The 52,939-nt window shown below is 33.3% G+C and overlaps 3 protein-coding genes across 3 annotated transcripts; 2 read left to right on the plus strand and 1 right to left on the minus strand.

Moving 5' to 3' along the window:
* Positions 1–26,625: 26,625 nt before the first annotated feature.
* LOC134693503 (uncharacterized) lies at positions 26,626–27,255 on the minus strand. Its single transcript, XM_063554339.1, has 2 exons — positions 27,152–27,255; positions 26,626–27,043 (listed from the first exon to the last, which is right to left on the minus strand). Exons 1-2 carry the CDS (start codon positions 27,244–27,246, stop codon positions 26,626–26,628), a joined length of 513 nt encoding a protein of 170 aa, XP_063410409.1. The 5' UTR covers positions 27,247–27,255.
* Positions 27,256–35,282: 8,027 nt separating this feature from the next.
* LOC134693504 (uncharacterized) lies at positions 35,283–36,461 on the plus strand. The gene has a single exon (XM_063554340.1). The coding sequence runs from the start codon at positions 35,283–35,285 to the stop codon at positions 36,459–36,461; it is 1,179 nt and encodes a 392-aa protein (XP_063410410.1).
* An 834-nt stretch (positions 36,462–37,295) lies between these two features.
* LOC134693506 (uncharacterized protein F54H12.2-like) lies at positions 37,296–38,612 on the plus strand. The gene has a single exon (XM_063554343.1). The coding sequence runs from the start codon at positions 37,296–37,298 to the stop codon at positions 38,610–38,612; it is 1,317 nt and encodes a 438-aa protein (XP_063410413.1).
* The last annotated feature ends 14,327 nt before the right edge of the window (positions 38,613–52,939 follow it).

The raw sequence follows: 52,939 nt of genomic DNA on the forward strand, positions 1-52,939 counted from the left end.
TATTCGGTCCTGCCTTTTTTTCTTAGCTTATCCTGACTTTTTTACAACAATTGTCATCCTGTCTTTTTTTTTTTGCCAAGGTACTCATCCTGCCTTTTTTTTTTACTCAAAATCCTGTCCTGCCTTTTTTTTTCAAATTTCATCCTAAGCTGATAATTTGTTAATACTTATCCATTAATGATGTAAAAACTGTAAATGTTATACAACCACTGTTCTATTATGTAAGAATAAAGATGTAAAAGGAAATGATCTTTTGTTTTAATGTACAATAAATGTGTTTTTGCAATATTTGTTAAAGTGTTTGATAGCGCATGTCTTATGTGCTTCTCGTTAAGTGTTCCTTTCCGGTTGCTTTTCCTTCTTTTTAATAGGTGTCAGTTTTAGTAAGTTGATTATTTGAATGTTATCATCTTCCCATTTCTGTATCGGATCAATATTAAAAGTCAAATCAAAAAGTTGTGTCATAAACACGTGTGGTTTACAACTGATATCTACACTGTAATAAATTGTATTGGATACAAGTTCCTTTTGCTGAACTCCTGCTACACGATGAGAAACAACTTCATCTGTAATTGTCAAACAAGCCGCATATCGAAAGTCAATGTCTATGTTACTAAGAGAGGCCGCAAGTGAAAGTGCATTTACTATTGTATAAAGCGGAGCTTCGGGAAGTTCGACGAGCCCTTTGCCCTTTATATAAGGGATCACAATGCCATCAGGTGCTTCAGGCATTGTTTCTATTAATTTCCTTAAACCTTTATAAGCTTTTTCATCTGGTGTTAATGGATAAAATGTTGGTGTTGGTATTTGTGTAATTGCCTCAGGTAAGATATTCCAATCTGTAGGTCTTTCAGCTGAATTATTAGATGACGAGTAAACCTCCCCGCTATATCTAATATTAGCAATCTTCAGTTTGTTTACTGCAATTGCATGTACAACAGTAGTATCAATTGCACAACCCCATGGTTCATATAACGTGACAGTTTTGAGAGAGTCGGTCATGTAGTATACTTTGCAAGGTAAACGTCTGTCCTTGTCTATTCCGCCATGTCCGATCATAGTGATGGGAATTCGCTTTCGTGGGTTTTTTTTCTTTTGTTCTTCGTTTTTATAATCGGTTAGTAATTGTTCGAAATTTCGAAAAATTTTGGTCATTGAAGATACATACTCTTTTTCATCTATGTTTGCGTTTTTCATACTTTTAATCCATTCCTTCTTTGCTTGTTTTTGTATGTTCTTTAATAAAGCTGTTCTTTCACTATCGGTTGCACAATCTTTGCTCGAAAACTCTATAAGCTCTTTTCTTAAGTTTTCTTTTTCAATTGTCGCTTGGAATTCCTTAGCTACATCCCTTGATTAAAAAAAAAAGACAACACTAAAACGTGTAATGTCATAGATTAAGTCATATTCAGAAGTAAGAAAACTATAATATTTCCATCTAATATTTGGATTGTCACATGTCTAGGTATGGGCATGAAATATATAGCAAACCTATTTGAAAGCTTTTAAAATAAGATGAGGATGCTTAGCATGTAAGAATGTGGACACGTCTTCCAGTTGTTGTTTGTTGATATAATGTATATTTTGCTGCCAGTTTCATTACAATCAACGGATTAGATTACTAGAAATTGAAAAGTAGAGTGCTTATGCAAGACTGTATATGTGAATTAACATGAGTTTCCAAATGTATGATCATTCAATAGTCAAACCAGTAGGTTAACATACCTTAAACATTTCGAAATAGCATAATGTGTGTTGCTTGTTTATAATCCTGGTACTTTTGATAACTATTTACACCACTGGGTCGATGCCACTGCTGGTGGACGTTTCGTCCCCGAGGGTATCACCAGCCCAGTAGTCAGCACTTCTGTGTTGACATGAATATCAATTATATGGTCATTTTTATAAATTTTCGGTTTACAAAACATTGAATTATTCGAAAAACTAAGGATTTTCTTACCCCAGGAGTAGATTACCTTAGCCGTATTTGGCACAACTTTTTGGAATTTTGGGTCCTCAATGCTCTTCAACTTTGTATTTGTTTGGCTTTTTAACTATTTTGATCTGAGCGTCACTGATGAGTCTTATGTAGACGAAACACGCGTCTGGCGTATAAAATTATAATCCTGGTACTTTTGATAACTATTGTAGATGTTAAATTCACTGGAAAACATAATTTGACATGAATACAGTTTGCGGATTTTTTTGAAAATAAATAATAATGAATAAAGAATTTGAAGTATACCTGAATTCAATTAACATTCTGTCTAGGTTGTTTGTTCCTTCTTCTAATTTTTCTGCATAGAGTAGCAAATCACTGGCTGCTTCCGTTTTTGATCCTTTGTGCAATTTGACGGAAGTGTTTACTAGTAGAGCGACGTCCAATATAATAAATGCCACTCCGGTTACAATGGAAAATACTGAACCAAACATTTTTGTCAAACCCTTCACGCCTACCTTTTCTATTGCTGATGCTATTTTTGCAGCATTACAGACCGAATATACTCTAGGTGCAAATCTTTTTATAAGATTTGATGATATCATTATTCCTCTGAGTAGCGCAAAATTTTTCGAATCATTTTTTATTAAAAGCGATTCTATCATAACTTCAGTAAAAACTTCATCTCGTTTCTTATTTAAGCGTTCTCCCAATTTGTCTATAAGAACGTCCAGGTTTTGTTTTTTCTTATCAATGTTAATTGATATTTCCTTGTCATCATTAAAAGCACACTGTGCCTCCTTTAGCTTGTCCTTTGATAAGACGTGTCCAACAATATCGGCGCCGAAATTTGTGGCTGTACCACCTATAACAGTTGCACCTCCAAAAATTATTAGTGGGGTAGCTAAACCACCTATAATACAAAACATTATCTTCTTACTAAATGGAATATATTTATACAATATATATGTTCAGCTTATATATGTATAAATAAAACTTACAAATTAAAAACTGTGGATGATCTGACCTGGTCAAGTGCTTTACATCATCGTAGGACTATCCAAGACAATTCCTGTAATTTGAACAACGTCTACAGTATGTCTCTTTGGCGTAGCGTATTCCAGTATTCAACATAAAAGCGATTGATTAAACATATTAGTTAAATTTTCGATTGTGGTTACTTTGTGTTCCGTTTTGCTGTGGAAAGACATTATGCATTTGTTTTAACTATTACGTCTGTCCACTTTTATGTGGAAAAACCTTTGGTTTTTGTTTTGATTATTTTTATATTCTTCCGCCATTTTTATTCCTTCCTTTTAAAATTTGTTTCGCAAGAAGTGTCTTTGGCTATCTTAGAGTTTATACGCCTTTGGAAACGACCCTGCTTAACAACATACTTTTTTTTCTGTAAAACATATCTCCCTTGACACAACTTTTCTTGTTTTTTCATCTCCTCCATAAACAAAAAAATGACTTTTAAATTCGTGTTCATATTTGTTTGTTACATGAACATCCGCAGAATTATTTTGCTTATTTGGATTAGAGCGATAAGGTAAAATCTTCTATCTATATTTATCAAATAAATTTGTATTTTTTTACTCATAAACATTTTCTCATATGTGTTCATAGGTTCTCACTTAATTTTTTTGTCAAGGTCAAAGGTGAAGGTCATGTTTTCAATTTTGACTATTGTTGTTGTTGCATTTTCTATTACACAAAAGAAATTGGCTCTAATGTGATAAACATATGATCAGTTTGGTCTGAAAATGATATGATATAGGAGTTATTGCTCCTGAAATATTTTATTTTAAGATACATCGATTATTTCTTAAGGTTGGAACATGATAAAGCTAAAATCTATGCAAAATGTCCACCAGAAATTACTTTTTTTTTAACCGGGAGTAGCCATGTTTTCGCGAATTATATTGAAAAGTAACCAGAAGTCAAATATTCATTTATATTGTCATACATAAACGTAGTATTTTAGGAATTTACGTGACTTCTGTAACCGGAAATAGCAAGTAATCTCTCTGGAAAAAGGCAGAAGTATAGACGAATCATATATCTTTTGAAACAGTGAAAATAACGCTATTATATAATACCGGGAGTGATATTTTCTACACGAGAAGTTGCCAATTGTCTCTCTTATTCAGGCAAAAAAATAAAGAAAAAGCATATATGCATTGAATTAGTATGAAGAAATCTTTGATTTGATTTCAAAGTTAACTTTGAATTATTTAGTAGCGAAAACAAATTTCTCTCAACATGATGGAAAACATGCATATAATTATATGCACTGAAATGGTATGAGTAATAAATGAACTGATTGGTGATAATTTTTACCAGTACTGTATATATCGTGCTACAAAATCGCCTCCCACCATGTCTGGCGTGCTAGACAACTCAATCACCTAAGCTCGATATATATATATATATATTTATATATATATATATGAAAGCAGTTGTATAATTTTGAATGCATGAAATACTGGGTGAAAATGATGAAGATATTTTTACAAACTCAGAAAATCATTACCTCTATTGTCAAAGTGTTTTGTAGTTTACAAATTTACGTCATCATATAACTTTTACAAATCTTACAAAAAATCATTTTAAGGAGTCATTGTATCTTAAAACATACTGATAATTTATTTTCGCAACTTAAACATGTTCGATATTCAGCTTTTTAATGGGGATACTAAAATGGTTTTATCTAAAAGATATAGCAAAAAAATAAGTCGTCTTGCATTCAAAATATTTGGATTTAAGAAATGTTATCCTTTTCGTTGTATGAGTAACGATTACTGCTTGTATATATCATTCTATTTTATTACATCATAGATAACTGATTTATACTATTTCAATATCTTTAACAGATATGTGTATTTAATCAACTTATTACAGGCCATTTTTATTTTTTTTCTGAATCTGATTTTTTTTTTTAATTGAAATGGCTATAAGGCTTTATTGTTTTCTTCTTTTTATGAGAAGACATCAGAAGGTTTGTTTTATCTATTTATCTTATTATTCATATACAATGATAATACGAGAAATATCATTAAGAGATTCGTTGCATCTACAATACATAGCATCTATTAATATACCAGTTAAAATGACTCCAGCTGCCCCTGCAATCCCACCAATTATTGAAGTTGCAAAACCAACAACTTTTGCTATGTTTACATTTTTGTTGACCGCTGTAAGTTTAGCAGCAATTTTCTTGATTACATTTATAGTTTTTCGTCGTTTTGGAATCATTGCGTCAATAAGAATAATGAGTTCATCTGCACAAGATACTGCTTCATTCCACATTTTAGTCATGTTTCTGCTAGACTGAAAAAAATAATTATCAATTACATTTTAATTTTTTTCAAATTCTTGAAAATTTTGCACAACCTGTAGCCGAACCCAGTGACCCATACTTTTTATTATGTTTTGGGAAAAGGCATGCATAAACTATATTTTGACGAATTAACGAAACAATTTATGGATTTCAATTTAGACCACTCTCCCATTTTAGATTATCATTTAATGATTTGATAGTGTAAAGTTGGCTTTAAAGTTTAACTCTCTTATTTTTATATGCTTTCCTTCTTCAACTCAAACAAAACACCAGATCTGTAGCAGTATGAGTCAGTAAGTAGGTAATGTATTTAACATTTTACAGGGCAATACAAACATGAAAATAAAAACATGAAGCTGTATTGGGATTATTATCAAATACGCCAGATGCGCGTTTCGTCTACATCAGATTCAGCAATGACGCTATGATCAAATAGGTTTTAAAACCAAGCAAGTAAAAAGTTGAAGAGCACTAAGGTCTCCAGAATTCCAAAAAGTTGTGCCAAACAGCGCTAAGGTGAACTTTTCCTTGGATAAGTAAATCCCTAGTGTTTCGAAAACTTTATACTATTGTAAACAGGACATTGATAAAATGACCACATAATTGATATGAATGTCAACACCTAAGTGATGACTACTGGGCTGGTGTTACCCTCGGGGAATAAACGTCCCGCAAGCAGTGGCATAAACCCAGTGGTTCAATACTGTTTGGTAAAGTGGACAATACTAGTAGTTGACTCGATACCTTTTTCTCTCTCCTTTTCATGAGACATTACTTTAAGTAAAAAACAAAAAGCCTCGTATATTTTGTTACTTTAACCAAACCAAAGTTTAGTTTAATATATGAAAGACAAACAGGTTATGATATTTTTAAAACTATACACAGAGACATTAAACAGATTGATTCACCAACATTTTGAAAAAATACACAAGCAGGATAAAAAAAATAAGATTCAAACAACTTATTACCAATCTAAGGATTCTAATAGCTTTTGCAAAATTAATTTAATTGAACGACTACAGACAGCATATTATATCGGTCTTAATAATGATATCATGAGACCAAGGAACCTTTTCAACATCATGCATATACACCTATCCACTCTACTGTCACTCATCAGTTAATTGACCATTCACATGTGGACAATTTACCACATGTGTAAACATTTGATAGTAGCACGTGTTGTCGGACATTACCTCGGTCAAGCTTTCTTATTTGAACAGTAAATTTGATAGAATTGTTTTTATTTTTTTGCAATTAAATCATTAATAATATTGTTTTACGGAAAGGTATCAATGTAAGAGGGTAGAGGAAGGTCAATTTTCAACAAAATAAAAGTGTATTTTAATGAATGACAGTAATTAATAAATCAATTAAAAAGGAATTGGATGGCAGGGCTTATTGTTTTTAAAATATTGTTTACACACGAATAGTATTTTGTTTTTTAAATTGAAGAAAAAATATATATTCTGAAGAAGAAAAAATTTCAATTGGTTTACAAATTGAATTAAAATTGAAATTGATATTTTTTTCATTCATTTAAGAATTTATTATACTATAAAACATCCAAGTTGGTAAGCATTATTTCTTGAAATTACATTATATATAATAATGTAAAGATTCAGAAACTTTAAAAAAATTAATTAAACATAAAAATGAAAGTATTTATGTTTGTACAGTCTTCATTCTTAGAATTTTGTTAAAAGATAGGTGGAACTTCAATAAAATATTAAAAAGATATAGTTCCATAGATGCTTCATATCCAGGCCAGAGATATGATTCGCACCTAAATGGGTGGATATTGGATCAATTTTTATGATATATTATATAGATAAAGGACAAGAAGTGAGAAGTATTGGATACATTTTATTTTCTTAATTTGAAAAAAGGTAAGTACAATAGGCAAGGATTTCTGTTAAGGAAAATATTTGTATAGGAGTTTAAAGCCAAGACGAAACTTCAATGACCAATTATACACGTAAACAAATAATAAATTTATTTTCCTTTGTTCTATATTTTTTACTTATTGATAGGAATTTTAAATATCAGTATACGTTATCTATGGACGAAAAAAAAGAAAATCAGTAAAATATTATTCAATGAAACAATTAATAGGTACTGGAGCAATATTTACAAGTTGAACCATGCTTGTATATATGTATATGTGTGTGTGTTTGTCTACATAACACACTAAGTTTTATCAACACTCATTAGCCATGCTTAATTAAACCTGTAATTTATCATTAGAACTTATCTTATCAATCATATCATATATTCTATATCTTGTTTTTCTTTACATTTATTAACAATTTCTTTACTTTTTTATTATCCAAATGTTTATAATAACCGCCATTTTGTTGATTAGCTTGATCTTAAATGCTGGGTTGCCATGTGTTGCTAAGGGGAGTGGGCTTACCAGTAGATAGTGTAAAGGTGTATTGTTGTTTAAAGTTATCGTAAAAAGAGGCCTCATGGCGAATTTGTTAATCGGAATCTTTAGATTAAACATCGTTTTAATTATAAACTTAATGATTTCTAATAGATCTGTTATATTTAAAAACAATAGTAACATTTGAATATTATGAATCCTTGGTTCAGTAGAAATTCGTAAATGACATGCTATCTTTTTAGCAGTGTGATACATTTTCGTTTTTCAGTTAACTCTATGAGGGTACGTATATAATAAAAAAAAGATTATGGAATGCTTGCAAACTATCAAACATGAAATGCATATTTTATATAATGAAAGTGTATCATCCAGAGGTGATATAGATTTTTCATTGATGATGTTGAGTTCCTAATGTTTCATGGATTTTGCATTATCTCTAAAATTTCAGAAAAAAACCGAACAATTTGGGGAAATAAATTTATTGCATTTCTTTAGAAACCAATTATATTTGAATTATATTTGAAAACTGGATTAAAATTGATAAAATATACCTGAATGAAATTCTAGATGACACTATGTCACTACAAGAAAATTATATTTTGAGCAAATGAGGTGTGAAGTAAACTGGATTGCTGAATTTGACACAATCCATTCTACAAAATAGGATTGACATAGTTAAACAAGAAAATTCTGTCCAAAGTAAAGTAAATATCCAGAGAAATAAGATCACATGGAAAGATATTTTTGAGACTACATTTTTTTCAAATGAAATTTTATGTGACTCTCTATTGAATAGTAAAAAAAGCCGTCAGCAGGGATAAACAGGTGGCTCAAAATTTTACCATTGCAAGAAGATTTAAATATGAATTCATTATATAACTTTATTTTCAAATACTTACACTGGCAGACCTATTTGGAAAATCACCGCGATTTTTGTAAAATATTCGGTGTTTTTTGGCCAATCTCCGCGGAACGGATAATAAATAGAGGTTCATCGTAGATTTTCCGTTTTACAGAATATTTTGCGGTTCTCCGGAGATTTTCCGTGTCTCAGGGAATTATCCGTTTGTCCGATAAAACGGGTGTGTATTGAGTCATTGATAGAACCAGTGATGCGTGAGCGACGGTTATTAAAAGGTCGGTTGTATAATCCGTTATGCGTGAGCGACGTTCAATCATTAATTGATCGTTGTATTATCCGTTAAGTGTGAGGGACGGTTGTATTGAGGTACAGATTGTAATATATGTAGAAGTTTACAGAACTATCAATAATCGATTGAGATATACGGAATTTTCAAAAATTTATCACATAATGTTTCTGTAAATTTAGAGAGAAACAGATTATATATTTCTCGGGGTTAAAGGTTTACTTTTATGATTGAAAAATACATGTGTATGTCTGAGGCCGAAGATCATTTAAACTTCATTGGCAAATAGGAATTTTTAAAACGATCTTGATCACCTGCTGATCCATTAATCTTTCAGAATGAAATGCACATTTATACCTCTTGGGGTTGAAGGCATATATTAGCAACATTAACAATATGCTACGATGAGATAATGACAAGTTGCGAATTTTAGTCCGAATGTGTATGTATATGATCATATGGACATACATTCATCTTTATAATAAATCTGTTCATCTGTCATTTGTTTTATTAAATTACTTTTCAATTGTGGTATAAATACAATTTTATCATTGTGTAAGACGATTTGAGAATAATGCTTTCATCGTAAATACTTCAGAAATTATAATTGATTCAAGAACCGTTTATTGGAACAAAAATAAAATGAACGGACTATAGGAATTTCTAACCTTAGTTGATATCAGGGGTCAATTGGTATAGCAGTATGTAACGTAATACAACGATCGTCGATGCATAATATGCATATACATGTATGTATATAGTATGCATGCAACTGGATTTCGACAACTCGTGGGTTGTCTTTTAGACAAAGAAGTTCCATTTTAAAGATATGAAAGTACGTCAATGCACGTCTTGTAAACTAATCTGTTACTTTTTGAAATATAAATAAGTTATATTTAAAAGATTGGATGGTTATTTCACACGTATTAAAGTTCTTCTGTCATCATTACTGTTTTTCAATTATTTTTTGAGAGTTCGATCTTAAAACTAAGTTCGTCCTGACATTTATGGAATATTTGCCACTGGAAGTTAAACAACCAACAATCAATCATCTTATTACAAAATTTAAAATATGCCTGAGCGATAATATTCTTTAAAATTTTAATGTGAAAGACAGTTTCTCCATTTATAAGAAGGCACTTCCAGGTCTAATTTTACGTGTATCTACATTCCGGGACTGAGATTTATTTACTATACTAGCAAAAAAAAAAGAAAAGAAAAGAAATGATGATACGTTTTTTTTTTAATAATTAAATAATTAACGTTAAAAATATATGTAATTAACTTGATCTAAAACTTGACCTCGCTCATGATAGAGAATGTTAAAAATCAATTGTGTCGACTGCACGGGATTTTCCAACGGCGGGAAATACCCTGTAACTATAAACACAGGTGATGTTATATACTGACCGATTGTGGAATGTCAATTCAGGGTTAAAGTGATGTGTAATGATTGACATTATTGTCCGCTTGAAAGTTGAGGCTCTAGTAGGTTCATTTCAATTGATAATCGAAAATCTAAAATCATTTTTTTTTCAAATCAACGATGAAGTTTTGGATATTATGGAAGGGATTTTTTTAAGGACAACGGAGGTACCTTAAAAGTCTATAGGAAAATATACAAATAAAATAATATAAAACAATTTCGAAGGTCACAACTTGTATCTTATAAATCAATGATAAAGCGACTTCATCAGTATTAACAGTTATAAGATTGCAATCAGATGACTTTTAATTTTGTTTGTCACGGTTTCAGGACTGGGAGTGTATAAGATTACCTTATATTACATTGTATTTACAAATGTTTGTTTATATTGCTTGACCCTTATGGGTGTAATTTTGCAATAAAGATTAAAAATATATACTTAGGATGTTCCATTCTCAGCATTGTTTCTGGTCTGTCTGTTCGTTTGTTCGTTCGTCCGTCTGTCCCGCGTCAGATTGAAGTTTTTGGTCGAGGTAGTGTTTGATGAAGTTGATATCCAATCAATTTAAAACTTAGTACACATGTTCACAATGATATGATCTTTCTAAATTTAATGCCAAATTAGAATTACCTCATTCCGTCAGTCCACTCAGGGACTTTCTATACTAAGTAAAGAAAGTCCCTGGTCTGTTAAACATAGAAAATGTTAGTGCGGATTGGGCATCCGTGTATACTAGTGACACATTCTTTTTTTTAATTTATTAAACTTGTTCTCAGTGGCAGATCCAGATTTTTTTTATATATAAGGAGAGGGGAGACTAACTGATAATGTCATGAGAGGACCAGCTCCAATCATTCTCAAGTGATTCCCTACATAGTCAATATTTATTTTTCAACAAAGGTGGCGGACACCGTGTCATTCCCCCTTTATAGCCGACTGAGAAACTCAAAGGGCTGTTTAGGCAGTCAATGTCGTCAAAAACTTCTATGTGTTGTATAGCCAGTCATTGTGTCAGTGTAAAACTTCCATGTATATCAATCAATCAAATCAAGACTATTAAAAACTCCTATCAACGCCATTCCCCACTAAATCCGGCTCTGGTTCTATTAATTTCATTATTTCTTCAGCATACTAGTATCGGTAGCATGTGAGTATGGTAGCACTCCGTAGATAGGTCTGTAGTTTTGCATGTATGACACTAACAGTTGGCCTAACGTATTAGAAGGCCAGGGTTTGAAGGTCATTCAACATTCTGTGGCTCAATTGCAACTATATTTTCTGTGAAGTGCTACCTAAGCCGTGGCCAGGTGAACCCTACCCATTTTTTTCAAAGGATTTTCCAATAGCACATCGAAACACTTCCAGCATTCTATATTTTTTTCACCAAAAAATTGTACCTCAGCATAATACAGGTCAAGAGGTACATTTGTTTGAGGAGGGGGTTTCAATTACTGTTCTTAAGTTTAATTTCCTGTTACTACGAATTTTCGGGATTTTTTTTTTTATCAGATTTGCCCTGTTGTCTTTTCTTTTAACTCCGTGTAAACCCTCACACGCGATGTTTACAAAATTATTTAATTGTTTCAAAAATTAAATTTGTTGTATTACCTCTTTTAACAAAATAATATTTAGTTAGCTTTATTTGCGCCTTTTCAAAGTCCAAGCATTGAACATTGCAAACACATATAGATATTTTCAAATGAATTAGAAAATATCTTCCCAAATCGACAGAACGTACACAGAGATATTTGCCACTGGTCTTTACCCAGTTAACGATTCACTCTTAAATGCATTTCTCAAAAAACGATGGGGAAATAGAAAAAACACAGATTATATCTTTTGGATAAACAGCCAGGGACATTTCCAGACATGAATATAACTGCATGGACCATCGCTTACAAGTTTTGTGACAGAACAGACTTACAACTTTACTATAGTACATGTACAGTGCTTAGAACTGTCTCATAATTTTACTCCAGTTTACATAGTGCATTCGTTTATGTTTTATGATAACAGAACTGTGTTTTATCAAGGTTTATCATAACTTGTATGGTTTTATGATAACTGATTTCTGAGGAATATGTTTAATAATGCAAACTTTATTTAAAGATACGTTTTTTTCCAATTGGCGCTAAAGAAAAGCACCATATGAATATTCATGAACCTACAACGATTGCTCAAAATCGTTATTTAAAAATCCTGTTTGTGAGATGTAGATTCATTTCAATACCGAAATTTCGTCTATATATTAAGTTTCACAAGTGTATAACACGGACAAGCTATCAGAAGGTACATTACTCCCATTTTGTTTTGGTGTGAACCATCGATGTTTACAGCAATATCAAAGAATAAGATGATGATGGTAGAAAGAACTATGGGCGTCATGTGGCAAATATTACATGCATATCGGACCATGAGTTGTCAATCTGTATGAAAAGATTTCCAATACAACCATATTATTGAGAAGGAATGTTTACATGCTATTCTCTCGTACTAGTATTACAGAGTTCTTGTGTTGTTCACCTTAGACAGACATCTTTTTAACGATGTTTAAAAAAAGACAGAACCAATTTAATGTCATATATCCCTATTTTTTAATATAACTATAAAATACCCCTATTTAGCGGACAAGCAGTTTATTCTTTTTTCTGTTATTGAATATTGAATACCAAGAAGGAAAATAAATCCCGAAATTAATTTGAAACTTTGATACTCAATAGTTTTCCAGCAAAATATTCACATCCCTTGGGGATAATTAGTGTTTGTCCAGTGGCATATATAACATGCATGTCGGAACAGGAAATTTGGCATAATGTACTTTCAGAACCATGTTCACATCATTGTACATTAGGCAGCAACCATTTGATTTTCGGGGGGGGGGGGGCTATGGGTTTTTTTCTGTACAAACTTTTTTTTTCGCCTGTGGCGAAAAACAAACTATTTTTTTCGCGGCAAGTCAAAAACAATTTTTTTCTTTCAATTTTAGCATTACATATAGTGGCAGCTGAGGGTGTAACAAGCAATTTATATAATTTTGAATTGCAACTATCTATAGTTCCGTAACTTTCTATCAAGGCGTATAAAAGAATGGTCGATAAGTGCGTATATTTTTGTTAAATCAATATTTCTTGTATGTTTCAAACTGTCCTTCACTTTTGAGAACGAGTACTTACATTTCCCCAAATTTACCCTTGGAAAAAATGTGAAAACAGATTTTTATTTTATCAAATCTTTTTTTTTTGGAATTATTTAGATTTTTATAAATAATATTCTTTACACCAGAAATGTAATTTATAAACAAGCTTATGCGTTTAGTAATGACTAGTATATTGGACACGCAAGACAGAGATTTATACTATACACCTGATAGTTCAAAATGGAAAGTTTCAAGTTATCGGTCGTATACACTGATCAATACCCTTAGAAGTGAAGCGATGCATGAACTTGCAAGTCCGACAGGAAATCGCTTGAATACCTGAACGTGTCACCTCACAATACATTTGGGAGTAATACCTTTAGCCATGCTGGTGATCAGACAAGGGAAGGTACGAATTTTATTACATAAAAGAATTATGAACAAATTAGATTTTCGAAAACAATTTTCACGGAACACTTATTTATGCTCATTTATGACTTTGAACTATGACTTTTTCACCAATTCCCATATAAACAGTTAAAAACGACAGACCTTGGTTACCACGGTATAGCTGACTTATATTAAACCAAATTTCAGAAATCCTTGTATTGTAGTTCCTGAGAAAAATTTTCAACTTGGCTATCATGTGTAAAATCAATCAAGTGTTCGGTAAACAGGAAGTTGTTGAGTGATTTATCTGAAAATGCGCATCAAGTTCCAAGTATAGCTGACTTATATCAAGCCTGAAACCAAATTTCAGAAATCCTGGTAGTGTAGTTCCTGACAAAAAATGTGACGAAAAATATTCATGGGACGGACGGACGGACTGACTGACTGACAGACTGACGGACTGACGGAAGGACAGACAGAGGTAAAACAGTATACCCCCCTTTTTTCAAAGCGGGGGTATAATTAAATATCTTACAATGCAAAGCTAGTTATTTGCGATGTGCGATGATGCGTAGCTGCATGGTAGATTACTACGTGAATTAGATCATTTTGATTATCTTTGAATTCACTAACACGTGGCTGTTGACACATTACACACAATATACTTAAAATACCTGGGGCAATTTACACTTCTGGTTTATTGTCCCTTTAACCAGCCAGTGTATCTGTGTATTATGTATTTATCTACTGTGCAAGGGTTGTGTAGCCAGTCAAGGTCGTTAAATGTATCTCTAGCTCCATTGACAGACTCCCATAATATATTCGAAAGCGGATCCCGAATTTTGAAAAAAAAAGAATGTGAAAGGACGTAAAGACAACATTACAAATTGGACTTGTGTACATGCAACATTCAATCTATTTCTTGTTTGACAGTTTACTGACTGTCAAACCCGTGTTCAATTTATTATTTTGATATGGTTCCATCATTCGAAAATAAGTTATTAAAATCTCAGTAGGCTAAAAAAAAAACTACTGGATTTTACCCACAGAGTGCAACAAACACAGGTCACGGAAATGGTCTCTACTACTTCAAACTTTGGCAATCTATTAAAAATAAAATCTTATCAGTCAATTTCATCGTATCACAATTTCATGTAACAGCAGAAGATAGTGCCTTGAAGATAGCTGAGTAAAATAAATATTTTTTTAAACAAGATATATGTAGGGAGCTCTATTTTAACCAACCCGCGCATGAACAGATTCATTTTTTCTTGTATTTACTTCCTAAATGACACGACTCTAGAAATGTTTGCCACTGGACATCAATTTAAAAATTAAATAGAATCAGACAGTCATGCTCGAGCAAATAACATTGAGAACGGAACTTTATAGCAAGATATATACTATAGTGTATACAGATTGTATTTGAACACACACGAGGGTCTTGAATATTGTCTTATAGTTGTAAGTAATTTTTCTGTAGTCTTCATATTTTTCCCCATTATTCTATATTCTTTGTTTTCTTGGTGTCTATTTTATTTACTTTTTTGGCCCTTTGTTGTGCACTTTTTGTCCATATATATTCTCTCTTCTTCTATATAAATCCTATTCAAACCCTTATAAACATACACCATCAAAATGTTCAACTCAAAACCCCAGTTGACTTGTCATCCATGGAGTTTTTCTCAACCGTTGAGAATATAACAAATGCTAAATGAGTCCGTTTAAAAAAAAAGATGTGGTGTGATTGCCAATGAGAAAAGTCTGGATAAGAGACCATATGCCACAGAAATTCACAACTATACATGTAGGTCACCGTACGGCCTTCAACAATGAGCACAGCCCATACTGCATAGTCGTCTATAAAAGGAGAAAAAGTCTAGGAGTCCATTACTGATATTACATATATATATGATTAATGTATCACGTATACGTCTGATGCTTAATTGTTGGCTCTGCTGGAAGGCAAAATATTTAGCTCTTTACTGACTAGTATTTAACAACTGAAACTAGATAAGTTATGAAAATCAAGGAATCTATACATGATATAACAGCAAATTTGAACGGAACCAAAACGCAAATTAGTAAAATAATAAGTATACAACTTGCATTTCAGCATTTTAATATTGGTAATTATTAATGATGTAATGCGTAAATAAGTTATCCTACACAGTGGAACAAATGGGAAGCCAAAGTACGTTAATGTCTGGATTAATCTTCTGCAAAAACAATGTCATTTTGTTTATTTTATCTGGTTAAATCTTCTGACATCAGACTCGGACTTCTTTAGAACTGAATTTTAAATGTGCGTATTGTTATGCGTTTACTTTTCTACATTGGCTAGAGGTAAAAGGGGGGGGTTGAGATCTCATAAACATGTTTAACCCCGCCGCATTTTCCCGCCTGTCCCAAGTCAGGAGCCTCTGGCCTTTGTTAGTCTTGTATTATTTTAATTTTAGTCTCTTGTGTACAATTTGGAAATTAGTATGGCGTTCATTATCACTGAACTAGTATATATTTGTTTAGGGGCCAGCTGAAGGACGCCTTCGGGTGCGGGAGTTTCTCGCTACATTGAAGACCCGTTGGTGACCTTCTGCTGCTGTTTTTCTATGGTCGGGTTGCTATCTCTTTGACACATTCCCCATTTCCATTTTCAATTTTATTTCAATAAACTGACTTAAATAAAATTTAAGCAAGTTAAACTGTAAGCTTGCCGCCGTTGATACCCCTGCCGAAATATTTCGGTTCACAGGAAGTTGTTGAGAAATGAATCTGAAAACGCACCACACGGTACAACCCTGTAACCAAATTGATAGATACAAAAAAGATAGATACACAAACAAATTTACTTAAATAAATGTTTAATTTACATGTAATGTATGACGTACTTAAAATCATCTTTGTGTAAAGAAACGTTTGAATTGGCTGATCTTTTTGTAAAGCATGCTATTTTGACGGTTACGGATTCAGACTCATTAAAGATGCATTTCTTTCTAACACAAACCAGAGACAAATATACACAAAAATTTACGCAAATGTTCCATAAATAATTTTATTTTAGGTCAATCGACAATTAAACATTATAATTAAATTAAAACAGATATAAATTCAGTTTCTCACGAGACAAAATTCGGCCACAAAATTCTACATATTTTTTATATATGACCAGAGACATATAATGTCTCTGATATGACAAAGTTGCCTCATTTCTTTTTTTGACATGTTTAAGACTCTTTTTGTTTTCCTGATTGAATATACACTATAGTATTGCCGAGTGCTTCTGTTAAAATAAAGTTCTGGTCATGGTTAAAATAGTATGTCAGAATTTGTTAATCTTTAAAAAACAATTGCCAAGTTATTATTTAGAATTCACCTCCGGTAATATTCAGGTGATCGGAGGGCAATAAATTGCGTAATCGCACACCTGTGAATTATCAATCACAACTCTATTAAGGACCTAATTACCGGAAAATCGGACACACACAATTTCACTGTGTAATTAAACAAACTATTGCAAAGATATATGCCGTACAGAAAATTTTCTTGTAATAACAATTGAGCATTACCAGATTTGAAATTTTAATTATGAAATGCATATCATATAACAATATTTTTCTCAATAAATGCTGAAAGATAAATATAACATTCAAGTATTTTTTATTAGAAAAGAAATTATAATATGATCTGATATAATTTTCCCATTGCTTTTCTTGATTATCTATCGAGGTTATTCATCCCCGACTTGATTGCATGTTCTAAATTTTATCGACGAGAATCTCATTCTGGGCCGCGATCTTTAACGGGATTTCACGGAGTTGCCAATCTCTGTGTATATATGTCTCTGCACAAACGATGCAAACGGCTAAGCTCGCACATGTTTTGATCATTTCTTTCAAACATACGTTTGCAAAGTTTACATAAACTTTGACAAACTATGCAAACGCTAAAAATGCTTCTGTAGTTTGTCGTTTGTTAGTACAAACGCTCCATTTGTTTCTAACTTCAACCTGATTAAACGAAGTTGTTTCTACGTTTGTAAAAAAGTCTGATTACCAACAACATGTACATGCATTATTGAAAATTCAAACAGGGTCATTAAAGATTTATCAAACGATGTATTTGTTTCTACTCGTGTATCGTTTAGAAAACAGTAACGCACGCGACACAACGTTTACAAAATTCTTGTTAGAAAGAAATGCGGCCTAAGAAAAATCTTATTAGAATCACAAGAAGTTCTGATAGGTCGTAAAATAAACTTCCCATCACTTTATTCTTTTCACATGTCAATTTAAAAAAAAAAAATTCGCAACGATGTCATAATTGAAAGCACGAGGAAGGCTGACCAAAATGTTCAACTTGCGGCTAGTGATTGACAGGTATGATTATATCTTGGGGCTCTTGTGGGGAGCGTGGTGTCGGACGGAAAAAAAGATTTCCAGTATTCATATATATATAAATGTCGATCTGATGTGGAAAATTGGGAGTTTTTTTTTATAGCACAAAGAAAAAGACGTTAGAAAAGTAACAATGTGTAACTATAAACGAATTACTCGTTTATAATCTACGAGACTGATCAGATCGAAGTTTGATAAAAAAAAAAAAAAAAAAATAGCATTCAATATCAAACCTTGGAATAAACATGTTCAATGTATACCTGCAAATATGTCTGAATAAATTATATTGTGTATTTAAATTATCTCCATTGAATACAATACAATTTATTAAATGTATCTATGATATCCTCCATAAATAAATATCTGTACAGGTAAAGTTAAATTCGGATCAACAGATTGATTTATGACCTTCCGCTTGTCCATGTTGTATTGCAAAAATATCACAGCAGGTGTTACTCACACTAGAGAAGTGTCAAATCAGTATGACATTATGTCGGATTACGGCATCTGCAGTAATTAAGACCCTGTTTTTACTGTTTTTACAGGAACTGATTTATCTTAACATGACAAATAAAGAAGAATTTTGTAAGGTGAACATATTAATTTGTAGTATTGCAAAATTACCACGTGCATTTTCCTGTTCATTGGTCACATTTAAATAGATTATTCTTTATTGAACTAAATTCGATATTTAAATTGCAAGTAACTTTAATATCAAAACCACCGATTTTTATTTCTCGACTGAAAAGGGTAATAAGACGGTTATTTTTATCTGACTGTAAACAGTGTATATAATCACAACGATCTATTAATAACCGCTGCTCACAGATAACGGATTATACAACGATCTATTAATAACCGTCGCTCACGCATCACTGGTTCTATCACTGACTCAATACACACCTGTTTAATCGGACAAACGGATAATTCCCTGAGACACGGAAAATCTCCGGAGAACCGCAAAATATTCTGTAAAACGGAAAATTTACGATAAACCTCTATTTTTTATCCGTTCCGCGGAGATTTGCCAAAAATCGCGGTCATTTGCCAAATAGGTCTACCAGTGTGTGGTATACATTCTAGTTTTATTTTTTCGAGTGATGTTTTAAGACATGTATTTACTATGTGTCTGTCTGTCATTGTATTTTTTATTGACAACAATAATTCCTTTTTTTTTTCAGTGTAATTTTCCTGTAAAAGTTTTGCCATATCTGTTATAACTAAGTCAATAATTTGTAAGAAATTTTCTGTATCCCCACGCAACATTTCAACTAAACCGATGCTGTACTGACCACTATCAGTCCCTATTTGCAGCCCCCAAAATTCACGACCATCCCTTTTTGTGCCATCTGTATGTAAAGTGTTATTGTTGCTACTAAGCATTGCTTCTGTTGCCTGCAATTGTGCTAGGATTTTGGCTTCTATAAGCATAGTTTCTGCAAATGTTTTTTTGGTAATCGATCAACCTTTAACCCCCCCATTTTTTCTAATACAGTACGAACAATTTTTTCAACGTTACATACCACGACATTCATGGACAGAAGTGAAGCATATACCTCCCTTATGGTGTCATTATATTTCCCCCCATGAAATGTTTGTACTATTTGTGATTTCATTAAGTTTTCAATGTCTTCTTTTAATATTTCGTTTTCATTTTCCAAATATTTCATTCTGTTTACTATATCTGAATCTGATTTTTTTATTGAGTCAACAGTTTCATTCCTATTTTCTTTTTTTGAGGTTTTTGTTCCGGTAATATCTCAGAAGTGCTGATTGTCCTTTATTCTTTCTTTTTATGTTCTTATTTCTTTGTCTTAAATATTTCATTTCTTTTTCATGTTTGTTTTTTTCAGATGTTAGTTGTGAAATACGTGTTTGCTTACGTTTCAGTCTTTCGTTTACATTTCTTGTAGATAATTCAGACATTTTTGATAGACTATCAGTGTATTTAGCTGTTACTTTTTTATGTTCTTTTCTGATTTTGAATAATTTCAAGTTTGCACTACATTTCTGTTGTCTTGTTTTTTCCAGTTTTTTTTTCCAGGTCAATAATAATATTTTTTTGTTCGGCAAACTTATGAGAAGCGTTAGTGATGTAGTCTTGAAACCTTTTATTTTCAACCTTTTCTGAGCTAGTCCTTTTTTCATTTGAGTCTAGATTACACAAGGTATTTCTTTTCTGAGGGGGGGTATATTGTTGTGTCAAGAAGGCACTGACATTTTGCCTATCACGTAAAGAAATCTTTGACAATTTTTTATAAACCAACTCAATATTGCGTTTTAACCCATCAGAGTCAGGGGTGTAATTTAAGTGACATATAAATTGAACCCACAATGCAACTGTTTTGAGTAATATGCTATGTTGCATTCTTACTTTTCTCAATTCAACAATAAGACCATTTGTTACATTGATTTTATATGGTATCGGAGATGGATTTTTCAACCAATCCAAACTGATACCCTCTTCTTCACATATGGAACCAACATCTTTAAAAGCAATCCCTATGGCTTGCTCTTTACCAACAGAAATATCTTTTTTCTTAAAAACCGATTTCATTTTGTTTCGAATTTTCCTTACAAATACAGACACATTTACACTACTATAATTAAGATTTTCTAAAATAATAGGTATGTTTTCCTTAAAAGAGAGTTCTACACTATCTTCAACTACCGCTATCACACAATGCCAAAACAGATATTCTTGCCATACATTCTGCTTTAACTTGTCTAAACTCCAATCATCTAAAAAAAAAGCACCAACATTCATGAGTTTCAAATGTACAAATGTAATATTGGTGTGCTTCTTAGTCATGCTATTAATTGTTTGAAATGTTGACCAGCAACATTTTTAAAATAACAAATAACTAGGGACCTTTGAGTTTATTGCATTTCTGATAAAGTTTTTTAAATTAAATATCATTATATGCAACAATCGCAAGAGTCACAGATTAGTTTACACTTATTTTTAAAATGCCTTTATAGTTGTCAAGATAAAACTTAAAATGAAAGTTACTTGTTTTATTTTTAAACACCATAAACATGTAGGATTAGGCATCAAAGTATTGTTCCATAGAGACCACAATCGTCCAGCGATGTCTTCAATTCATCTCACCACTGACCAGCAATGTGCATAGATCATATACTGAAAAAAAAACAGAGGGACCACAAAGAAACAGTTCTAGTTTACATGTTGAAATGTTGTGTATATATATTTACACATTTATATATGACGTAATGAATCTACCTATTACAAAATACTGGAAAATACTAAAAATTAAAAAAATGTTGAAAAGTACAGCATTTATTTCTCTTGTCTTTTCATAAAAACAGTCTTTACTTATTTTTTATGGAGTTAAATTTTGCATACATATATATAAAAATGTTTTTCGTGGTGCAAACACGTGAAAAAAGTGATTGGTTATAAATACAAAAACTTATTTAATTAATATATTTGAAGCCGATAATGTTTTCAGTATAATGCTGTCATTTATGTTTACCAACTAATAAATCTGATTACAAAATTATGAAAATATATTTTATTTTTATAATGACATGAATGAAATGCAGCTTATCTTACTATATAAAATACTAACCGGTATACATGCAATTGATGAGAAGAGAATGTATCATGTGTCTGTCAACTCCCATGCAGGATAGGTACTTCCAAACATCAGTCTCTTCTATCAGTTGGGCCACAGGCACAGGAGATGGGGATCCTAAATTAAAATTAAAACAGTCTTTAAAAGAAGTTGATATTTATGTTTCAAATCTGTACATACGGCAACAATTGGGCCACATTTACTATTTCTTATTTATGTAGTCTATGACAATTTTGACTTGCTTTTATAAAATAAAAGGGTGTTTATAAAACTTGTAATTCATGAATCTCATGTACATCTACAATTGTATGCAAGAAAAACACTGAAAACATTTAAAATAAGCAAAAATTTCAATTAAAATAATCCCCGATATACGGTAATAATATTTATACTAACCGATATTTACACGATTGCTGATTTCGAAAGATGTCTGTTGACGCTGCTCTGTCATGGTGAGGGGTAGTTAAAAATGTCCAAAAATATGTGGCACTATAGTGGCGAGTTCTGTCTTCATTGAATGTTTACTATTTTGGTGTTTAGAAATAGTATACATAAAACACCTCACTATGTAGGGAATGACTTTTGCTGATTTTAACTGTTTGTAGTTTTTTGACAGACCATATAGACGTTTGGACAGATTTTTCTTCACATGTGTTTTGTCATCTTTTTTAATAATTGAACGAGGCAGTCTTGATTGGGTTGTAGCATCATTATCCGCATGTAAAGTCCCAACCGTATATCCATCCTCAGCAAGCCTTTGGATCATTGAACATGCCATGTCTGGCTCCATACCTTTGCTTGATCCTGCAATACAAAATAAAAATAAAGTGAGTGTGTCCAATAATTTGTAATACTGTGAACAACTGTTGACAAATTAGAGGTACATTATACACATGATTTACATTATCATTATTGACTTTTCTTGAGGTGTACTCAAGGGCTATACACAGACATTTCCACCTGGGAGGCTCCATTGGGGAAATTCTCCGCAAATAGTGACAGTTGGTAGGTTTTTTGTTATGTCCACTATTCAAATTGTAAATGTTTACCCTTCCTTAATTGAAGGACAATATAAGAAATACCGTGCAGTCCAGTGTATCCACTGACCTAAGACTTATGACTTCATTTCATTCAACTGATAAAACCTTTTACAAAGTAAATGATAAATTGCAGTGAGTACATTTTATATTTCTGATAATGTACATGTATTTTTTATCTTGCAATTTACAATGGGTATACATATTTGAGTTCAGCATTAGTCGTTTAATACTAACAGATTGCTCTGATTGTTTAAAAGAAATCAAGATATTTGAAACATGAACTACAGATCTAGTCAGAGGGGACCCCAAAAATTGAAAATGAACAGAAAGAAATTCATGTATCCATATTTCAGTTACTGATTGCTCAACTTGGAAACATGTACAAATAAAGCAACACAGGTAGTTCATGAGTTGTGGTATAGTTGCAATTGGGCCCCTGAAAAATTTGTATGAAAAGTGTTTATATTGATTATTTTTATATTTCCCCATGATCATAGTTATGTAGTTGTCTCTTGAAAACAATCACCATTTGCATTCTTTTTCTATATAAATTACCTAAACAAACTTTGTAGTTGATATCAAAGCCTTTGCCATTGCTCTTCTTCCCCGTTGGTACCAGACTGATGTGTTGACAAGCACTGCTTGGACACGAAATATATAAAAAACTAGCCATCCCATAAATCACCTCATCTTTTATGTCAGATAATCGGAGCCACGAACTGCATTTCTCACAGTTCATGGACCTGGCCAGCACATCTAGTTCAACAACCCGTCTTCCTTGGAACCAAGGTTTGGAGGATCCCAGTTCAACATTTTCCCCAACTTCCAAATCAGTTGCATTTACACTAAGTCCTTCTACAAAAACAGCGCCGTAATCATGGTCTTCACCTTGTACTGTTTCCTTTCTATTCATTTTTCTCATACGGTCCGCCTTTTTACTTCTTCCTGTACTAGCCATCTTTCCACGAATACGTTTGGAATACTTGTCGTCTGCCATGTTTGTTGTTTACCGCCGGAGTTTGACAGACGCGGTTCCGGTTCTATATTTACCATGACAATACGTGACAAATCAAAACATCACGTGACGTAATGTCCTGCTCGTCCTTAAATTCATCAAAACCTCTCTGAATATGTTATAAGCATGTCACTAATTCAGTTTGCACCATTCATTCACATCAATTTAAACACGTGTTTATTTCTGGGAACAGCAAATATTTGCCTTCACCTAGAGCATTTCGATCAAAAAGAATTACCATATTTGTCCTATTAGAATAGAAATAATTCATGAGAGCATGAATTAACACTAAATTTACCGGTCTCACTAATTAGCGACAACAAGAATTTTAGCGACAACAAGAATTTTAGCGACAACAAGCGTCAAGAAGCGACAAGAAAACTTATTTTAGCGACAACAAGCGACAAGAAACTATTTAGCGACAAGAAAACATATTTTTTTTAATTAAAATTAATTATTGCAATAAATATTAAAAGAATATGCAAAAGAAAATAATTTTAACGACAAGCAAGTTAAAATTGATAGAAAAAATGAAACATTATTTACATATTTATTTTATCATCTATAATGTATAACAGCCAGTATTACGTTTAATTATTGTATTATGATATTACTTTTCCTTGTGTTTTAGAACATATTATTTATCTTATAATTTGTGATTTACTTTATTTAAATTCGGGATTTCGGGATTTCGTGTTTTTAAGCCCGGGATTAGGACCCCTCCTATTCCCCCTTATCTCTTTCTTCTTCACAAATGTTAATTTCTTCATCTACCAATATACTAATATAAACTTCACAATATCTTTCTTCCTCACAAATGTTTCATTTCTTCGTCTATCGATTCGATCTATATAATAAAACATTTTAATAAGACATATCTGCTCGTAAATTAAAAAAAATCACATTACATTCAAATTTCTTTATATCTAATAAAAAAAAATGTGTTCTTGTCGCTAAATAGTCTTCTTGTCGCTTGTTGTCGCTAAAATAATTCTTGTTGTCGCTTGTTGACGCTTGTTGTCGCTAATTAGTGAGACCCAAATTTACAAAGGGTTTGCCCATAATAACCATTTGTTACACCTCACTGTTGCTTGTGTTAAAATATTTAGCATAAAGAGCCAACCCATGGTAAAATGAGTATAAATTTTAGCTCCCATATGCATGAATTATTTTGTCATATGTAAAAGTGTAACTGGCAAATGCAAACTGCTTGATTTTTATTTTATCATTTATCATGTTTATACAGCTTCCAATTGAGGATTATCATTACAAACAAAAACTAAGAAATTAAAGTTTTAAACTTAAGTTTATACATTGTTTCTCTTATATTTCATGTATTCACTAGTTTATTTAACTGTCACCATCTGGCCACTGCCATTTCAACAAGCTGATTCCGATTTCTTTGTGTTGGCCAAAACAAAGCGAAACAGGATATACAAAAGACACATTTCCTGATCTCCCTTTTGATCAAATTCGGCTCTTATATGTGAAAATCAGATTAATTACAGATTCATCTTTTTCATGGCTAGTCGTTATATCACAAAATTACATGTATAATGACAAGAAACGTGACGAACTTACAAAAAAATCCCCATAACATGTAAAACATTTGTGTTTGTAGTCGAGAACGAAAATCACATAGTTACAACAATTCTTACCGTTTAAATCTATATCTAAATATAAAATCAGCATATATATGTGTGAGACTGATAAAACTGAAGATTAAAATCTAAAATATTTGTTAATTATGTCTCAATTTTCTCTTTTTCGTCTATGACAACTCATTTTTCCAACATGGCTGCCACAGCTATCGAGGTCACGTGATCACCACATTGATATAAAAAACTAGGGGTTATTCCCCGACTAAAAATAGACTTGGAGGGAAGTCCCTTTTTATCGACATAATTGGTAAAAAGTATCATGTTTTTTATATTTGATTGTAAAAATAAGTTAATTAGCTTCAATTAAAACAGGTTGAATGATTAAAATAATTTTAAAAAATTAGATTAAATACACATGTTTTAAGGGTAAACATCCTGTTTTTTTGGCAGTGAAAAGCGCAAAAATTATTTGCACCCAATGTAGCTCTTTTCGGAGCAGGTGAACGTAGCCTGAAGCATAAATTTTTAGAAAGACCAGGTAAAAACCTATGAAATTCATACAGTTTTGAATATGAAAAATGTGCATGTATCATGTCTGATACAAACTTGAATGACTCCAGTTACCGAATCCCAGTCCGGGAAATCCACTAATTCGACAACGTTGTTGAAATCGTAAACGTTGGCATATTCGACAACGTTTGATGTAAATGTCTTAAAACATGTTGAAAACATGTTAAAACTATATTTCAACATATATATATTTATGTTTATCATTAAATGTGTGTTCTTTTTATATTTCTATTGGTTATCTTTGTTTATCGACGCAATGAATTGAAGTTGTCGAATTCGGAAACTTCCGGTTGTCGAATTCGACAACTTCCTGCGCATTATTTGTTAAGATAGTATAGGACAAATGTGTTTTTGTAAGTTTCTACGTAATAACCAAACAAGGTTATGTTTTGTTATCATAAGTTTGCGATGACGGTATTTTTTATCTCGCTGCAAGGTCCGCCGGACGATTTTTCGCGCATTTTGTAGAGAAATCGGCGTTTTTTACGGGTTGTCGAATTCGACATCGCGGAAGTTGCGGAATAAGGCAACTTCCTGGAATTCTGAATTTGTCCTCCAATCTTATTCCTTTTGACTTTCAAATAAAAGAACATATTTAAAACACATTTGAAGGTACGTATATTGTATTATTGCATTATATATAAATAAACTGTTCATCAACATATAATTTCAAGATATCAGCTGCTGATCTGGCAGATTCAAAACTGTCAAATACTAAGCAATACACAGACTTCAGTTTTGGTCCTTGATGATCATGGATCATCTCTCCTGTAAAAAAGCATACTGCAGACTGTAGCGTTCTCCTATGCAGCATACAAATACTTAGTATACCACAAATGTTCCTGGGGACATGACCGATTGTGTGTCCTAGAAGATCCCTAACCGTCTGCCTCCTTGGAGGGGTGTGTGTTTCAATATCCAAAATGTTTGGGTCAACATCTGTAGGGGCTTTAACGAGCACAGCGTTTATGTCGTGCCTATTTGTAGGCTCTGGTTGACAGTTCATCATAAATCTGATTCCGTCCAACGGCTTCCTGTGATAACTGTGATAGCTGAAAGTAGAAATACAAATCGTATTTTTTTTTGTTCCTCTATTTTTAATGAAATATTTGGAAAAATAAAAATGATATTTAGACTAACGGCTTGAAATTCATAATTACCCATTTACTGTCGATATAAATGCCAAAGGCACAGTTCCTCCAACATCTAGTCCCTTCTGTGATCTGTATGCATGCAGCTCTCTTATGAAATTCATGTTGTCAACTTTTCGTCTCTAGCGTTGTAGGGGGCGATAAAGGGGGATCTGAACACGTGAAAAAAAAAATCGAAAAAAAAAGTGGCACGAATAATAAATTCACAATTATTTGGATGGTTTGCACGCAAAAAATAACTCAGAATACACAAGATATATCAATCAAATACGTCCCACGTAAGGTTGGGTCTGGGTCCCCGGGAATGGCCTATTAGGGATTTCATAGTAGAGGGGTTTGATATCTATTGAGTGAGGTGGGAGAAACGGGGACGGGAGGTGGGAGGAGGAGCTGGAGGTGGGTGAAGGGGTAGGAGCTGGAAAAAGGGGGTGGGGGTGGGAAAGAAATTACTTTAAAAAAGTGGGAGGTGGGAGAAGGGTACCCCCTCCACCCCTTCATAGCACTTATTGACTACTTTTAAACATCTTTAATTGTGTATGTCTGGGTTTTTTTGTAGATGAAACGTAAAAGATGGGGAAGGTGAATGAAGAGAAAGGAAGGCGAACCAGGCAGAGTAGTAGTAAAGCACCATACACAAGAACGTGCAAATGTTTAGTGCACGATCCCACGCTCAATTCACCACTAGCTAAAACTAGCGGAAAAGACTTACGCAAGTCCGATTTAAACTATTTGATAGACAACAACCTTTTACCTAAAAGAGCCACTTGGGTGTGTAAAAACTGCTTCATTCACGTTCGCACCCACTCATGTTCGCCCCCTTTCACTTTCGCACCCTACATGTTCGCATCCAAAGTCCGTTCGCACCCTACGTGTTCGCGCCCAATTTTAATTGGTTTTTGTGTATAATAACTTTGTAATCAAGTTTTGGCAAGTAGTATTCTTAGAAGTATAATTGTTTTCATTGTCTCAAAATAAAAATCATGTTTTGGATAGTGTATATTGTTAAAAAAAATAATATTGTTTTCTAAATAAAGTGGGATTCTGGCAATGTTTTATTTTGTGTTGAATAACTCCTAATCATGTTTTGGTTAGTGTATTGCTATAACTTTGTTTAATTGACTTGTTTCAAAATGAAGTGAGATTCTGACTACGTTTTTTTTTGTGTGTTGAATAAATTTTATCATGTTTGATGTCAGTTTGGTTACAATAGTGTATTGTAAATCAATCCATGTGTTCGTAGAAAGTAGATGTTTTTGTGTCCTGTTAAATTGTTCCTTTTAAAATTGTTATACGATGATGACTGATGTACCCATATTTTGACTATTTTGTTAATTGTGACTGTTTAACCCATCATGTAAATGTAGCGGAATTTGGTTCTTCGTTGGAATTGCCAAGGCATACCGGGTAAAGTGATCGGTAATGACAAGAACATTTTCAAAACCTCCTTTGGATCTTTCCAGTGACAAGTAGTCCATACATACTAGTTCAAGTGGTTGGTATGTTTCAATACTAACTAGTGGTGCCCTTTCATTAGTTGGTGTTTTTCGTCTTATGCATCTGTTGCATTGTGTTATCCACTGATCCACATCTCTTGTCATCCCATACCATACAAATCTATCTCTTATAAGTGACAGTGTCTTATCTCGTCCTTGGTGGCCCATGCCATCGTGAAGTGCTTTCATGACTTTCGGAACGCAAGTTTCTGGTAAAACAAGTTGCTTAACTGTTTGGCAATCAAGTGTAGCTTCCCTGAATAGAATTTCATCTTTAAGCTGTAATTTGTCGAAGTTATTGATGAACCATGTATTCTCTGGTGATCTTTCTAGTTGTTCCTTAGTTGGCTTGCGGTGTTCGGATACCCAGTAAATCCATTCTTTAATTCTGTAATCGCTCTTTTGTTCTGATTTGATGTCAACCAAGTGCTGTGCTGGTAACGATGTATCATCAACAGTTGCAAGAGTATTCATCGACAAAGTATCGACGAAAGGTTGAGCATGCTGAAGATTGCAGATGGCTTTGACAGAAGTAGCATCTAAGTTGGATGGTGAACGTCCAAGTAACTCGGGCAATCTTGATAAAGAATCAGCATCGGCATTCTTGGAACCTGGTCTGTACATGATGTTAAAGTTGTACGATGCTAATGCTGCAATCCAACGGTGTCCAGTTGCATCTAATTTGGCTGATGTTAGCACGTATGTTAGAGGATTGTTGTCTGTTAATACTGTAAAGGTGTTTCCATATAAATAGTCGTGGAATTTCTCGGTGACAGCCCATTTTAATGCCAAAAATTCTAACTTGTGTACTGGGTAATTTCGCTCGGTCTTACTGAGTCCTCTACTGGCGTAAGCAATGACACGCTTCTTGTTTTCCTGTTCTTGGTATAATAGTAGTGTGTTATGAGACTGCCCTCCGTAATCTTTTCTACCATTTTAATTAGGGAGATTACGGAGCCCATAATCCCCTCTAATCTTCTTAAGCCAGCTTATAATCCCCTCTAATCTTCTTAAGCCAGCTTATGGTACGATTTAAAGCAGCTTATGATGCAACTTTAAGCAGCTTATTATGCAATCAATCGGATAAAGATAATCCTTATCTTTTAATCTAGATTAGATAATCCTTATCTTTTAATCTAGATTAGTGCTCCTCAATGTTTTTGTTCCTTTAAGCACATCATTGTGCAATCAATCGGATTAAGATAATCCTTATCTTTTAATCTAGATTAGTGCTCCTCAATGTTTTGTTCCTTTTTTTTTATCCCGATAAGAGTTAACAATTGCTAATTATAATCTATTTGTTTTCGGATTAGAGAACCGAGTATTAACCCTTTTAATCCTGATTAGGATAAACAAATGCTAATTATAATATATTTGTTTTCGGATTAGAGAAACGACTCTTAATTTATATCCTAGATTAGAGGAATCCCTTTTGATAATTAACCAGTTGTTTCCAGACAATGAAAATCCAATTGTTTTCGAACTTAATTAGCGGATCCTTTGTTTGAGTTCCTTTTTTTATCCCGATAAGAGTTAACAATTGCTAATTATAATCTATTTGTTTTCGGATTAGAGAACCGAGTATTAACCCTTTTAATCCTGATTAGGATAAACAAATGCTAATTATAATATATTTGTTTTCGGATTAGAGAAACGACTCTTAATTTATATCCTAGATTAGAGGAATCCCTTTTGATAATTAACCAGTTGTTTCCAGACAATGAAAATCCAATTGTTTTCGAACTTAATTAGCGGATCCTTTGTTTGAATAAAGGGAATTAATTGTAACGGAAGGAGAGACAGGCTATTTTTTATTTTTACAGGAAATACTCTACACAACAGATTGCAAGAGAGAAGAAATATTAACAAACCGCTAACTGTATTTTCTAACAAACTAGTTGAGATAAGGATATTTAAAAAAAATGAAAAAAAGTTTTTCTTTCTTTCTCTTTGTAAATTATTTTCTTTCTTTTCTCAATTAGTTTGTTTAAAAATAAACACCTCGTTGTCTCATCTATATATAGTTTCTTTTAACACAAAATAATAACACATTTCATGTATTAATCATTTATTTAAAATATTCTAGATTGTATTTGTTTTTTTTTTTAGTTAAAACATTTAAATTGTAACCATTTTTTTCTCTTCTTTTTTATTGTAAATATACTGTTTATGTCTCGTTGCACATACATTTTCTTTTGGGTTTCCAAATTAGTTTCTGTCTTTTTTGTCTTTTTATTCCGTTGGATGTATTCATTGTCACTATCTTCACTGTATTCATCTGTTTCTTCTTTCTCCTTATTTTCTTCTTCTGTTTTCTTTTCTTTATAAGAGGTAGACTCGAATCGTACTTTGTTTGTTTTTTCGACATTCCTAAACAAACAAAGTGGAATGTCAGTAGACTTCAGAAATTGGTAGAATTGATGTATACCAGCTGTTAGTTTTCTACGACCAATTGGAACTGTTGAATCACGTATCAAGTCAACGATATGAGTGTTTGAAATAACTTTTCCGTCAATGCAAACTTCACCTTGTTCGTCCCACTTAATAGATGGTTGTTTTTGTAAGTAAAGCAAAAGTCGCAAGGCTTTATCTTTATATCTAGATGGAATAGTGATATTGATTAACGATTGTAAATCATCATGTAACGGTTTCTGGTCATAAGACAGATTGTGTTGGTCATTGTCTCGAGGTGGAGTGTCATTTAACACCACTTCCGCTTTCGATTGATCTTCGTTTTGTTTTTGTAAGACAGCCTCGAATTTATGTTTAGGAATAAGAATCATTTCCTTCGTCATTTTAAGTGAGCAAGCACAATCTTTACTACTATAGGAATGAGATTTGATCGATACTTTAAAAGAAGTCTCTTTCGATGTAAACGTTGGGTGTCCTCGGCAGTGATTTTACGAATAACCGTTTTGTACTCAAACAGTTTCTTTTTATTTAGCGGAGATAGTGTAACGACTCCATGTAAAATGTTGTATATACATTCTAGTAGGATCTTAAATTGTTCGTTATTCATCGTTTTTATCAATGCGAGTCTTTGCTGATCCTCAGCAGAAGCCAAAAAGGATAGAAAATTAACGTGTCTAATCACTTGCTTACTCATAGCTTTTTAAGTATTATTTCGGAAGAAAAACCACACAGTTCTCTCCAATGAATATATTTGTTCTAAGTAAATAAAGTTTGTCTGTGTGAGCGCTCAAATCAATCGTCAAGTATCCGTACTTTTTTTTGGTGGCGAGTTCGTAGGCCGACATGAAATATTTCACCTGACCTGGTAAAATTTGTTTAGCAAGTACGGTTAACTGGTGTTGATCACGATGATTTTTCAGACAAATAATGTAAGATGCATTCAGGGAAATGGTGCGCATGAATTTACCCGGAGAATGATATAAATTCTGAGTAAGCATTAAAAGACTTATGTTCTGATGATGAGATTTTACCGTAAATAAATTTAAAACTTCCACATCGTTCACTGCTGTTGCGAGCAAATCGTCTAAAACCAGAAGCATATGTTCCCTTTTTTCTGACCATGCATCCACTTGATCACTGCTTGGTAAACCTTCATGAAAAGTTATATTGTTTATTTCTTTTTCCATACTTGTGAATAATTCTTGATAAACAGAATAGCAATATACAATTTTTACAGGAGGGGTTGAAAACATACCTCCAGCTTGTTTAATTATGCGAAAAGTCAACATAGTCTTTCCACTTTGTGTCGGTCCCACAATTAAAATAGAACATGGTGCTTGGAAAGGTAAAAGCGTACGATCTCCACTCGACATGGTCTGAGTTTTTTCAGTTTTTATTTTCCCACAAATGACTGAAATAAAGTTTAAGTTCGAGTTTTATATGTTTGATACATAAGTATTTTTTGTTGATTTTTCTTTTTACATGTATTTAGCTCCTTTTTTATATTTTGGTATGTTTTTTTTTTTACGTGTTTGGCATCGGTGTTCCTTTTTGACGTGTTAAGCTTCCGTTCTCAACCAACAATGCAAAAACTGTTAAAAATCATTTGACCACAGAATATTGAAAACCAACATTGAAAAACCAAATCGTGAAAGAAAAGCCTCAGTTCTACCAACAAATTTCAAAAAGAAAACAAGTTAAGAAATATTTATTGAACGCACAAAATTTCAAACATGAATACAAGAATATAAATAATAAATAAAATTACATACAATGTACAATATATGAAGAAATTTAAAAAAAATAAAAATGTCATATTAAGTTTTCACGTGATTTGATTCTTTTTTCCATTAAACGGTAAACATTGTCTTTTATTGTTTGACTACGTAGTCTGTCCAATACGATCACGTTAAGTAGGAAGTAATTGCACACAAATTCTGAAGACATGTTCAGTTTTTTTACGTCTTCTCTGAATTTAATCAACACATCTAAAAGTAAAAACGAACGACATGCTGTTTCAAAATGTCTTTCCAAGTGCTCCTGCTCGCTTTTCATCAAACATTCGTGGTTATGTTGACTGGGGTGTTCAACTTGGCAACCAGAACACGTTTCTTTCGTTTTCTTTGTAATCAATTCCTGTAACACCTCGGCAAAAGAATAGATCAAGACTGTAGTTAGAAGCTTCTTCTCCATGCCCGACATGGCGATTGTTCTCAAAACAAATGAAGTTTAGTGATCTTCAATAAAAGAATGTAGAAACACTATACTCTCTTTCAGATTACACAATTTTAGCCACACGTCTCTGTTGATTTTGATTTTTTTACCCTTTACAACGATATGAATGAATGTCTTTTGCTGTAGTCGTCTTCCTGTTTTCTTAATAATTACTTTAGTCTCGTCGTCAATGGTAAACACAGCTTCTCTCTTCAATAAATTTGTGTCGAGGTGTTCGTAATCACATTTGGTTGCTTCTCTCACCAAATCAATTTGACACTGAGTCATGATGACTGTGGTGTTTTTATATACAGTGATTTAAATACAGGTATATTCATGCGTAGGGTCATACCATATTCGTGCATGCATAGCCATGTTTTTTTAATTAAACTTTTCGGATGGATGGATTTGGTAAAATATATCCAGTACACCCACTCAATAAACTAATCCATAATTCAGTGTTTCCATTTTGCATTGTTATATTAACAAGTGATGCTATAACAATTGTTATTACAATAATTATTTGACAGAAATACACGATTTCTGCTTTGGGAATATTTTCTCCCATGAAGCGCCAAGTCGTTTGTGTGCTCTCCGTATTACTTCTTGTCTCTTCCATGTTGGTAAGTATAATAAAGGAACCACGTCGCTTATCACTCATACCTTTAAATACGTTTGAAAAAAAGTCAATTTTTTTTTCTCTTTCAATTAATTATAGGTAAAGAACACATTGGAAAGAAGATCCTTCTTCCACTGTTCAATTTGCTTCTTTTCCTCACACAAATGATATAGTTTAATCAATGTTTGTTTTTTTAACTTACAAAGATATATATACATTCTCCCTTTTCGCTCCTCGAACACGAAAGCGTTATAAATCATCTCTATCTCATTCATTATTTGTATTAAATGGAAATTATGAAACAAGTCTTAAAAGAGGGGCTAAAGATACAAGAATGACAATCAAATTCATAAATTGAAAAAAAAAATATCTGACAACATCGAGGATAAAATAGACGAAAAGACAACGTTTGTTAAGCGTACAGTGACGAATATTACATACATATTCATTGGCACATGATTTACTAGAATACAGTTTCGCACCTCACGTGTATAAAACGTACAGTGACAAATATAACATATAGCACATACATATTCATCGGTATCATTAACGTTTGTTAAAATTACAGTGACAAATATTACATATTGAACATACATATTCATTGGTAAATGATTAACTAGTATGAACTAAAAAAACCACCTTATTATTAAAAAACACCCAATCATTTTAATTAAATCAAACAACAACAACCATACTAACAAATTATACACTCTTTTATAAATTGAGTGGTCTTTAATTTAAATGGACCTTACGCAGTTGTGTAAATCTTTTCTTCATTTCTAAGCGGTGTGTAAATATAAGTGCGTTAAAATCACGACTGTAAAAAAAATATTAGATATAAATTATTCGTGGTCTTCATAGAAGAATAAAACATTTGTGCTATGTTACCCAATCTCCATGTTCCAACTGGTCAATTTGATTGATGATCTTAAATATCTTTTCATACTTTTCTCGCTAGACAAAGTCAGAAAATGGTTTTTTACTTTCTTTTCCTGTTTCTATTTTGTTTACTATTTTTTTTTAATTTAGTGTGTGTCTGCATTTTATATATATTTTTTTTATCTTGTTTTATATTTGTTTTGAAAATAAAAATGTACATATTCTCAACTTGTTATAGTTTAGAAGAAGAAAATTAATACAAGCATTAAAAAAACTCTCCAACTCTAACTAGTAGTTTGTTTTTTGTTAAATAATAATAACAAGTGTTTATTGGTGATACTCTAGTGGAATAAAGACATTGAGACGTAAACATACATGCATAGTGATCAAAGGTTCACACTTATTTATTATGGTAAAATGAGGACGGTAAATAGAATTTTATTGTACGTTTACTGGTTTTAAAATTCTCATTTTTATGTATATTTCTCAAGCGTTTGTTTGGATATAAGTTCAGTATAACACGATGGATGAAGAAGTGAACAATCTTTTGACACCAATTTATTACAATATAGAAAATCCGAGTTCTTTTTCCTCAGCTAGCAAACTTTATCACATTGTTAATGCGGATGGGAAAAAAATTGGTTACCACAAAATAAAGAGATGGTTAAATGCACAAGACAATTATTCCTTACAAAAAACTCCCAGGCGTTCTTTTAGAAGATTACGTGTGTATACAACAGGAATTGGTAACTTAATGGACGTCGACCTAATGCAAGTAAGTAATTTATCACAATGGAACTCTGGATATAATTTTATACTAGTTGCCATCGATTGCTTTAGTCGACGTCTTTGGATGCAACCATCAAAGAGTAAAAAAGGTGTTGACATAGCCAAAGCTTTTGAAAAAATTCTGCAAACAGCAAAGGTAGACAAGATCCGCTCGGACGTTGATGGATGTTTCAAGTCAAAGGTTGTTCAAAAACTTTTCAAGGAAAGAGGAGTGCGACATTTTGTAACTAAGAACGAGATAAAAGCAAACTATGCAGAGCGTGTGATACAAACCATAAAAAATAAATTTTATCGTTACTTTACTAAAAAGAGAACGTATCGGTACATTGACAATTTACAAAAATTTGTAAAGAGCTACAATGCAACACCACACAGGTCCCTAAACTATATTGCACCCAACGACGTTACACCGGAAAACGAAGCGGATCAATGGGTTCAACAATACTTGAATAAAAAGAAATCTCCTGATAAGACGAGTCGGCCAAATACCAAAAACCCACAAAAACTTAAAACCGAAGCAGATTTGAAGAGAAAAAGAAGATTGCAACGGCGGAAGAGTTACAAATTTAAAATCGGTTCTCTTGTTAGAATTGCTTATACGCGACACATCTTTGACAGAAGTTATAGTCAAAAATGGACGGATGAGATCTTCAAAGTTGTACGGAGATTTAAAAAACAGAACATCAAGATTTATAAATTGAGCTCTTTTTATAACGATGAGGAAATTTCTGGTGAATATTATTCTGCTGAACTTCAGGCTGTTGATAAATCAGATGAATCACTCTGGGTTGTAGAGAAAGTTCTGAAAAAGCGTAAAAGGCGAGAAAAGACCGAGTTTTTATGTAAGTTTCAAGGTTGGCCTGATAAGTATAACCAATACATTCCCGAGGAAGACATTCAAACATTATCATGACAAACGACGATATTGACGAGGATCACATTATTTTCTTATTCAACGATCAATCAAATAAGTATTATCCTGAAAATATACCTTCAAATTTCAAGGTTCACCTAAGTGACACATTGTATTTAGAAGGAAAGTGGGAAATAGCTGTTTTGGATTTTTATTCCAAGGAGAAAATTTCAACTGTTAAAAAAACCAAACACGAACTATACATTTTTTGTGACGTATGTATGGGTGTAAGTCTGTTTCACAATGAGTTTTCACTTTTACGACGTGTATTTCCTACACCAAACAATACTTGGAATTACGTTTTTTCTAACCCTATTTTCGTACCTGTGAAAAAAACTGAAATCCGCGACTTAGAAATACATATTTTCGACGAAAGTGGAGAACAAGCGTCATTTTTAAATCAACGTTTGTCCTGTACACTACATATTAGAAAAAGAAAGGGGAAGTGTCAACGATGAATGCAGACAAAATGTACATTCCAAGCATGGAGAAGTGGTCGAAATATTATCAAAATGTTGTGCAGGGGAATAATAAAACGTATATAACGCACATTAAAAATACCGGACGTAATGGGTCTTTTATGATACCTATTGAGAATCAAAAATCACCGTCAACCTCGTCGAAATCTAATGAAAAGTACAATATTCATCTAGTTAGTCCAAGTGCGCAAATGGTCGAAATGGCTAAAGAGTCTTTAGAAGATGAGGGTTTGCATATAAAAGGAAAAAAACGTAAACGAAAGACCAGTCATAAGGCAACCAGCAGTGGAGTTGGCGTATGCAAAAAGAAAAGAGAACCAAAACGAGACGTTTTTTCAGAGTACATGAATTAAAAATGGCTTTACTAACATCACAGAATAACTTTACAGAAGCTATTCCTTCACAATTAGAAGTTTTCGAGATACCTCCATACCAGTTAGGAGTTGAGTCAATTTCGTATGAAGAATGTCGGCCTACATCACAAGTAACAGCCTACAACCCAATAGAATTTAATTTGTGTGCCCAGAACGGACTAGAATACATCGATCTCAGACGGTCGAAACTGTATGTTAAGTTGCGTGTAAAACATAGCAATGGAGACAATATTGCTATAGATTCAAAGGTGGCACCAGTAAATGGATTTTTCTATGCACTTTTTTCTCAAGTCGACTGTTACCTACAAGGTTCACTGGTATCATCAAGTAATACCAACTACTCGTACAAATGCATGATGAAAACGCTACTCGATTATGGACAAGATGCAAAAGCATCACAACTAACGAGTGCGTTGTTTTATAAGGACAGAAGTGGACACATGGACTCATTTGATACTAACACGGGTCTTTACGAAAGGAAAAAACTGATAGGTAATTCTAAGAGCCTTGATATGGAAGGAATGTTGTTTCACGATCTTTTTGAAATGGATCGTTACTTATTAAATATGGTTGACGTAAAATTGAAACTTTTCAGAAGTAGACCGAGTTTCTGTCTAATGTCAAGCGAAGACGATGCGGACTATGATGTTGTCATTGAAGATATTGTCGTTAAAGTGTGTAAAATTAAGGTCAATCCAGCTATAATTTTTGCTCATTCGGAAGCATTGAAATCAACGAATGCTAAATATCCCTATACAAAAACAGTAATGAAACATATTACTCTTATGATGGGTAGTACGAATGCAGTGTTGGAGAACATTTTCCAAGACGTGAAACCAAAACGAATCATCATGGGTCTAACTTCGACAAACGCCGTGAACGGTGATTATCAACTTAATCCGTGGAATTTTCAACATTTTGACTTGCAACAAATAACTTTGTACTGTGATGGAGTTCCTGTAGATGGAATTCCTCTGAAACTACAATTCAACGAAGACAGGGGTGCAACAAATGTTGCAGCATACGTTAAAATGTTTCAAAACTGTGGAAAGTGGGGCGGAGGTGCGGGGAATGAAATAACTAGATCGGACTTCAACAATGGATATGCTTTATTCTGTTTTGATTTACAACCTCACTTTTCAGATGCCAACTATCTGTCACTGGTAAAGCAAGGAAAAGTAAGACTTGAATGTCATTTTGCATCACCCTTACCAGAAACTGTCTCTTTACTCATTGTAGCCGAAAACTCTGGCTATTTTGAAATAACGGAAAATCGTCAGATCAAAGTAGAACACTAAATTCATACCTAATACTGTTTGTTGTATTTTGTCCTATTTAGATTATGTTATGACACAACCACATTATATGACATTTCTTTTTCTGTGTTTAATATTTCTATTTGTCTAATAAATATTCAAATATAATTCTTTTACTTGTTTTTTTTCTTCCTGTTCGTCTTTTAAAATGTCTTCGCTATAGAACTGATGCATTGATTTAAGGTTTTTTTACATTGTTTTTGGTAATTTACCTGCTTTCAGGTAATTTATTAAGTTTGAAAACCAATTTGGAAATTTTGTGCAAGAGTGGTAAACATTCATTTAATTAAATGTTTTTCATCAAAACTTAAACACAACCAAAAACAAACCAAATAAAAAAAATATACGTTTGTATCAAACATATAAAACTCGAACTAAAACTTTGATTTCAACGATATGTGAAAAAAGAAGAACTCAAACCATGTCAAAGGGAGATCATTCACTTTTACCTTTCCAAACACCTTGATTAGAGCGCTCACACAGACAAACTTTATTTACTTAGAACAAATATATTCATTGGAGAGAACTGTGTGGTTTTTCTTCCGAAATAATACTTAAAAAGCTATGAGTAAGCAAGTGATTAGACACGTTAATTTTCTATCCTTATTGGCTTCTTCTGAGGATCAGCAAAGACTCGCATTGATAAAAACGATGAATAACGAACAATTTAAGATCCTACTAGAATGTATATACAACATTTTACATGGAGTCGTTACTCTATCTCCGCTAAATAAAAAGAAACTGTTTGAGTACAAAACGGTTATTCGTAAAATCACTGCCGAGGACACCCAACGTTTACATCGAAAGAGACTTCTTTTAAAGTATCGATCAAATCTCATTCCTATAGTAGTAAAGATTGTGCTTGCTCACTTAAAATGACGAAGGAAATGATTCTTATTCCTAAACATAAATTCGAGGCTGTCTTACAAAAACAAAACGAAGATCAATCGAAAGCGGAAGTGGTGTTAAATGACACTCCACCTCGAGACAATGACCAACACAATCTGTCTTATGACCAGAAACCGTTACATGATGATTTACAATCGTTAATCAATATCACTATTCCATCTAGATATAAAGACAAAGCCTTGCGACTTTTGCTTTACTTACAAAAACAACCATCTATTAAGTGGGACGAACAAGGTGAAGTTTGCATTGACGGAAAAGTTATTTCAAACACTCATATCGTTGACTTGATACGTGATTCAACAGTTCCAATTGGTCGTAGAAAACTAACAGCTGGTATACATCAATTCTACCAATTTCTGAAGTCTACTGACATTCCACTTTGTTTGTTTAGGAATGTCGAAAAAACAAACAAAGTACGATTCGAGTCTACCTCTTATAAAGAAAAGAAAACAGAAGAAGAAAATAAGGAGAAAGAAGAAACAGATGAATACAGTGAAGATAGTGACAATGAATACATCCAACGGAATAAAAAGACAAAAAAGACAGAAACTAATTTGGAAACCCAAAAGAAAATGTATGTGCAACGAGACATAAACAGTATATTTACAATAAAAAAGAAGAGAAAAAAATGGTTACAATTTAAATGTTTTAACTAAAAAAAAAAACAAATACAATCTAGAATATTTTAAATAAATGATTAATACATGAAATGTGTTATTATTTTGTGTTAAAAGAAACTATATATAGATGAGACAACGAGGTGTTTATTTTTAAACAAACTAATTGAGAAAAGAAAGAAAATAATTTACAAAGAGAAAGAAAGAAAAACTTTTTTTCATTTTTTTTAAATATCCTTATCTCAACTAGTTTGTTAGAAAATACAGTTAGCGGTTTGTTAATATTTCTTCTCTCTTGCAATCTGTTGTGTAGAGTATTTCCTGTAAAAATAAAAAATAGCCTGTCTCTCCTTCCGTTACAATTAATTCCCTTTATTCAAACAAAGGATCCGCTAATTAAGTTCGAAAACAATTGGATTTTCATTGTCTGGAAACAACTGGTTAATTATCAAAAGGGATTCCTCTAATCTAGGATATAAATTAAGAGTCGTTTCTCTAATCCGAAAACAAATATATTATAATTAGCATTTGTTTATCCTAATCAGGATTAAAAGGGTTAATACTCGGTTCTCTAATCCGAAAACAAATAGATTATAATTAGCAATTGTTAACTCTTATCGGGATAAAAAAAGGAACTCAAACAAAGGATCCGCTAATTAAGTTCGAAAACAATTGGATTTTCATTGTCTGGAAACAACTGGTTAATTATCAAAAGGGATTCCTCTAATCTAGGATATAAATTAAGAGTCGTTTCTCTAATCCGAAAACAAATATATTATAATTAGCATTTGTTTATCCTAATCAGGATTAAAAGGGTTAATACTCGGTTCTCTAATCCGAAAACAAATAGATTATAATTAGCAATTGTTAACTCTTATCGGGATAAAAAAAAAGGAACAAAACATTGAGGAGCACTAATCTAGATTAAAAGATAAGGATTATCTTAATCCGATTGATTGCACAATGATGTGCTTAAAGGAACAAAAACATTGAGGAGCACTAATCTAGATTAAAAGATAAGGATTATCTAATCTAGATTAAAAGATAAGGATTATCTTTATCCGATTGATTGCATAATAAGCTGCTTAAAGTTGCATCATAAGCTGCTTTAAATCGTACCATAAGCTGGCTTAAGAAGATTAGAGGGGATTATAAGCTGGCTTAAGAAGATTAGAGGGGATTATGGGCTCCGTAATCTCCCTAATTAAAATGGTAGAAAAGATTACGGAGGGCAGTCTCATAACACACTACTTATAATACAGCTCCTAAACCTTGCATGGATGCATCAGTATGTAACTCAAACTGTTTGTTGTACCGTGGAAAACCAAGTATAGGTGGTGAAGCAAGTGCTGTTTTGAGTGTCTGGAAAGCCTTTTCTTGCAGATCTCCCCAAATCCATGATTGACTGTTTGGATCTCGAGGTTTTGGCTTGCGTCTCTTTGATGAACTTTTCGGTGGAGGCATTAAGTCGGTGAGTGGTCGTGCTATTTTCGAAAAATCTTTAACGAACTTCCGGTAGTATCCTACAAACCCAAGGAAACGACGGACTTCTTCTGGTGTTGTTGGACGTGGCCAGTTGGTTACCTTGTCTATCTTTGCAGGATCTGGTTGTATTCCATCTTTGGAAACGATATGGCCTATATATTTAACTTTCTCTTGAAGGAATGAGCATTTCTTCGGTGATAGTTTGAGGTTGCTTTCTCTTAACCTCTGTAGTACTTTTTCTAATCTTACTAGATGTTCCTCATAAGTATCGGAGAATATGATAAGATCGTCCAGATAGATAAAGCAGATATCAAGATGTAGGTCTCCTAGTATCTCTTCCATTAGTCTCTGATACGTCGCTGGACTGTTGACTAATCCAAACGGCAAGCGGTTAAATTCGTAAAAGCCTAGTGGGCCGACAGTGAAAGCTGTTCTCTGCTTATGGGACTCTTCTACTTCTACCTGATGGTACCCGCTCTTCATATCCAGTACAGTATATAGCGTATTACCTCCAAGAGCGTCTAGTATCTCCTCGCTGCGTGGCAAAGCGTAGGAATCCTTCACGGACCTTTGATTAAGTTGTCTGTAATCAATACACATTCTGAGTTTCCCATCCTTCTTTCGACAAAGTACCACATTAGATGACCAAGGTGAGTGTGAACGTCGTATTATTCCAGCTGTAAGTAGTTGTTGTAGATGTGTACGAACTTCATCAAACATGGCTGGTGGTATACGCCTATGTCTCTGCTTGAACGGTGTATCATCAGTAAGATCAATTCTATGACGAACTGCATCTGTATGACCAATGTCGGTGTCTGACATACTAAAAACATCTCTATACTGTCTAAGTAGTTGTTTACCTTTCTCTAACTGTTCATCACTGAGTACGTCTGTTGGTAAGTGAACGTCATTCAAAACATCATAATCTGTACCATCTGGTGTTTCTATATCAGCAATTGAGACAGGTTGCAGCTCACATAGGATAGCGTTCGGTGAAACTGTTATGGTTCTCGTTGTAACATTGCTGATATGTACAGGTACTAATCTGTTATCTCTGTATTGGTAGTTGAAAGAGTTGGAGCTATGTCTAAGTCTTCAGGTACTGCTGCCTTATGTGTTGGTTGAAGTATTCCACATACAGGGTGGTACGGCAACTCATGGTCCATATAGCCTTGAAGCATAACATCTTTATTCGGTGGAATGCGAACAGTCTTTCCCTCTGCGCATTTAATCAATGCTAACCTGTTGTTTCTCTTGTTGAGTTCTTTCTCTCTGAGTAAAAGGCATCGAAACGTCATATACCATGGTGGGTTTGTTTTTATAATTTAAAAACCAGTAATTACTTGGCTGAAATTCGTCTGCAAATTTGACTGGATAGCCTTAAGGTATAAAATATAAATAAATTTGTAAGTGAGTGAAACCTGCTCACACTGTTATATTATATCCTTATTATTTGATTTAGATTGTTCGAGTTAGACGTTAAATTTTCACCCACCCACCCAAACCCATTTTACAAAATTGAAGTTTGCTATTTGAGTGAGCAGTTGTAGAGTTTTCGCATTTTGGGCGCATTTTGTTATTTCTTTTAGGCCCGCTTTATTAAGATTATTCGTATGTGTATCTTTTGTATTGTATTATATGAATATTGTGTGCGTAAATTATATTTATTTATGTATCTTATATGTTAATTCAAGCTGCCAAAATTAAACTATTACTGGTTTATATCTTCTTTATTTGAAAGCCCCCGTAATTTAATCAAGTTGGCGTTCTGCAAAAACCGTTGACCAAAGCGTTGTTTCACATCATCCATAGCTCTATGCAATACGTTGGTACCAAGTAGCAAAGGCACGGCCTTGTTGTAGTTGCTATCAGGAACTACTAGTAGTAAGCAAGGTTGTGGTAAATCTGATGGTGATGCTCCAGGTAATTCTAAGTCGACAGTGATGTAACCATGATACGGTAAGTTCTCTCCATCAGCACATTCAATGTGTAAAATACGGTTAAGTGTCTGTATAGTATGATCAGGTAAGTATTGTCGATGAAATGACTCGCTGACAGTGCTAACTGTGGAACCTGTGTCTAATAAAGCTGTAGCTGGAATACCATGTATCTTAACAGTGACTTCGTTGGTGTTACCTATTAGTTGGTCAGTGACATCTTGTGTTGACTGTTGCTGTTGGTATGCATATGTTCTATCTTCAGCGTTGATCTGCTGGAAGTTAAAGGCTTGTCGTGAATGGTCTAATCGTATACGGCAACCAATGGCTATGTGATCAAGTCCTCCGCATCGAAAACATACGATAGGATCTCTTGGAGTAGGAGTAGCAGTAGGTGAGTAGTTTGGGTTGGCTTGGTTGTCAAAGTCGTTGTCCCAGTAGGGTCGTTGTCTACGTCTACGACGATGGCGTTTCTTCTTTGGACCATACCGTTCCATGACTAATTGGAAGAATGTAGTAGCCCCTTACTTAATAAATGCCAACAACAAAACCGAAAATGAATAACAAAATACTTTCACTTCCAAAAGCCTATGTCTATCAAAGGTGTTTCAAAACAAAAGATATGTAATACAACTATAAACTACATAACCACCACACTAGAGTATCATAATTACATTAAATCAAAATGGTAAATTTTAATCAATAACTAATACTCAATTCTACAATAACTAAAATACACAAAAATTATATCAAATACACATGAGTATGCTTTAATAAATAAATACTACCAAATACTAAAATGATTGAGCATCATATGCAAATGAGTACACATCAATCAAATTAAATTTGTAAGTGAATAAATTAAAATAATTCAACAGTCACTTATTTCAAATCTCTGTCTAAGTTCAACACAGAGTAAAGGTACTATATACTATAACTGTATACGATAGTGTTGCTTTCTGTATAAAATGTACTTTTAATGTGTAAAAAATATAAGTCAATAAATTCTACAAGTACATCTGCACTCTCCTTTAAATGTAATCAATCAATCACCAAGTGATGCTAATGTCCAATGAACAAAAAAATAATATTTTAAATTCAATGTTCGAATGTAAAATGTTTAAGTGTGAAAGGTCAATATGTAGGACGTTAACAAAAAAAATTTCAAAGTCCAAAAGTGTATGAATGAATGAACAATGTCAATGTGTAAAAATGTTTAAGTGTAACTAAGTTCAAGTTGAACTGTGGTATACCAATAACACTACATGTATGTATGTATGTATGCTATCTATCAATGTATGTTGCTGTAATAAGTGTTGATGTTGCAATACGATAGAGTAATCGACCAATGTATGCTATCTAATTAAACTCTTCTTTATGTAAACAAATTAATGTATGTGTAAAATGTTTTTTCAAAGTGTGTAAGCAAACTATTTCAGTATACAATTATAATATATATATATAAGTAAAAAGCCTACCTTATAAAGCTAAGTTACTTTTCCAATTCCAATCACAAAAATAAGAATAAATTTAAACAACAAATGTTCTATTTTCAATAAAGAAAATCAAAAGTCTAAAAGTTTCACAAATCTTCATAACTGGAACACGGTATAAAATGTTAATGTAAATAAACACATGTGGACATAACGGATGTAAACACTGGCACGTGCATCTTCGGACATCTGCGCATTGTTGGTAAACAAACATCACGTACCCTTATTCGACTGTGCCATCAATCCATTAAACTACGTTGGGCGCCATTTTGTAACAGGGTCGGTTCTTGGGTAAAGATATAACAAACTCTGTTTAGGGTTCGGATTATTTATTATACCAGTAGTATAAAAATAAACTCTGAAATAACAATATCACAATTATAAATAACAGATCTATTACAAAACTCAAGTACCCTAAGTTATACATTATCACCTACAGTTATGGTAAAATACAATGCACTTTAATACTGTGTACTATACTGCGAATACATATAATAGACAATTAGTGAGATGATGACACGTGTAGTTTAAATCTCATTGTCATACACTACACAAGAATGTAACCCTTGATCGTAAATAATATACTATATAGTGTTTACTGGTTTACTTTAAGTACGGTACAAAACTAAAGTTAAAACTGCGAACATTACATTAAACTGATCGGAACATAATATATTGTTTGTTCTTTACATACAATTACATTACAACAATAATTAAAATTTAGAAACTATTCTCATAAAGACTAATTAAGCCAATATACTAAATATGCTTAAAACCGCATATTTAAAGGGAAATAATCCATAACGTCTTGTTTACAACATTACATAGTTAAAAATAGATTGACTCTTACCACTTGTGGAGTGAGTTTTTACTGGCAAGGAATAGGCACAGTTCACAATGTATACTCTGTATATAATTACATCAATGGAGTCCTAAAACCAAAATGCAATCATAAACATTCGGACTAGTAAAATATTAAAATATACAATATGACAAAATAACTCAAGTTCATTCATAGCTATACTTCTATCATTTCAATGTATAATATAAGTGTACTAATAAATATCAACGTTAACACTTTTCCTTATTTTGTCTAATATGCCGCCATTTATGAAATATAAATTATCTGTGTCAATAATCAAATAGCTAAGCAAATATCTTGTTCTATATTCTATCGTGACAAATTAACGGTAGATAATAAAATACATGTAGCAATTAAATAAAAGATTCTCGGGTACATCTATCATACTTATGTAATAACCAAACTTTACGAGGAGAACGAAGTCATACAACATGTACAATAGAAACTTTGCTAACTTTATCATTTACATGTGAAAAATACTAATTATACAATAAAGAAGTTAACTTACATCAATATGTGATATGTTGTGTCCACAATGAATTAAAACCATTACACAGTTATATAAATCGGGATACAATATAATGCGACTGTAATTGTCAAGTTCCCGTTCAAATTATACCTGGTCAATACAAAATATAAATTGACCGCGAAATCACAATGACCAATCAAATACGTAATTTTAAAGTAAGAACCTTTTGAATATTCATGAACTCAATATAAAAAGTAAGTGTAGATTTGGATTTAAATAATAATATTCCTTTATCAAAATTCTAGAGTTAAACTTTATAATAAATACAATTAATTTAAGAACTTTAAAGATATTTTTACTATTATTTTATAGGCTAAAAATGACACTACTACATGTGCTACTGTTATATAAATACTATGTGCTACTGTATATGTGCTGATATTAGACATTTGTTTTAATCTATCTTGCTTAGCTTTTATTCTGCATGTGCTATCTATGTATTAATATATATATATGTGCTGTCTGTTTGCATGTTTGTGTTGTATGTGTGTCTGATGTTATTACATGTATGTTTTGTTTATTAATATCAGTCGGTTAAAGAGCTCTTAAGAGCTCATGTTCATTGTTATTATGTATATATATGCAACCCGACTTTAAATAAAGATTACTTTACTTTACTTTTACTTTACTCCCCTTTAGTTATTAAAGCATTGTTAGTCAGCCATTGTTGTATTCTTGACGTACACCACATGGTGTCAGATGTAAAACTTGTAAAATGGAGCAACTATAAAGCCTCCAGGAACACTAAATTTGGAAGGGAATTTAGCCGAAAACTACAAAGAATGGATTCAGTCATTCGAACTCTATCTTACCGCAACGGGAATTGAAGAAAAGTCAGGGAAGGTACAAGTGGCTACTTTTCTGCATGTCGCCATCTTCGCTAGCCAAGGGTTACGATCCACTCCCGCTCTCTCGTAACCCTTGGCTAGCGAAGATGGCATGTCGCAGGCTCTGAAGCACAACGTGTTTATAATACTTTTGACATTGTTGCGGATGATAAAGAGAAAATTGATGTACTTAAAGATAGATTCAAGGGTTACTGTGAGCCGAGAAAGAATCTCCCGTACATTCGTCACGTTTTCTTTACCCGAAATCAAGGACCACATGAAAACATAAGATAGTTACGTCACGGATCTTAAGAATAAAGCTAAACCATGTGAGTTTGAACATTTATCTGATGGCTTGATTAGAGATCGTATCGTTTGTGGCATACAAAACGAAGGTTGCCGAGCCCGGCTTCTACGGGAAGCGGATTTAACATTAATAAAAGCAATAGACACATGTCGTGCACAGGAAATAAGCTCACAGCAGCTAAAATCATTAAAATCTACTGAGGAACATTCTGTGAACGCCGTGAAACAGGTCAGTAAATCTAGATATAGAAAAAATGACAGTCACAAAAATCAAAGATCTGTGCATGAAGAGAGACAGGCTCTATGTAAAAATTGTGGCAGAACACATGGTAAACGGAATTGTCCAGTGTTCGGTAAAGAATGTCATTCATGCAATAAGAAGAACCACTTTGCTAAATATTGAATGTCAAAACAAAAGAAAAAAGTAGATGCAATTCAGTATGATTATTACGACAGCGAAGATGAACTTTTCATTGGAACAGTTAGTGTAGACAGTGTTCAACAGTGTGAAGAATGGAAAGAATCTATGTCAATAAACAACCAGTCCGTAGTTTTTAAACTTGATACAGGAGCTCAGGCCAAAATCATATCAGAAAAACTATTTCGTAAATTGTCGTTGCCGGATAACAGGACCGAGAAGACCAGTATTAAACTCGTAACCTACGATGGACACAAAATATCGCCGATTGGTACAAGAATGTTAAAGTGACATTCAAAGACAGAAAATACAATCTGAAATTTTTCATAGTACCGACCGATTCACAGCCAATATTGAGTGCCGACACATGTAGCGAAATAGGAGCGATTGTACGAGTGCGCGCCGTAGATAAACCACTGACAAAAGAAGAAGTAATAAGTGATTATGGTGAAACATTTAAAGGACTAGGTACATTGCCAAAAACACATCATATTGAAGTAGATCCTCTTATTCCGTCCGTAGTTCACCCGCCGCGTAAAATACCAGCAGCACTTCGTGATCAAGTCCGAACAGAATTAGACCGTATGGAGAGCCTTGGTGTCATCGCAAAACAGGACGAGCCGACCGATTGGGTTCATAGTATGGTAGTAGTTAGGAAACCTGGAAAACTACGCGTGTGTATTGATCCGAAAGATTTGAATCGTGCGATCAAGCGTGAACATTATCACTTAGAAACAATTGATGAGATTGTTGAAAGATTGCCTAAAGCAAGCGTCTTTTCCCGATTTGATGCAACACATGGATTCTGGCAGATTCGTCTTGACGAGGATAGTTCAAAACTATTAACTTTCAATACGCCATTTGGACGTTATCGATACCGTAGATTACCGTTTGGTATAAGTTCCGCACCGGAAGTCTTCTCGAAAGCTGTCCGAGAAATGTTTGTAGACCTTCCGGGGGTCGAATGTATCGTTGATGATATTCTTGTTTGGGGAGAAAATGATGAACAACACGATGACCGCGTTCGTAAGATGCTCAACAGATGCCAGCAAATGAACTTTAAGCTAAATAAAGCGAAATTTGAGTTGCGCGTACCGGAAGTCCATTACGTTGGACATGTTATAAGCAAAGACGGCTTAAAAGTTAATCCGGAAAAAGTGCGTGCCATACAAGAAATGCCAGCACCGACCGATGTGGCAGGAGTTAAAAGGTTCCTTGGTATAGTACAGTATTTGGCCAAGTTCATACCTAATCTATCAGATGTGTCTGATCCGCTCCGTAAATTGCTAAAAGGTGACATACAGTGGCATTGGGATCATGAGCAACACCAAAGTTTCGAAGAACTTAAGCAGTTAGTATCGTCAGCTCCCGTGTTACGATTCTATAATGTGAATGAACCTGTAACTATATCAGTTGATGCAAGCTCAAAAGGTCTTGGAGTTGTACTTCTTCAAAATAAACAGCCCGTGGCATACGGATCCAGAGCTCTCACCGAGACGCAAGGTAGATATGCGCAAATCGAGCGTGAAATGTTAGCAATCTTGTACGGTTGCGAAAAGTTTGATCATTATATTTACGGTCGCCGAGCCGTTATTGAAACTGACCATAAGCCGTTAGTTGCAATCTACGACAAACCGCTTTATCGAGCTACACCACGTTTACAACGCATGTTAATGAAACTACAGCGATATGATTTACGGATTGTGTACGTTCCCGGAAAACTTATGTTTATATCCGATGCACTTAGCAGAGCCTATCTACCGGATAGCAATGACAAACTTATTGATGATGAACTTGATATTAGTTACATTGAAAAACAACTACCTATTTCGTCTAGAAAGATAGCGGAAATCAAAGACGCGACCGAAGCCGATGAAAATCTGAGAAAGTTAAGTTCCGTCGTTGTGTCAGGATGGCCAAACAGTAAGGAAATGTTACCCGATGACATTCAGTCTTATTGGAATTTCAGGGATGAAATAACTGTGATTGATGGACTACTTTACAAAAGCCAACGTAAATTCATACCTAAATCACTTCAACGAGAGATGTTAGTGAAATTGCACGAAGCACATCTTGGCATTGTTAAGACAAAACAGCGTGCCCGTGAAATACTATTCTGGCGTAATATGAACAGTGATATTGAAAACTTCATTAAAAACTGTAGCATATGTAACAAGTTTAGAAAGGCAAACTGTAGAGAACCGCTCAAATCTCATGATATTCCGTCGCGTCCGTGGACAAAGTTAGGAGCAGATTTACTGGAGTTCAAAGGAAAGCATTATTTACTTTGTGTAGACTATTACTCTAAATATCCAGAAATTGCATTGCTTCCGTCATTGTCTAGTGTATCGACAATTTCAGCATTTAAGTCCATGTTTGCCAGGCATGGTGTTCCGTCAGAAGTTGTAAGTGACAACGGACCGCAATTTGCGTGTGCTAATTTCAAGAACTTTTCACATGAATGGGACTTTATTCACACAACTTCAAGTCCGCGTTATGCTCAATCCAACGGAGAAGCTGAACGTTATGTACAAACAATTAAGGATATGTTCAAGAAAGCTGAAGAAGGACAAAGTGACATTTACATTTCCTTAATGGAGTACCGTGCATCTCCTATCGAAGGAGTAGGTCTTTCACCCGCACAGTTGTTGTTTAACCGACAGTTGAAAACAAAACTTCCCATGTCAACGGAACTTCTCGAGCCGAAAGCTTTTGGATCAAAACAAAAAGAACTAATGGAACGTCAAAAACGTCAAAAACACAACTACGACAAGACGTCAAAACCATTACCGAGTGTTGCGCCAGGAGAAATTGTCCGCTTTAAGAAAGAAGATAAAAGTACTTGGGAACCAGCAATAGTTGACACAGAACACAGTAAACGTTCTTATGTGTTACGCGCCGAAAATGATAAACTTTATCGACGAAACCGAAAACACATCTTAAAAACCAACGAAAAAGTGTTTAACAAGGACAATTCACAAAATGACCTTGAGTTTCCAATGGTGGATAATTCAATCGACCGCGAACCGCCAACAGTAACAAATCACGATCAACAAGAAACACAAAACCAAGCTTCCGCGCCGACCGATCCGACAACTGTAACAAGATCTGGACGCATCTCAAGGAAACCAGCGTACCTCACAGAACACTTTGTGTGAAATACAAAAACTGTTAAATTGTTCAATTCAGTAGTTAATAGTAGTTAGTTACATTTTTCTTAAATTTTCTAGTCAAAGAAAGACATTAATTTTTAAGAATAATTGATATTCAAATTGTTTAATTTAGTAAATAAGAAATAGACATTTTGAGAACGAACTTTAAAAACTTTAAAAAGGGAGATGTCATGTATTGTGTTCCATACTTATGTACTAAACGTCATGTATCAGAGTTACTCCCCTTTAGTTATTAAAGCATTGTTAGTCAGCCATTGTTGTATTCTTGACGTACACCACACATATTTGAAAGGCTTTTCTGTAAATTTATTAAAATATATGTCCTCCCTCTTTCAATTTGTTTTTGTCAGGTTTTCTTTGTGCACTGTGGCAATAAACATAGAATAAAGAAAATTATTTTAAGTCTGGTTACATGATATATATTACAAATATAAGCTTCGTTTTGTTGTCAAACCCCAAAAAGGAGACTAGTATATATATATATACATACATTACATATAAACTGTTCAAAAAGTTGCAAAATTTCATTGAATTCAAATCAAGAAAGTCAAACCTATAATAAAGACCCACCCATATAAAGCCTTGTTATTGGAAGTAGCTTAGTTTTAATAATCAGAAATTTTTGTTTTTGTTTTTATCATGTTTATTAAAATCCACTGTATGATACTTATTTTAAAAGTTATGCATGTTCCGTCAACCTGAGGCTATCCATATTCACGTTTCTCATGTATAAGTAGCATTTTGAGCACAAATACGGACTTGGAAAATTGAAATTGGCTAAAACTCGGTTTTCTGGAGGGGTAGGCTTTACATCTGTATCTTACACAAGAAGTTCAGAGGCATAAAACTGGCAAAGATAGTGCAAACCCACAGCCATATAACTACTGATCATTACTAGTATTGAAATACGCATAGGAAACAACTACTTCCGGTTTTGGGTCCATTCGAAGTCAAAAATCGGCAAAAATCGTGAAATTCGGTATTTTGGGTCCAAATGACCTTCTGTAGACTGATGAATCAAGATCAGATTCACTCCGACCTAACAACTGTTGGGGTCAATTTGTTCACTAGGGTCCACTCTACACGCAGGCTACAGCTGGATACCTTAACCAGCAACCCTGGCCGGTCTTCTGGGTCAAAGAGAAGGGGTGAAAAATCAGAAAAATTGACGCTTTTTGCACCTGTTGACCCACTTTGGGGCAAATTCCCGTCGGGTTGTTGTCTCTTTGACATATTCCCCATTTCCATTCTCAATTTTATATTTCAATGCCTAATAATTTTACTGTTTTTTCACATGTGAGGTTCGAATTTTGAATATGTATAGATGGGTTCTTTTCAAAGGTCTTTTTGTCAACAGCCAAAACTTGAAATTTGTCAGGATTTGCTTGCATTTTATTTACCCTGAACCACTCAATAAGTATTTTTGAATCAGATTCCAAAGTTGAAATTAATAAATCGAAATCTAGAGTACAAAAAGACAAGGTATTTTTCTCAATTACTCAAATGTTATTTTAGTGAATTTACTTGAAATATATTAATATAAATAAGTTTTAAGATTTGTGACACATTTTAATACACGTACACAACTGTTTGTGGTGTTCCATAAAAAAAATAAGAAAAAAACTTTTATTGCGCGCTTATAAAAGGGTCTGGAGGGGGGTCTGTTATTCTGTAAACATTTATTTTCAAGTCGCCCCTTTTTTCTCTCATCTTTAAAAAAATAACCCCTTTTTTCTCTAATCTTCAAAAAAAT

This window comes from Mytilus trossulus, chromosome 12 (assembly GCF_036588685.1).
Source record: "Mytilus trossulus isolate FHL-02 chromosome 12, PNRI_Mtr1.1.1.hap1, whole genome shotgun sequence".
NCBI lineage: Eukaryota > Metazoa > Mollusca > Bivalvia > Mytilida > Mytilidae > Mytilus > Mytilus trossulus.

Excerpts from the sequence above, each read along its gene's own strand:
- LOC134693503 (XM_063554339.1), bottom strand. The coding sequence starts at position 27,246 with ATGAATTTCATAAGAGAGCTGCATGCATACAGATCACAGAAGGGACTA. Across the intron at positions 27,044-27,151 it reads TTTATATCGACAGTAAATGG|CTATCACAGTTATCACAGGA; the intron begins GTAATTATGAAT and ends TTCTACTTTCAG.
- LOC134693504 (XM_063554340.1), top strand. The coding sequence starts at position 35,283 with ATGGATGAAGAAGTGAACAATCTTTTGACACCAATTTATTACAATATA.
- LOC134693506 (XM_063554343.1), top strand. The coding sequence starts at position 37,296 with ATGGCTTTACTAACATCACAGAATAACTTTACAGAAGCTATTCCTTCA.